Source organism: Chelon labrosus, assembly GCF_963514085.1.
Source record: "Chelon labrosus genome assembly, chromosome: 3".
NCBI classification, from domain to species: domain Eukaryota; kingdom Metazoa; phylum Chordata; class Actinopteri; order Mugiliformes; family Mugilidae; genus Chelon; species Chelon labrosus.
This window is the reverse complement of record NC_140339.1, coordinates 28573825-28630011: the sequence shown is the minus strand read 5'-3', so window position 1 is coordinate 28630011 and position 56187 is coordinate 28573825. Positions and strand designations below refer to the sequence as shown.

The following is a 56187-nucleotide window of genomic DNA, read 5'->3' as shown; positions in this document are numbered from 1 at the left end:
TTGTGGGTACCGCGTTACAAAGTAACGCATTAGAGTACTCTAATTACTTTTTTTCGTGTAACGTAACGGGTTAGTTTTGTGAGTTAAGCAATCAGTAACTTCGTTATTTTTTTAAAAAAGTAATCCGTTGCTTTAAGAATTTCTCCGGATAAGGAAAGAAAAATTCCGACTGCAGTCTGCTTTTTGTCAGACAGTACTGTGCACCTGTGGATGTGTCAGCGGAGGCGCAGCGCTGTGATGATGCGTCTGTGCCCTGCTGACCTATGTTACCTGCGTGTGTGTGTGTGTGTGTGTGTGTGTGTGTGTGTGTGTGTGTGAGTGTTTTCGAACCGCCGGCAAGATGGCAGAGAGGACAGCTTTTGAATCGTGGAAGTACACACATTATTTTCCAGCGAAAAGGACAAGAACAACATTACGGTAAAATGCACACTGTCTGCTACCTGTTCACCTCAGATTGTGTTTACTTAAGCGCACTTAAATGCACTTTCATAACTGCATTCGGGTTAAAAAAATAAAAAATTCAGGAGTTACCTAATCTTGTTTGGTGCTCATATATAGGCTACCTGGGCTGGGTAGGTATATATGAGTACCAAACAAGATTAGGAAACTCCTGAATTTTGATCATATGTTCTGACTGATCAAAATAATAATAATAATAATAATAATAATAATTAATAAAACGCTATGTGGCATATTGCTGACTGTCTTTCCTGTTATTGTTATCCTGCAGAGTTAATTTGGTTGGATGACTGACATTATTCATTGTCAGGACTTCTCGGTGCATTTAAAGGAGGCTGTGTGTCTGTGTCAGTTAAGTTGCAGCATGTGCGAGGCGATGCAAACGGCTTTTAATTTTTGGTAACGCATGAGCACTCTGACGCGTTAATTTTATTCATAGGTGATGCTGTAACGTAACATATTACTTTTAATTGATGGTAACGTTGTAACCTAATTAACTACTTTCCAAAGTACCTAACACTGATCATCTGTCACATTGATGAGGCGATCTGCCTGGAGGTGTGGCCGCGTGCGTGCTGCTGCGTGCGCGCGTGCTGCTCTGGCGCACCTCAGCAGGTGAGTGAAATTAGACTAATCAGCAGCACGCGTAAAAACCGCAGCGTTTGACTGGGTGCAAGGCCGCGGAGGACAGCAGAAACAAAGCTAAAGAAGCGCTTCACAAATTAATCAAAGCATGGGTTGAGGACTGAAATCAAAAGGATTACCGGTAAGCTCCCGTCTCTTCACTGGACTCTAAAATGTGATCTCTGGCTGTGTTGTGGTCTGTGTATTGGAGTAAATTAACTGTACTGTCTGTTGTTGATGGGAGAGATTAACATTGTTTGTTTATACGGTAAAGTTCAGTTTAAAGGTAGCAGTTGTCGTTGCAGTTGGCTTATTTAGATATTAAACTGTCAAGAGTTTGTGCTTATTTCTTTCTTTGGGTTACCTACCTTATTTACCATAAAATATTTGTTTAAATTGTAAATCAAATTGTGGCCCAATTAGGTTGCTTAAAAAGAAAATAGTAGATGAAGTGTTTGAATGGTGTTAGTTAAAACATAGCAAACTTTTGCTTCATTAAAATGCTTAATTCGTGTATATAAAAAAAAGGGTATTTCTGTTCAAAAACGGCTGTTAAAATCTACAGTAAAATCGGTTTAAAATGCTTGATTTCATTTAAGTTGAATGAGTATTTAGTTAAAATTGTCACGTCTAAAATCTGTATAATTTAGGTTAAAAACAAAAGGGAAAAACAGGTTAATTTAAAAGTAAACGGTTTAGTTTCTGTTTATTCAATTCCTAATTTACACAGTACTTACCTGGGTTGATATTTAGTGAGATAATGGTTGATGTGTGTTTAAAATATACTTGTGTTTAACCTAATTGAATGCACTTACCTGAATATGTGTTTAAATGTACTTACCTTGGTTGATGGAAAATGCAGAATTTTATTTACATTTGTTTTATTCTTGTGTTTAAAGGTTTTTCACCTTCCTTGTTTATTGGTCAAATAAACTGAAGATTGAGTGAAATTCTGAGTCTGGTCAAGTCCTTCCTTTTTCAAGTTTGGGAAGCCATGACGCTGTAAACAAACTTGACAGTGAAAAACCAAGCCTGAGAGCGGTGACCAGAAGACTCCACTCACAGCCACAACTGATAGGGAGGACTCTCCACCTGGGGGCCTGGAGGATAAAGCCTGCTGTCCGTCAACCAAGGAGAACAAAATGGCTGAGTCAAAGTCACTCGATGAACTGAAAGTAGAAAGGACCACAGTTAAGAGACTTTTCTCCCGTCTTGCCAATAGCATTACGAGGACCCACATGGATATGTCTATGGAGGAGTTGAAGGAGATCTTCAAGAAGCTTACACTAGAGGGCTCCAGAGTCATGGAGGCAAAGGAAGAAATGGAGGCCGCTTACATGGCAGAGTGCAACGCAGCTATTACAGAGGAGCTGAGCGACCTACAGAGAACCGACATAGAGAAGACGGGGAAAGAATGTGAGCAAAAGACTAAAGCAGTTAAACTCCTAATCTGAGAGACACTCTGAGCCACATATGAAGAAAAAGAACTGTCCCTGGCTCTACAAGTTACAGAGGCTGAGTGCAGGAACGTCTCCTCCACTCAGCCAGAAACCACTCTGGAGGCATATGAGCTGATCCACCTAGAAAATTTGGTGCACAAGGCAAAAGAGGGGCACCAGAACTGGAAAAAGACTGGTGCAAAAAGACTTTGATTACCGTGTACGAGAGCTCGGGGTGCACTCCACCAGTCAGAAGCGGCCATCCGAGAAGAATCATAGAGCTCATCCCAACTGTGGAAAAGGCCCTCTATGATTAAAATGAACTAGACAATGTAGACGCCATCGAGGGCAAGCTCTCAGAGACTCTGAAGAAAGACTTGAGTGTCGCTGCTGACGAGGGAAACACTGTTAACCACCAGAACCGCTTCGACAAGCTCATCACGTTCCTGAAGTCACAAGAATCCATATATGAACAACTAGATCAACTGAGGGACGTTGTCGAACCCGCCAAGGAGAAAACCAAGTTTCTAAAGTATGACAGAACAAAGACAACCAAGTCCAGCAGTGAAGCAATAGGCTGCATCATTTGCGGTGACCCAGAGCACAGAAAGAAACTGTATTTCTGAAGAAGGTTTAGGACCAACTTGAAGCCATTGGAGAAGAGGGACGCAACACAACAGCTTGGTGCCTGCAAGAGATGCTTCGAAGTCCACAACGGCGACTACTGCAGAAAAACCACCTATCTGTGTGGGAATCCAGAGTGCAAAGACCAACACCACTATTTTCTCTGTCCAGTTGCCAGACCCAAAGAACAGTCCGATCAGGTCCAGTGAGAGCTGAGGGCAAAAGATACACCGAAGCTCAAGAAGAGTTCCTCTCCAAACTTTCACCTGAGCTGGCGCAGCAGTGTCGACACGCCTTCTGCAATGTCACATCCAGGACATACAACTCCACTGCAGAGAGAGGCGTTCTGGAGGAAAACGGCTTAAACGAGTACCCAGTAATCCTGATGCTCCTTGAATCGGGACCCTCATTGACCTGGCATCAGACATAAACTATGTAACACACAGAGCTGCAAGCAAGTTGAACCTTAGAAGTGAAGACGTGACACTGGTGGTTCACAGGGTTGGAGGGATGAAGGTGTCTGTCGCAACTAAGCACTACCTCTTCAAGATACGTATCAACACTCCAAGAGGGACTCTCAAGTCACATCAACTGATCTGCTATGGACTTGATAAAATTGCAGAAGTTCACAGACATGTTCCAGCCGTCATGTTACAGAAGATCTTCCCAGGTGTTCCCCTCAAAGACCTCGCAAGACCCAGAGACATACAAATCCTGATCAGCCACAAAGATGCTCTGGGACGGCACGCACCCAGACCTCTTCGAAGAAGTCACCTTAATGGCCCATACGTCAAAGACACACTTCGCAAGATACATGAGAACTGCAGCAGCCAAGAACAGCGAACTCGCCTGTAAAGATCCAGTCTAATGCCAGTTTCCTGACCATCCCCACGCCCAGTCCAAAACAGCCACTAGCAGCAGAGACTTTCTGAAGTGGTGGAAGTGGGAAAGCATTGAAGCTGCTTGTGAGCTGAGCTGTGGAGGATATCGCTACGGGAATTGCCAACCCAGGGAGAAAGAAATGACACTGGCTGAAGAAAGAGAGATGGAGATGGTGAAAAATGGCTCGATGTATGTGAACGGAGACCACCACAGCCTTGAACCACACTGGCATGCCAAGTATCCATGGACAGAAGATCCAGCATCTATACCCAACAACAAGAGAGTGGTTGAAGCCACATTCCACAGAACAGCTGGTGAAGGAACCAGAGTGGAAGATGGCCTACGCTTCACAAGTCCATGAAATGGTTAATCGCAAAGCTGCAGTGAAGCTGTCAAAAGAAGTTCTGCACAGCTGGACCAGGCCAGTGTGGTACATAAGTCACCCGATCGCACCAAATTCATACTCGGTCTCCACCCCAGTGAGGCTAGCCAGAAGTACAGAGGCCTGAGCTTGAACAACATACTGATCAAAGGTCCTGACGTCCTGAACCCGATCCGAGCTGGTGTCTTTGCTGCCCTTGGTGACATCTGCAAGATGTACAACTCTGTCTGGTTGGAGGACAGAGAGGTCCACCTGCACAGGTTCCTGTGGCGCAACACTGAAAATGCTGAAAAGAAGATTTCGTCATAACGAGAGTCAACATCGGAGACAAACCTGGTGGTTGCATAGCCCCAGTCGCCATGCGAGAGACTTCCAACTTGCCTCTATTCAGCCACTTCAAAGAAATGTGTACTGGAGGAAGACGTATATGTCGATGATATCCTGACCTCTCACAACAACCTCAACCACTTGAAACTCCTCGCGTCCAACATCGAGTAGATCCTCAAAGCTGAAGGATTCTTCATGAAGCCCTGGGTCTACTCCAATCAAAGTGGGAGCAAAGGGCAGAGAGATGAGAAGATGGAGTTAAAGACCATGATCCTGCCTGAGCTCACTGAAGAGGATAACAGCCCTCGGCCTCGGTTACATCACTGAAGATGACAAGCTACATGTTATGGTTGCAGTGAACTTCTCCAAGAAGAAGAGAAAAATGCACCTTGGTCAGGACTTACTTAGAGAAGAAGTAAGAGGACAAACCCCAGATCCACTCACCAGAAGAGAACTGTTAAGCCAAGTCTCTGGTCTCTATGATCCACTTGGCCTGATGGCTCCTGCAAAACAGAAGCAGCCATTCTGGTCTGAAGAGCTTTTCAAGAAGCAAAAGTAATGTACTGCATAGAAGACACCTGGGATGCCGCCTTGTCCAAAGAACTCAGAAGCTGCCATAAAGCTCCTCGAAGAGTATGCTGACCTGAGCCAACTCAGGTTCACCAGACCCCTGACACTGCCAGATCCATGTCTAAGACCAAGTGGCATTGCCTTATCTGACGGCAGTGAGCATGCATACAGCGCTGTGCTGTACCTACGCTGGAACTGCAGCCATGGTGTCGTTGTGAGGCTAGTCGAGTCTAAAGCCAAGCTGACCCCTCTCGACCACAAGGATGATCCAGAGCAGCACCAATGTCTGAGATTGGTGGTGGACAGTGAACTTTGCAGATATCAACACCAGAGGGGCCAGTCCCAATGACCTAACTGAGGAATCCGAGTGGCAGTTGGGTCCAAAGTTTCTTCGACTTCCTGAGTGGCCGAAGAAATCAGCCAAAGACGTCGCTGCACAAGCAAGAGACAATATCACAAAATACAGAAGAAAACATTTGTCGCAGCACTCACCCAAAGTCATCAGAAAGATCCAATCAGAGTCCAGAAGACAGAGCCCAAGTTAAGTAGACCACCTGCAGCAGCGGCAGTCCAAAAGCTATTGGATGAAAGACGCTTCAGCAATCTAAGACGGCTGGTTGGGACGATAGCATGGACTTGGAAAGCAGCAAAGAAAAGTGGGAGGCAGTACCTTCATCTGGTGTCATCACGATCAAAGAAAGAGAAGATGTGTTCCGAGACCTATGCCTGGCAGCACAAGAGGGTGTACACTTTCCGAACAGAACAATTGACAGACTGGTTGTCTACAAAGCTTAAACAGGTGGACTCCTGATGGGTGGTGGCAGGATCCAGACCTTCAGAGAGGACCACAAAGCTGTTCCCCTGCTACCTTTCCAGGCCTGGATCTCCACCCTCCTAGCCCGAGAAGCACACAGTGAGGGACATGATGGGGTGGCAGGAAATTTGCTGCGGATCCGAAGGAAAGCATGGGTCATCAAAGGAAGGATTATTACCCAAAAAGTCGTTGACAAGTGTCGTTTGCAAGAAGGCAAAAGCTAAAACCTGTCAGCAAAAAATGGGGAAACTTGCCTGAAGAGAGGTCGAGTCTGGGGCGTGCTCTTCTGCTGTATGTCAAACCGAGCCATCTATGTCGAACTGGCAAAAACTCTAACAACAGAGAGCTTTCTACTTGCTTACCAGTGATTCAGTTCTTTCCAAGGCCATCCCCAGAAGATCTGGTCCGATCTGGGTGCGAACTTTATCGAAGCAAAACCTGTCCTGGATGAGATGTACACTTACCTGAGTCAACAAAGCAAAGAGTCACTTGAAGAATATGTTGCGAAAAATGGGACCTACTGGACATGGAAAATCCTTCCATCTGACTCACCTCCCCGAAATGGTGCCGCCGAAGCTGCTGTCAAGGTCACCAAAAGAGCTCTCCAAAGTCTTGGTAGAGGAGAAGGCCTTACCTTCAGCAAATTCTTGACGGTGCTCAAGCTAGCTGCCAATCTTGCCAACGAAAGACCTATCGACGCTATTCCAGAGCCGTGAAGACCGCATCCAATACATCACTCCAAACACCCTGTTGCTTGGCCAAGCCACACATAACCATTCATCTTCTCCTCTTTCCTCCTCTGTCTACTGCTGATGGCCACATTACTGCTTTATTGTGGAATTTACTGCCCAGTATTTTTTCACTTGTTGGTTACCAAGCATTATTGTCAGGTGTGAATAAAACATGACCTCAAATCCATTCCACTCTCTCCACTGAGTGCTTGAACAGCTCAGCCAAGCTCAGTGGGAGAGGAAAGTGAGCACAGAGGCAAAAATCACCACACAGAACTTTATTTTAAGTAATGTTATCAGACCACAGCATGACCAGGAGTGAAGGGTTCTTCATGGGCTACCAAAGGGTTAGACAGCTGTCACACAGACCTCATTGCCTGCTGCCAGATATTACAATGATATGTCAACACGGCTACCATATTGCTCTCCGTAAGCTGTGCCTTGCAACACACGTCTTTCAGGAAAGGAGGTCTATACACAAAGGCCATTTACAGATTTTCCAACTAGTTTGTAACAAATGCAACCAATGATGCTTTTTTTTTTTTTTAATGCTTTTTTTTTTTTTTTGTTCTCTGAAAGGCGTCGTTTCGGGCTGATGTCAAAATGTCCCACTCATGTCTTTAACTCAGGAGATTAAGTGTTCTACTCTTATCTGTCCAGTCACTAAACACCAGACATTTATTCTGTCGCATTTAGCTAGATTCCATAATACATTCATGGACCTCATGTATTACAACACTCATTATTTTTTGTGTGTTCGTTTTTTGCAAACATGTACTTTGTACATATAAGAGGAAGCAAAGAATGTGTATTTCTGAAAAATTATAAATGGATTGAGCAGTAAAAATAACAGAGAGAGATGAGAAACAGGACAGACTGTCAGCTTGATTAATTTTTTTCTTTTTCTTTGGCCTCTCAGAAACATTCAGATCTTTTCATTAAAAAAGTAAGATAAAACGTGCACTGTGCTTTAAGGCACAGGCACCAGCAGCCGCTTAAACATTAAAATGTTCATTAACATTAATACCAGAGCTGATCTGCTCCATATTAATCCTTAGGATAAAGAAACGGGGAAGAAAAGGAAGAGCAGGTGGTGTATTCATAGCAGAATGTGTGATACACAGTAATTTCACAGTCTTCTCCAGAAGGCTCGAACAAGTTCATTGTCTGTCTGTCTGTCTGTCTTTGAAGTGATCATCTTATGAGACATCCACGCTCTGATCTCATAATAATTATATGGATATCACATATACATAAAGGTAAATATCAAAAGCATAGTATGATGAGAGACCTTAAAGGAATATATATTTGACTGGGCACTTGAAAATACACAGTGCTCTGTAAATTCAAATTCATGAAACTGTGGGTATGCCATGCACAGGCCTGGTTTGCTGGGAGCATTCATCAAGTTTTAATGCATAAAATCTACACATCATGTTGGATGTCGGCGTGTGTGTGTGTGTCTCTGTGTGATAAGGGCTAGAAGATGGATTACACTGGTGTTTGACACTTAGCTAAAGGTGTGACAAGATGGATCTTCACTAAAATATTTATTTTAATTATTAATAGGGTTAAGGCTACTTGGCGACATATATCACATTAAAATATCTGCAGTTATTACACACTAACTATATTTTAATGAGTGTACAGAGTTGTCATTATTGTTTGCATGCCTGTGACTGTTGCATACTAAATGCCAGTTGCCCAGCTTCATTGCAGTTACTATTTCATGACCAGGCCCCATTAAAAATTAATTCGGTCATTTTCTTCCTTCCCTGATGATAATATCTATAGTTCTTCAAAGAATAACCACAGATGACGAATGTTATATCCATTCACTGAAATAAAACATGAACAATTAGGAAATGTATCATGTCTTTCATGTGTTTTGTAATTTTAACTCCTGTTCTCTGTTGACCATTAAATCTGCCTCAGAACTCATTAACACAACCCATCAGTGAACAGAGGAAAGCACACATGCAGGTTTGCAAAATAAATGTGTGTGTATTCTGACTGTCACTAAACATGGAGTTTTAAGATAAGACTGGTTGTACAGCATCACAGCAGCAGGAAGGAAGGACCTGTGGTAACACTCCTTTACACAGCGCTGGTGAAGCAGTCGGCTGATGGAGGCGCTGCCCAGTGCTGTTATAGTGCCATGGAGGGGGTGGGACTGGTTTTCCATCAGGGATGACAGCTTTGTTTATATCCTACGATCATCTACCACCTCCACAGGCTCAAGAGGGCAGCCCAGAACAGATCCGGCCTTCTTCACCAGTCTGTTCAGTTCAGTCTCTTTTTGTCTGCCGCTGTGATGCTGCCACCCCATAGTATATGGCTGATGCCACCAGAGTCGTAAAATGACCTCAGTAGTGCTCCCTGCACTCTGAAGGACCCATGTATCCTTAGCAGGTAGAGTTTGCTCTGACCTTTCTTATAAAGTGCCCTAGTGTGGTCAGTTGAGTCATTGCAAATATGTGATATTAACCATTTTCATTTTATATGTTGATTACACTAATTAAGAATTAAGAAGAATATATTTTTTTATTATTTTTACTGTAAAACAGGTCAATATGACCCACAACAGGAGGGTTAATGGGAAGAAACCTTGAGTAGAACCCAGCTCATACTGAGGGTCCCATCGGCCGTAAGACTCTATCTCTAAGTCCATTCCTTGGATGTTGTGTGTGTGGTGTGCGTTTGTCTCCTCGGAAATCCACCACCAGCTCCTTGGTTTTACTCTCATTCAGCTGGAGGCAGTTTTCCTGGCACCAGAATACAAAGTCTCGGATGGGTCCTATATTCTCTGTTTTCCCCATCATGTATGAGGCCGTCGACTGCAAAGTCATTTGAGTATTTCTGCAGATGACAGCTGGTTGAAAAGTCAGCTGTGTACAGGGAGAAGAGGAGGGGAGCCAAGACTGTCCTCTGATGCTCTGGTCTTCATAAAACAACAAAAACATACGCAAGTTACAGTTACACTTGCACATATATTACATTGGCTACCATGAACTCCTGTGTGAGAGAAATGAAAAAGAAACACACTGAGCCTCATGCATGAACAGTCCGTACACTCTGTGTTTCCAAATTGTTGGTATGCACAATTTAAAAACTTTTGGCATTCATCAATGATTGCATGCTATACATTTATTTGTTAGGTAAGAGCAAAACTGAGGAGTGCCCTTGACCACACACAAAAACCAATCTGCATTTTGTGATGATGAAAAAGCAATCGGTGTTAAAATTAAAATGTAGGAAAAAAAAAAAAAGCTTTCTACAATCATTCATTTAATAATTTTCAGTGACTACACTTATTTAATATGATATTCACACAAAAATTTAGATTCACTGAATAAGTGGTTAATACATGCTGAAAAGTCTCTAATAAATAATTGCTATAGGACTGAGTCCAAGACGGTGGCTCATTTTGATAGCGGACCTCTTTGATTTGTGAGGTCTACTACTCCTGTCTGAGTATAACGTTACCTATCCAATCCAGTCAACCCTCCTGCTCTGTCAGTGCCGTTCTCTAAACTTTCTCTTTAGACTTTCGTTTTTGTTTTTTTTTGATAACCTCTTTTGGAAGCCATAATGGTGCATTCAATTTCAGTCAGATTATCAGACAGACTTTACTCAAATTACAAGAAAATAACAGCTGGCATTGTGCTAAAGGAGACTAGCATCTGAGTCCATTATTCCGAGTTTTGTTGATTTTTGTTGAATTAATGGTTGAAAAGACAAATTTTCATTGGTTTATCTGTATTTTTTGTGTCACAAAGATTTCTTGATCAAATGTAAAAAGGCCATCAGTTTCTACTTTTGTCATGACTATATTTTATACTTCATTTTTCCGGCTTCATCCACCATGTCTCTTGTCACTCTCCCCAAAAGTACAACAATCTACAATATGAGGAAGTAATGTCAAGTGTAAACTGAAACATATAATGACAGAATCACTGGTTTGTTGTTGTTTAAATAGAGCACAATGTGCATCTGGCTCTAATCAGTTCTTCAAAAAGGATGATGTGTATAAAGGGCCAGATGTTTGTATATGTATTAAAGGACATTTACATTTTCTCATATGCTCCAAACACAGTTGGACACCAGAGAATGCAAGAGCACAAGTATAAAGTTATATGCTTGGCTAAAGTTTCTGCAGCACAAACACAAACAAGCAGGTCGGTATAGATTCCATCACAGTGAGTGCTGACACTCAGTGGAAAATTGTACCCAAGCTAAAGGTTTTTGTCAATAGCAATTACCTCTCATCTCTCTTGGGCAAAGAGCATTTTTGTGGCCTACATGAAATGACTGGGTGGCTCCTTCGTGTCAAGTGGTTGGTTTGAGCCACTGTTTTTAAATCTTTAATGAAGTGCTTTAAACTAAATCCCAAAAACCCTGACAACAGACACATAAACTATTTAAATGACATCAGCTTTATTGGGAATTCAGCTGTATTAAAATATAGTATACTGTATCTGAGAACAAGTAGGAGATAAGTAAATAGATGTGAAGGGCTGATAAAAATCCAGTTTAGGATTTTAGGAGTATAGGTTGAACTAAAATAAAGGAGCCTATACCCAATCCATGTTTCCCACTTTTTAAAGTTGGGCTATACAATGATGTATTACTTTCCTGATATTCAGCATTTCCTCAGTATTTTTCAGTTTGTGGCTTATTGGCTCAGCAATGGAATAACAGCCGGGTGGTGATTTCTTAATGGAGTTAAAACAACGAGAAGCTGGCCTGTGGGACTGGGTGGGATGCGATGTATGGATAAAAATGAGTCCCAACATGGTCACAAATGTGTGTTCTATGTATTATTATATTTAGGTATTATATAAGTCTTGAAGTTATTTTTATAACAGGCCTCTCCTCAATGCTGGAAACAACACTGTTTCCAGCATCAGAACCTCATCCTGTCCCTGAAGCATGGGGGTGGTAATGTCCTTGTTTGGGCCTGCTTGGCTTCATCTGTGCCAGGACGACTTGTCATCATTGATGGACCAATCAATTCTGAAACACAATGTCAAGACATCTGTCTGTGAGCTGAATCTTTAGAGAAACCAGGTCATGCAACAAGACAATGACTCCAAGCACACTAGTCGTGATATCCACTTTTAACACAATTAGTGTTTCTTTAAAAAGCTGGCAATCTAAACTGGGCAGCTGTCAAGGGCACAAAAACAAAACTCAGAACAAACAAAGAGGAAGAGAACAACAAACATAAAAATGTCGGCATTGCTTGTATCATGAAGACTCAAAGAATTTTAATTAAACTGCTTATAACTGCGCACTTCAAGCCTAGTGGCACACTGGGGCAGAAACTTGTTCACCCCAGATAAAAGCAGAGCAAGGAATGTAGTTCAATGCACAGACAAATGCACAGATCATGTACTCTGAGAAGACAGAACAACCACCACACAAATGCATGGCTCAGCACAGGAAAACCAGTTCTTCAGGTCAAGACCACTGCAGCCCATCCACACCTGAAGAACCAGGGAAGGTCGTATGAGGACCACAAGTTGCACCTTTTAGCCAGAGAAGACCGTTGGTTTGAAAGAGGAGTAAGAGAAGCCATCTATATAAAACTATAGAACTCCTCTCTGAATGGGAGAGCCATGTACAACACAGTCTTAACATCTCTTCTCTTAACGTTTTCATCCCCCTTCTCATCTTAGGGAGAGTCTCTGGCCCTTAATGGGTCGTTAGAGAAGCACTAATAGTGAAAAAGAGGATACTGTCCAGGTTTATCTGAACAACATCCTCTTAATGGTAGTCATGTGAGGTTTCGGTGAGCACCATCCAAACACATGGTCCTAATAAGTACCTGAACCAGTCATTTAGAACTTAAGCCCTGGTTGGCAGAGAATTGTCACAAACATATTACAAGTACTATAGTGCATGACATCACAAACCTATTCAATTGGCTTTTTATTATAATGCCGTTCAAGTGAGGGTACAGGACCCTGAGGAGTAGAAGGGCTGCCTTTAACCCATTGAAGAAACTTTACATTTTGATTCCATATTGTCCAGTCTGTCACTATTTTGTGCTGCATTATGTATTGTGAAAAAGAATCCTCCCCTTGTTGATATGTAGCAAAGAGTAGAATAGAATAGAATAGAATTTATTGCTGTTTGTACAGATACAAGGCTATACAGGTACATTTTTAACCAGAAATTAATATTCTGAAACAAATTAAATGAGCAAAACTTTACCTGAACAAACTAATAACACTGATAGAGATGCACTAATACATCCCAGTAAATGAAATACACATTAACATCAGCATGAAAATGACTCGTGCATTTTAACAAAATATGTAAATGACATAATATATTTGAAATGACAGGAAAACTCAATAACCTGATTATACATTAAAATATTATACATTTGCTAGAGTATAGTTTGTGTATGCAGTCAATTTCTGCCAGGTCAACTCTCAGTTGATTTCCTCAGTTTGTGTCTGCCATGACCACAGTCTTGTAAATAGCTGTTAGATAGTAAATATGAGTCATTTTAAATCCAGTGGTGACCTTTAGTATCCAATTAGCACCATTTTTCCTGCAGTTATAGAAAGTTATTGTTCTCACTTGTGCCATTTATTTTAATTGCAAACATAGTATTGCCAAAGTGGCATAAAAATTGTGTCTTTTGTTTAACCCTCATTTTGACCCACATTCCCTCACAACAATGTAAGCGTAATGGTGCCTGTCCATCTGTGTATCTCTATTCACTTCACAAAGGTATTCTCAAAGATATTCTTTCCTTGCGTGCTCTCATAAAACCAAATCTCTATTGCAGACTGCGTTTCCTAACTGGTGAGACTTTCAGTATAATTTCCCTGTAAAGGTACATTTATGGCAAGGGAATGCCAAGTTGTGAAGTTGGCATGACAGTTTAGAGAGGCTGTCCTCCAGCGGAGCCTTGTGCTCCTCTTAGTGGTGGGGGCTAGTAGTAGTAGTAATATGTTACGGTATTATAATAGGGACTCAGAGCATTTACAATACGTATAACAATATACTGTATCCAATACAAAATAATATATCTTCAGAAAGATTTTTATTTTTATTTTTTATGTGTTTATTGGCTCAGAACAGGAATGCAAATGAGGTATAGGGCTGGTCAACCTGTGTTCTACCAGTATTCTATCCCATAACGTGGGTTAGTTAGTAGCGTGTTTCATTCCCAGTTAGTTGAGCTGTGGTTTAGCTGTATTGGTGAGCAAACCAGATCTGAACAGTAAAGAATATTTGGCGGAAAATGCTATTGTCCTTTTTACCACACAATCAGTTCATCTCAATTCATACATGGAGCATATGATGCAAACAAGAGCACAAGATACTAGGTAATGCACGTTAGATGATACATTGATAATGGATAAAAACAGAATGTATAAAGCTAACATTCTAAGGATTCACTGCAGAAAAGCTTAGTGGTGATAGAGTGTGCTCATAAAGTTACTGTCATAAGAATAAACAAGAGCACAGAGGGATAAAATTGCCAGTGACAACATGTTACAGGTGAGTTGGACAGCATAATGTACATACATTACTTGCGGTATCATAAGCAGGTCAGGACCACAGATGACAAACATGCAGCTCCAGGCAGGAGACACTCACAGAAAGGCGAGGGGCGTGAAAGATGAAGAGAGATGCACAGAGTGTCGTAAGGTGGTAGCACATGAATGAATAGATAGTTAGAGAAAGGAGAGGAGTAGATAGGTACTCAGTGCATCATGAAAGGCCCCTATCAGCCAAAGCACTTGAAGCGTCACAACTAAGGCATGGTTCAGAGTTTGCCTCACAAACACACACAGGGAGCTGGTTCCATAGGAGGGGAGCCTGATGCTGCTTTGTGCGCTTTCTGGCTTTATTCACATACTGTAGCCTCTGAATCAAGGGGAGCTGTCAGTTCATCAGGTGTTGCAGTAAGTAGAAAGACACATGTAGGAAGCTGGAGGTCAAGCTCCAGCAGAACAACACCTGGGACGTGTGGAGAGGCATGAAGCTGATCACCGGCTTCAAGATCAAAGCCAAGCAGCAGGACGGCGGCCCAGACAGAGCAAACAAGCTGAATGTCATTTTCAGTAGATTCAGCACTGGACGCCCTGCTTTTGCCTTGTTGGTTTAGTTTGGTGGGGGAGCAGCACCAGCAAAAAGGACGTAAGTAGGATCAACAAATTGATCCAAAAGGCTGGACGTGTTATTGGCAGTGAGCTGGAGACGTTTGTCTCAGTGAGGGACAGGAGGACACTGGACAAACTGCTCTCCATCATGGACAATCAGTCACATCCACTACACCAGACTATAGAGGGGCAGCAGAGCTCATTCTCCAACAGACTGATCCAGCTCTGCTCTCACAGTGAACGCTACAGGACTTCATTCATACCATTCTCAATCCAGCTGTACAACAACTCACCTTTCTGTAACAGATAACTCCATGTTATTCATGTTAATGGACACTATTGCACCTTACTGTCATTCATATGTATATAATATATTCTTCTGTCTCTATTTCTTGTACATTTGTTCACATGCTAATATTTTTTTTACTGATACTATTTTATTTTACTAAATTTTAATTTAATTTTATTTTATTTTATCCGTCTTTTTACTTGTGGTTCCCAAGAGTGTGTTTTTTATGTGCAACAGAGCTACTATGATCAAGCAATTTCCCTTGTGGATCAAGGGAAGTCTAAGTATGCATGTATTCTATGGTAACTAGAACATAGTCTCTGCATGTATCAGTGTAGCTGAACTCAGAAGTATACTGGACTAATGATTTGGTTGCAACTGTTTTTTCAGACACATGAAAACCTGTGTTTAATGTAATTCAAAATACTGTTTTTCTATGTCTGCAACTGTGGTTGGATTTATCTAGTCTTATCCTACTGAAACACAAACAAGAGAGCTTCTCTTAATGGTACTGTTTCATCTCTCACAAATTCAGGATTAGAATATGAAACAAAACCTGAGATGATCAAAATCTTCAGATCAATCACTAACCTTCCAGTGAGTATTTTCAACTGCTGTTTCCAAGGTCAGGGTTAGCTCAGGTGCTTAGCATTTGACCTAACCTTGTTTGTCCAGTTTTCTCAGGTCACTTGTGTTCCTGCCAGGCCTATCATCAGCTTGTCAGCTATTCCTTCACCCTCCCTGCCACTCATCTCACTCAAGCCTGCTTAAACAGCTACTCTTCCTGCAACACTCACTCCTCTGCACTCCATTCCTCTCACACCTCTGAGAGTAAACAACTCTTCTCTCAGTCAATGTTTTGCATTTTCACCTGACCCTGTTGGTTTGTACCACCATTTCAAGTCGGATCCTTTGTGTTTCTGTTAGAAGGAATATCAAGAAATATTATTCACAAGCTAAACCCATACAATTCAATTCAATTAAATATTAATTACACAGCATGAATAACAATACCAGTTGTGAAAAGCTTGGCCTGAAACCTCCAGAGAAAGCGTTAAGGTGACGGTGGCTTTCAACAGGAAGAAACCTTGAGCAGAACCCAGCTGATATGGAGGGACCCATCTGCTTGAGGCTGGCCAGGTAGAGACAGAAAAAGAGAGAGAAGAGACCAACTGGCATAGATATATACGTCGACTAAAGCATGCATGTGGAATCTGATACAAATACCAGATATAGTTGATGCATGTTAGTTTGACAATGAAAATACACAGATCAGACATAACATTATGACCACCTTCCAAATATTGTGTAGGTCTCCCTTGTGCCTCCAAAACAGTTGTGGCTCATCAGAGAATGGACATGGGCCTTCTGAGGGTGTCCTGTGGTGTCTGGCAACAGAATGTTGTTAGCGGGGGCTGAATGACTTCTTGCTTTTAAGCTGAGAGAACAACTTGCTGCGGATGTAATGCTGATGCTAAGGAGTACACGGTTCTCCTCAAACAGCACGTTTGGAAATTAAAACATCAACTGGATTCACTGAGGAGAAGAACTGCGGAGCAGACGCTCATGAACGGTCTATGTATGTGGAGTAAACAAGTCAGATGTGTCTTTTCCACAAACCTCCACATCTATATATTCATAACGCATACACTACATAAACCAAAAACTAAAGCCTGACGACAGCTTACATAAAGCACATGATTTCATTGTGAGACTAACATACGTTTTCACTAACATGAGGTGCCTAAATTAACACTGATCAAAAGCTCCAGAACAACTACTAAAAGAACGCTGTGAAGAACAGTTTTCTCAATGATTTTTACACATGTATTAAAAGACCTTTGCTGTCAGCAAAATCTGGAGAAGGAATCCCTCTCACCTCTCCTTTATGGGATGAAATGATTGTCTACCCCAACATACTGTAGAAAGCACAATTATATCTTAAAAGCAATGCAGGATTTACCTGATCTGACACAGAGTCCTCCTGGAGGACTGCAGTGTGCTGACCGGTGAGATGCTGAGCTAGCCAAAGTGGGAGCTGCAGATTCTGGGAGAGAAAAATGAAAATGCTGTAAAAGCATGAACTGCATGTTATGGTCTTTGAGAAGCAGCTGAAAATGAATTAGTTTCACAGAGTCAGTTCATTTCAGGCAGCCTTAACTGTGGTTTTTAAGTTTGACTGAGTAGGCCTACATGTCACGGTTGATCCATTTTTCACATTGTACACTGATCAGCCATAACATTATGACCACCTTCCTAATATTGTGTAGGTCTCCCTTGTGTCTCCAAAACAGTTGTGACTCATCAGAGAATGGACATGGCCCTTCTGAGGGTGTCCTGTGGTGTCTGGCAACAGAATGTTGTTAGTGGGGGGAGGTCTCTGTGGACCATCATCCCACAGATACTTGATCAGTTTGGGATCTAGTGAATTTGGAGGCCAGGTCAACACCTTGTGCTGTTCTTCATGTTTTTTGAGTTGTTCTTAAACCGTTCTTGTGTGTGTGTCTGTGTCAGGCTGCATCCTGCTGGGGTTTGAGGCGATCCAAAAGTTTCCCAGCAGAACATTGTATTGTCAAAAGATGATCAACCTGTCAGTGGTTTTAATGTTGTGGCTGATCAGTGTATATTCATAACGTGATGAGTGATGGGTCATCTGATGATTAAGTAAATTGGGTGATCACAATTTTCTAACCAAGCTCTTTTAGTGGCTTGATAATTTACAGTATGCTCCTTGAAAGAAAGATAAAGAAGGATATTCACATCTGTCACCAATAACCATCTCTAGCAGAGACCAGAAGTTACTGTTGTTCCCCCATGTACAAGCACTTAGAGGCAATAATATTTTCATAATAATGTCAAATGATGATAACTGAACTCATTTTACGACTCATTTGACGACTCTGTGGTGCCATCAGCCATATACTATGGAGTGGTCTGCTGGAGTGGCAGCATCACAGCGGCAGACAAAAAGAGACTGAACAGACTGGTGAAGAAGGCCCGATCTGTTCTGAGCTACCCTCTGGAACCTGTGGAGGTGGTGGGTGATCGGAGGACGGAAGCAAAGCTGTCATCCCTGATGGAAAACCAGTTATTTTGAAAAGCACTGATGCCTCACAGCGAGACTGGGCCTTTCTGTGTGTAGTTTGCATGTTCTCCCTGCGTCTGCGTGGGTTCTCTCCAGGTACTCATGCTTGTAGACATGCTTGTTAGGTTCATTGGTGATTCTAAACTGGCCGTAGGTGTGAGTGTAAGTGTGAATGGTTGTCTGTCTCTCTGTGTTAGCCCTGAGATAGACTGGCGACCTGTCCAGGGTGTACCCCGCCTCTCGCCCGATGACAGCTGGGATAGGCTCCAGCAGACCCCGCGACCCTTAACAGGAACAAGCGGTTACAGAAGATGAATGAATGAATTATTTTGAAAGCTCTGGGGAAATACTGATATTGTGAACCTTGAATTAAGAAAGTTTTACTAAACTGCTGTAATATTTCCACGAGAAAGAATTATTTGTTTTTCAAAAGAACTAACCCTATCGAACAGAAGACAGCTTTATTGTCCATTACACTGGACGATTAGCTCATCAAAGGACATCCGGAAAATAGAATATTTAATATACAGACGCCTAAAGCCTTTATACCAAGTACTGCATATTATTAACATTTTTGCTGGTGACTATGCGATCATCACACAAATGGGACGAGATGAGTATTAAGCCAGCATTTGCTAAGGCTTAAGATGTGTGCGTTTTTGTTTGTTTTTGTTTGTCTGTGTATGAATAATTCTGTGGTTATTGCCAGTGATTGTATTTTAATACTGACCAGATAAGGAAGGCTAGCAGATGATTAGGATGGCTGATTATTATTGTTATAACTTCATAAATGTCCTCTTCCTCTCCTTGAATCAGAATAATTAACATATGATGAATGTTATGAAGAGAAAAAACTATTTCATTTAGAACTACAGGATTTTACCAAGTTGCCATATCTCTAGTTTCTAAATCCTGTGCTCTCAGTATCATTTTCATATCATTCGTGTGGACTAGCAGTCAGACATATGTGTTCAATAACTGGATGGGTGTGGGAGGGCAGAGAGGGTAAGATATTCTACAGTGTCCAGAGACAGGTGTAGTTACGTCATTGGAGGAGGAAACAAAGAACCGCATCGTTCACACAGAATTACCCAGACCATGACCGGAAATGACACGCGTCGCCTTCACAATAAAAGCCAAAAAAAAACTATCTCTACTCATTTATAACATTACATTTAGAAAAATATATTCCTACCACGCAGTTAGCAGTACATCACAATTACACATGAGAACGCCTTGACTTACCTGATGATTTTGAGATGACAGCCTCATTTCTGTACTCTGATAGAGATGATTTTAAAACATAGTGTTAGATTATGATATGCATCATACTGTTAGGTAACAGCAGATATATGGTAGGTGTATTTGCCATTAAAACTGGCCTTCAGGTATAAAACAACTAGACTGTGTGTATACATAATACACAAAGCAAAATGTGTTACAATTAAATAAGATTCTTAAGGTAGATTTACACTGATACATGGATAGAAACGTAGATACACATAGGAGAGTAATTTCTACTTTATTTGAATATTTTTTATACATATTCAAACATAGTTTTACATATTACATTTGACTTCATTTACTAAATGTATTAGGTGCATATTTAAATGGCTATTTTATTTAATTATTTTAAATTAAATATTTATTTATTTTTGCAATTTAAATAAGAAACATTTTTAATTAGCTTCCCCTCAACCAGGTTTTTTACTCTCTTTACAAATAGCCTAAATCACATTTCAGTGCTGTACCTGGTTGTACAGTAGGCTACCATACCTGGTTTATTATGATGAACCACCATATGAAAGCAGCATTTGCTTGTAACTCAGCGAGTTCTCGTCGTGGCATTAATTTAATTACCAGGTAAACCGTCTTTCATGTTAGAAAAAATAATTTATTGACTTCCAGAAAAGTCCCTCCAAGGCTTTTATGTTGAAAGCGGAAACAGATAGAGATAATGATGATTCCTTTTAGTTTGACACTGGTTGGTTTTCAGCACAGCGTGCACTTTCAGTTCCCGGACAGCTCCTTCAAGACAGCATCACAGCTGTCACACTGTAGGTAGGAGTGCAGGAGGGAGAGAGGGAGAGGGAAACCGTAGGGTCAATGGAGACAGTTCAGCCTGCTCTCTTTATTTGGTTGGGTTTATGTTTAACATTAAAACCAATCGGGACCCAAAATGCTGTTTTATCATTTACCTGCGCGCATGCTTGTGAGGTTGCGGTGCGGCTTAGGTCCGCTGTTTGCTTTTTATTCTATTTAGTCTGACGGATAATTGGATGGGTGAAACCTTGCTGCCTGTAAATCCTCTTTGGAGGTTTGTGTCGAGGGGCTGCGCGCTGCGGATTCACATCCAGATGATCCTTGATTACTCTGACTTTATTGTCCCCTTTCTTGGGTCTCTGATGGCAGACATGCTGTGCTGCACCGAGCTCATCAGATGATTCTCCGCTCTGTTGCCATCAACACAGCGTAAGTGATCGAAAATCCTGCTGAAATACAGAGAGACTGAGATGTATAGGCGCCCCGCTCTTAACGAGGCTCTGCAGCTGCTGTTACTGTCGGAATGCAGGTGGTCCGATCAGGATGAATTTGGAAGCTTGTTTGTGTCAATTGTAGTGCTGTTTTTGACTATATGTAGGTTAGTCAAACCAGGAAATTAAATTTGGTTTGGTTTGGTTTTGTCTTTGTTGTGACTGCATCCTCTTGGCTTTATGGAGTCCTTCATTTGATTTTTGACAAGGCAAACACCAGATATCAAGCATTGTGTGAACATTTCAATGTGCTGTTTCCAGGTGCCAGTCTTCGCCTGAGGTAGGATCTTCTCTTTAGGCCTGTTCCTGCCACCCAGCAGCTATGGATCCTCTCCCAGAATATCCTCTGTTCTTGGTCCGGATCCTAGAGGAGCTGGACACCAAGCGTAACACCATGTCTTACCAGGACCTGTGCAAGTCTCTGTGTGCTCGCTTTGACCTGGTGCACCTGGCCAAGCTCCGTAGCCTCCTCTTCTATACGGCCTGCCTGGATCCTGCCTTCCCAGCCACCCTCTTCAAGGATAAGATGCGCTGCTCCATGGAGGACCCGCAGTCCAAGAAGCTCATGGTGGCGGCAGACATTGTCACCATGTTCAACTTGATCCAAATGAATGGAGGAACAGCCAAAGACAAGCTCCCTACAGTGCACAGAGCCAAGTTTCACAAGAACCAGTCAGTGGAGCTCTGCAGGTCTGACAATGATGCCTATAAGTATCAGGAGTGTGACAGGGGGATTGGTTACGAGCACGTGGATCACCCCAGGGACGGACACCATCACCACCATCATCACCACCACCACCCACAGCAGCACTCTGCGGCCCAGAGTAGCCCTCCCTGTCCTAAATCATCTGAGTGCAACAACTGCCAGCATTTTATTCCCACCTCAGACTCTAACTTCCTTCTGGGCGTCAGCAAAGACCTCAAATGTAGAGCAGCCTCACTGGACAAACTGCACCATCTGCCCCAGTACTCAAGCAGCAGTCCACCTTCCCCGCCTTGCGAAATGCAGAGTACCTACTTTCCCATGGATATAGACAGCGAGTCCACGACTGACCAAGAGTCCCTGCAGCACATTGGCCATCCGGAGCCCTTCTCCGTTCACTCATGCATCCAGAAGAGGAACATTTTTAAGGAGGACTTCCACAACTTTGCGGCCTTCTCACCCAAGGTTTGTGTTTTTAAGATGATATAGAAAGCATGCATAAGAACTACTTTGATTTAACGTTAATGTACGCCTGTTGTTGTCAGTACTTGAAACACTCCTGAAGAGATGATTGTGTTGAAAAGTAACACGGATTAGTTGTTCTCTAAGCAGGCGATTTGTAGCTTCTATGGAAAATAAATTCAGACTTATTAAGAGGGCATCTGGCATTCAGGGTAAAACAGCTTCACCGCCATTCAGGTGAAGAAATGGAGCACTTAATGTTTCTTTCTTCCAGCTACATGAAAGGACAGACTAATTACTGACTTTTGAAATGTGTGCGAGAAGAAATACATAATAGATAGATAACCTCTACTTAGATTCCAACCGCAACATAAAAATTCGGCTTTTCACACTATGTGTTTTATATCCATTGGGTTGGTTCATTTGTAAGAATGCATCACACTGTTATAAACTGGTATATTTTTCTAGGTAAAATCTTCATCCTCAAATTAACTACAATCTGCAGATAATAGATAGATGTCACTGAGTATAAAAAGACAGTGTAAAGTAACATGAAATATATATGAATTGTGTTCCCCTCCACCACCTCCACCCCCACCACCAGCACAGCAGAGAAATAGGAAAATGTACAGTTCTACATTGTAAATAGGACTGTATTCATTTACAATGAGAATAATCTCAAGTTATATCTCAAAATAATGTGTTTGTTATCATCACATATACATTATGTATTAACTGTTAACATAACTCCCACAGCGTCTAATTTATCTTTGTAACATTTATATACTGTATAACTATATGTAGAATAGATGTAGAGGTCTTATTTTCATTATATTTTCCTGACACCTATTATTAATCTCTTGATTTAATTTAATGGCTATAAATGTCAGTGTGTGTGTATCTTTCCTCCCCCCTATTATTTTGAAGGTCAGAGGTCCATAATGGAAGTCTTTCTATAATGGAGTTCTCCTTCAGATAATGTTTCCTTTATGCACTGTTACTAACATGCTGTATAATCCCTAGAGGTCCCTACAGTTAAATGGTATTATGTAATTCAGAATGTTTACAATGCCACAGTTACATGATTGTACCATCTCTGCTGTATTTGTTGCCAACTCAGTTCTTGTCTGGGTTACCCTTGTAGGTCGCTACTGGGTGCAAACAGGGCAGTAAAGCTGGAGATCGCTACCACAGGCGGGAGTTGCACAAGCCCGCGACTTTCTTCAACCACAGCTTTGAGCTACCCTACAGTAACCCCTACTTTGAACCAACACTCAACTCCCCACTTCAGGACAGACAAAGGGTGAAGCACGAGAGCCTGGACGACTTGCAGGCATCCACATACTTTGGTCCGACTACAGTCTCCGAGTGTGTCAGCAGCAGGAAGCACAGTAACAAAGCAGGGAAGCCGCCCGCATGGCCAGTGAAGAGTCTCAGCCTCAACACAGAAGAGGGGCCTCCGGACTTTGAAAGGCCTTTTCTGAACAGCAAGCCACTCAATGAAAACCATCACTGCAACATTGGCATCATCAAGAGTGACAATGAGCAGCATTTTCACAGCCCAAAGGAAAAAGTCGGAACTTCACCTGGCTTTGCAAAGAAAGGTAACGGATTAAAGGCCAAGGATGTAGCAATGATGGCAAGTGGACCTGCGGGTTTGGATAGAAGGGAGGCAGCCAAAAGGTTTAGGGAAAAAAACATGAACAGTGCATCCTTTCAGGGAGGAGACAGCTCCTCTAGTGTTGGGACACAAACAGAGAAAGCAGAGCAGAAGAAATTGAAGGAATACCAATCCAAGTACACTGACAGAGAAAGACATGCCTTCAAACACTCTGATGAGGACTCTGAGATCATTAGTGATGACATAAGTGACATTTTTCGTTTTCTGGATGATATGAGTGTCTGTGACTCTCTTGGAATTGTCCAGTCGTCATGTTACAATAGTAATGGGTCTCTCTCTCAGGTAACACTGAAGTCTGAAGGCGACAGCTCCCCTGAACGCAACACGGTCAAACTAGCAAAGTCCAAGCTGGACCGCCTTTTTCATTCTCTGGAAAACACAGATGATGAGCTTAAATCAAGTGTTTGTAAGCTGGTGATGAGAATCGGTGAGATCGAGAAGAAACTGGAGTCTCTGTCCGGGGTTCGCGGTGAAATCTCCCAGGTACTTTCTAAACTTAACAAGCTGGATGAGAAGATCCAGGAGCCTGAGACCAATGGGAGACAAGGGGAGATGACATCAGCATCCGGGTCCGGTGCCGACCCGGACAAGTCCCACTCCCACCTGCATCCACATTCTGACACCGCTATCTCACCTCGTGTTTTTCAGTGCCACACCATTGGTCATAATGTCAAAACGGACAATGGCCACACAGGGGAGTTGTGTTTCTCTGAGGGGAGCAATAGCGATAGCCTGAGAATGAAGGCTATGAAGAAGAGCATGTTCACCAGAAGGTCGTCCCGCTCGCTCAACGAGGACAATGGTGGCATTGAGTCAAAGGTTGCCAGCATCACCAACTCTCCACGGGACTGGAGGACTGTGTCATACTCCTGCCATCCTGAAGACGAGGGAAACGACAAGGACAGGGACAGGGACAGAGACAGAGACAGAGACAGCAAGGACAGACACCGGAAGGCCAAAGAGGTACACACGCTGTTTTTAATGCGCACGGAAACACACAGTAGCTGACATATGTAGAACATAGATGGATTAACACAGAACAGATGCAATACATCACACAATAGAGGCAGCACATGTGCAGTAGATGATTTTTCTTCTAGAAACACAAAGGCAAAGAATGGAAGTGCAAAAAAACAGATAAAACATAGAGGATGCACAAGGAAATCATAAAACAAAGATTTAAAGCATCTGTTATAAGCCCAGGACTGTATTATTGTAATACAGTGTTAGGCACTGCTATTAAAGTCATGTGTTGGAAGGGCATTATCTCCCACACAGTTCTTCCTATTCGGTGTAAACCTTCCCAAATTGAAGCTGAGACTGTAATATTTTATTTCAAACCGAGTGTGCTGAAGCATAGAGCCTGGGAAACAACAACAACACAAAAGGTATCTGTCCAAATACTTGAGGCAATATAGACCAAGCACTTCATTAGAAACGCTATACTAATGCTGGATAGAGTTTCCCTTTTGCTCTCAAAACATCCCAGGTCTTCATGGAATGGATTCCACAACATATTTGAAACATTTCTTTGAAATTGTATTTTATGCTAAGATGGTTGCAAGACATGATGCAGTTTTCTTAGCTGCACATTCTAAATCTCCTAAGACTTAGATTCAGATTTGGTGAGTAGGTCACTCGTTTTATTTCAGAAAACCAGTTTGAAACAACATTTACTTTGTCACATGGTGCGTTATAATACTGGAAGTAGCTGTTTCATTTCTTTTCCCCATTCTTGATGTTTGGGTGCGATCATAAACTGAAGCTCTTGACATGTATCTACAGACATAGCTGTATGCATTGCCCTGCTGCCACATGAAATACTGTATATATTCTTAGTACTTAGTTTTCTATGATGGGGGTATTCCTCAGTTATACAAACCCCTTTGTATCCAATTACTATTATAATAAGTCACATGGTATACAACTACTTGAGGTCTGTGCTAATAAAGCAAAGACCGCTTAATGACTGCTGGAGGTCAGGACCCATTTCAGTTACCATTCGCTCCATTTAGCTTCTGACAAAAAGGTCACATAGAATGATTAGTGTGTTTAACACCTACTGAGACATTCTGACATTTCAACACGAGGGTTTAAAAGCCTGTTCCCAGTCTGCAGGGCTGTGTGTGGAGCACAACAACAACGCTGGAACTGGAGCGGACAAGTCCAGTAAATTGGAAAATATATACTTAGTTATGGTCTATGGGCGAGATGCAATGATCCATATCAATGCCATGTCCATGTGTTAAAGAAGGACCTAGTCAGGACATGCTGGAATAGCAATAAGCCTTAACAAGATCCCTAACCTCTTCACACAAACCTTTTTATTGGCCCCATGCCTCTACCAGGCAATAGGGTCTCCAAGACTGTTTCTCCACCCAAACTTTACCCATGAAGTGCTTTTATTACTGGTATGAATAACAGGATTGCATTTATTGGAATGTTCTGTGCATATTCATTTTTAGTCAGGTTAGTAATTTTTAGTCAGAATAACATCAATTACTACTGTGCTAGACATAAATAGTTTAAAATTCAAGATTCAAAGAGTTTGTCTCGTGCACAGTGTAGAAACATGTTTATCTGTACAATGAAAAAATCTTAGAAATAGAATATAAAAAGATACATATAATACAAAATATAAAATAACTAGTGCAAATATCAATATGCAAATGAGAGTGTAAACAATGAACTAAAATGCAAACAGAAACTGAAAAAGTGACCAGAACATTGTATGACATGAAGTAGTTCATGTTTCTAGACCCTTGTCAGCTGCATAGGAGTCTGATGGCAGTGGGGACAAAGGACTTCTTCAGTCTCGAGGTCCTACATTTCACACTCCTGCCTGAGGGTAGGAACAGTCCGTGTTGGTGGTGGGTGGGGTCCTTGGTGATGGAGGGAGCTCTCCTGCGGAGTCTATGCTTGTAGATGCTCTGCAGAGAGGGGAGTGGTGATCCTCTCAGCAGTCTTCACCACTCTCTGCAGCCGTTTTTGGTCCATAGCTGTAGTGCTGCCGTACCACACGGTGATGCAGCTGGTCAAGATGGTCTGAACGACGCAGCTGTAGAAGCTGATGAGGATCTTAGGCGACATACTGAACTTCCCCAGCCTCCTCAGATTTTTCTCTTGGAAAGATATTTATTTTTTTGTTGTCTGTCCAGAGCACATTATTCCAAAAGGCTTGGTCTTTGCCTGTATGTTAATCAATAAACTACTTAGTTCTAATGTGTCTTTTTCATGACATGTCATGCACATTGTGTAATCTCTAATTGCAGATGCATGCAGGAGATCTTAATAAATTTCTTTCTACAGTCATAGGCATCCAAAAGCAAGACATCAGATCTTGGCATGACGACACCAGACACTTTGATGGCAAAGAAAACATAGGGTTAATGCTTGTCACTTAAATACAGTAGTTAAAATGTAAGCTGCAAGTGTTCACATTTGAAGCTGAGCCAAATATCTTTACATGAAAAATGACAATTAATAGCATATCATGAGGAGCAGTCTTGACTTGACTTGATTTGCAAAACAGTGACTTGGTCTCATCAGCTCTCCACAGCTTTGTGTCAGAGCTTGAGAATGATCTGGCTGCACTCATCATTCTGGAATGACTTGTTTGTATTTCCTTTGGTCAGTCACAAATGTCTTGGGTTGTTCTGAACCCAGGATGCAGTGGTGGTGTAAAGCAGACCTGTATAGTATTGCTGAAGGCAAAATTTACACCAATCAGCCACAACATTAAAACCACTGACAGGAGAAGTGAATAACATTGACCATCTTGTGACAATTCAATGACCTGCTGGGAAACTTTTGGACCTGTCATTCATGTGGATGTTACTTAGACATGTACAACCCACCTAGACCAGACCAGGCACCCCCACCCCATAGCAATGACACTCCTTGATGGCAGCAGCCATCCCCAGCAGGATGCAGCCTGACACAGACACACACACAAAAACGGTTTAGGAACAACTAAAAAAATATGAAGAACAGCACAAGGTGTTGACCTGGCCTCCAAATTCACTAGATCCCAAACTGATCAAGTATCTGTGGGATGATCCACAGAGGCCTCTCCCCTCAACCCACAGAACCCAAAGGCCCCCACTAACAACATTCTGTTGCCAGACACCACAGGACACCCTCAGAAGGCCCATGTCCATTCTCTGATGAGTCACAACTGTTTTGGAGGCACAAGGGAGACCTACACAATGTTAGGGAGGTGGTCATAATGTTATGCCTGATCGGTGTATACATAACGTTTGTTTGGAGGCAAGCAGTCAACAGACTAATTCCCAGGAAATTGAAAACAAGACCCAGTATGTTGACTTGACTGTGTGATATGAAATTGATTTGATATAGACGACAAACATAATATGATAATTGTTGCCATAGAGGGGAACCATTCCTGTGTCTCTGGAGTTACTCACCGGACTCATTAAAACCACAGACTATTTTCTCGCTTTAATAAACCAATATCACAGCTTTTGTGAAGTGTAACGGATCAGTAAATTGCACAAGATAATGTCATTGCTGTACGCTGCTATGGGAGTAAAGGAGTGTGGCGAAAAAAATTCATGGTTGTCACAAAACGGATCATGCAAGAACAGCCTCATTAGATAGGGAATGCTGTAAATATACTTCGTAGAACACGCTAGCTTGGAAGTTGAGGTTATTGTTTTCCATTGTGATGCAATTTTGAAAATGGTGACACACACAAACAGCAGAAGGGGAGGAGAATGCAGTGTGAAATGCGTACCCAGTGGCAGACTCCCATTAGGGGTATTATGATGTGACCGGCAGCATTACTGCCACGTTAGATTCTACATATAGATTTTTCTAAAGCTGTTGCTGTTAATGGACAGGATGTGATCAATTGCTTAACACCCTTTGAAATTCCATTAGCTATTGTGGGCTGTGGGCTAAATTAACACACTTTCCTTGATAAAAATCCAGCCGGTACTTTACACGATGCAAAAAAGATGACGTGTTCTTCACTAAAAAGAAATAAAACAAGGCTGTTTTAAAGATAGGTGTCAGGATGTCATAGGTGCTAGGTGTCAGGAAGTAGCAGGGACAGCAAGGACCCAGTTGCAAAGTGCACTGAAGTGCAAAGCAGGATGGAGAAATGTCAATTTAATGGGTACTTACAACATGGTATGGGGAACAAAAGGCTGCAGAGGCATAGCAGGATATCGACACCAAAAGAAAGAAAGACAGAATTTAAGCGACCAGGGAATACTAGGAGACACACAGGTACATCCAGGAAGACAGACTCAACACAACAGACAAACTGACAAGGGGAAAGACAGCACTATACACACTTGACAGAGCCAGGTTTGCTGTTTCCCTTTACTTTCAGTTGTTCTGTAAAGCTGAGCTAATTGCATCCTTACTCCAGACATGAACATTTCACTGGAAGTCACTGGAAGAATTCAAGATTGAGATCTCACTGAAGTTGTATTTTTTTTTTATCAAAATAAGGTTTCTAATTGGATTTTCTATTTTTGAAACTTCTTGGAAGACAACACCTTCCCAGCTCGTTCGAACAAAACAAACAAACAAAAAAAAACTAAATCACATTCTCTTGAGCTGTGCTTTGATGGAGGATGTTTCAGTCTCTACTTGTTACTTGTTGACAGGTTACAAATTGAGCAGAATCCTCAAATGAGAGTTCTCAAACAGCCAGAGGCATCCTGTCCACATTTTTAGTCTCCCTAATTTGACAGGATTAATTCCTGTTCTCACTTGATGGCTGTGAGTACATCTCTTGGCGGCGTGAGATGCCATGTGGGACAAAGACGCCACATGGCATGACAACAGAGCTCTTCTCAACCTGGATTTAAAGACGGTTATCTGAGATGGTATATCTTGAGGTTTTCTCATGTTATATTTATTCTGAATGCATGGAAGAAAAAAAAAAACAGGTAAAAATAAATTCGAAAAAAAAAATAATTTGAAAATATCGAAACTTTATATGTTAGAGGCTTAAAAATGAGAGTTCCACCTAGCGTGATGTTTTAATCACTGGCACCTCATCTGGGAACCCTGATACAAATTGTATGGATCTGAAGCTGGGATAATTGTAGAGGTGTACTTATTATTCCATGTGACTGGTCTGTTTTTTAATTTAAATTATAAAACAGCCACAAACAACAGCATTATGTAGGGTGACATTTGATTTTGGCAAAAGCACAGGGGATCCGCTGTTTACTTGTTGAAAAAACAATTTCATTGTGGAATTTTTAATTAGCTTCATTCAAAAACCATTATTTCATAGAGCCGTGATGAGATAACCCTCTCAGACGGTGCTTAAACGGTTATCAAACATTTATATTTTCCATCATTGCTGCGAGTGCAGCACTGCATCTACAGTCATGCAACTTTTATCGTACCCTCTGATTTTAGTGCGCGCGCATTAGTCCTTGCATACCTGGAAGTAAATATCCTGAAGCTGAGTGATTTGGATCTCAAGAGACGCTCTCCTAATTTTTGTTTGTTTACCTGTATGAGTTTTTTTTTCTAAATAGTGCCATAATCTTGCTAAAAGCACATCAGCGATTACTCCAATACAGTGTGTTCATTTTTGTAAGTCATTTTAACATGCACTACCTACAAATACAGTCACTACAAAGACAAAGTCATGACACACTCACCACTCTGTACTTCCCCTTCTCTTCTCTAAATGCTGTTTTTGCTCAACTCATATTTTATTTTACTTCAGACATAACCCATTTCATTTCAAATTCCTCCAAGGAACTTGATATGAAGCCATTGTTGTAGGTTGTAATGGCTTTTTCTGAAAACTAGTCAGCTGCAGATTCAGACATAGAAATACGTATTAATTATCAGTTAACATTGGAGCATGTCACTTAATCCAACAACATGACAACTGTCCGTAGCTCATACACAATGTCATGTTATTAAGGCCCTCTACTTGTGTAATAGGTGTACCAATACTGTCACATGAGCTAATGTCACATTAGCATGTTCTCCATGTATTGCCCCCTGCTACTTAAGTACTGCAGGATTCAGTTTTGCATTTCAAATGGCTCGGTTGATTTTTCAAACCTCTCAACTGAGCCTTTTCATGTCATGCAATGCCCACCACCTGCCACAGCCTGAATAGTATCAAACACATATTATGACACAAATGTTTGAAACAATACATTAGTCTTCAATTAAACAAGCACTGAAATGGCTTTTAAGGATTTTCCGTCTTCAACATGTCAGTCGTGTGAAATTGTCCGTCATTATGGTACATCACATGGGAAATAGTCAACATATTACCATTATACTGGCCAAGCAAGTCATTGGTTTATTTTGTGTTACAATATTAGTGATGACTCATGTTGTTGTCCCACACTGTCAATGTACCTGTTATGATTTATCTTTAAAACTTCCACAATTGTGTGCAATTATTACAAGGCTAATTTCCCTCTGGAATTCAAGTTATTCTCATTCGGAATCTGATGATGTGGCTAACCTTTTCAGTCACCTCCCTCAATCACTGTCAGGGTGGTAGAAGAAGAAGAAGAAGAAAAAAAAAACTTGATAATGACGGTCGGGACTCAGCTGCCACAGTCAGCTCCTCTGCCAATGGGCTGTAGCTTCAACAAACCCACCAGCTGTAACTCCAAAAACGAGCTTGCTATTTAGGGCACTTCCAGTACCACAGTCTGGCCTGTTCACTTTGCTCTGAATCAGGATATGAGCTCTGTATCTCCTTGCATGCACACATTAGTTTGGTTCAAATTTAGACTCGGAAGTTTAAATGCGTGGTAAAAAGCAAGTATTCATTCTCCCTGTACGTGGGGACAAATTATTTCACTTTGTGGCAGTTGTTTACTGACGGAGAATGAAGGTCAGTGAGTGAATTCCTCCAGCTACTTTGGACCTGTACCGTAAAATAAGATAATCTTTTATTAATGCCACAGTGGAGAAATTTCCAATGTTACAGCAGCAGAACTGTGACATACAGAATTAATGCAAAAGAAATATGTAGAGCACAAAATAAAAAAAAATACTATAAATACAGGAACAAACAGGATCAAATATTCAGAATATAGTAAGTGAAAAGAACAGCCTAGAAAAAGTCTAGACATTTATAGCACAGGGAAAAAATTGCTCATGGAATATAATAAATTGAGTTCTGGTGTGTCTGTGGTCTCCTGGGAGCAGGCTTGGTTAAAGAGTCTGGAGGAAAACCCTGCGGTAACGCTCCTTCAAACATCGTGAATGAAGTAGCCGATCACTGAAGTAGCTGTCCAGTGCTCTTAGAGTACCATGCATGGTTCTCCCACCACCTCAGCTGGGTCAAGGGGGCGTCCAAGGAAACCCTTCCTGACTAGCTTGTTGAGTTTATTCCTGTCTGCAGTCAGCTGCTCCAGGCGAAAACACCATAGTAGATGGCTGATGACGCTCCCGAGTCATTATATGTCCTCAAGAGTGCACCCTGGACTCCGAAGGACCTGATTAACCTCAGCAGATAGAATCTACTCTGTCCTCTCCAGTAGAGTGCATTTGCATTGTCAATCAGTACGAATTCCCCATCTCAGTGTTCATTCCCGGGATGATCACTGATATCGTTGGAGGGTGTTAGTTCCCTGCAGAAGTCCACCACCAATTCTTATTTTTCCCTGCATTGTGCGCAGTCCACAAAGCCAAATATCAGCTCTGTGTACTCCCTGACATTCTCATTTGTGAAGATGCAGACAACACCAGAGTTGTGTGAGAGCGTTTGTAGGTGGCAGTTGGCTGGGTGGTGTGTGAAGTCTGCAGTGTACAGAGTGAAGAGGATAGGAGCCAGGACGGTTCCCTGTAGGGGGCCCCTGTCCTGTGGACGATGTCAGACACACAGCCTTGTGTCCTCGCAACCTGTGGTTGACTAGTGAGGTAGCACTAGAGAAATCAAAAGAACATGATTCAGTGCTCCCAGCCTTTTCTAGGTGAGAGAAAGAGAAAGAGATCTTTGACACAGTTAAGTAGATAACAGCCTCATCCTCCCCAGTGCCAGGTTCGTGGACAAATTGCAGTGGATCCATTGATGGATTGACCAGGTCACCCAGATGTCTTCGCCAGATGTGATTGGCATTCTACAGCCACAGGCTCAGGTGGAAGATGTGCCCAGTGAGGCCAGCTGGTCAGCACATGACCTTGAGAATGCCTAGAGCTGGTGCCATCTGGACCTGCTGCCTTTTTCTCCTTCATCCAGCCCAGCTCACTCTTTTACCAGCTTTCCTGAGAGTGGCTGCAGCTAGGGGGCTGTGTGCTGGTGGCTGTGGGGATGGGGCGTTGACCAAGAGGTGCAGTAGATGTGCAGCATGGTCGTGTGCAGGCTGCTGCAGGAGGAGGGAAGGGAGTTGGAGTAGGGAAGGAAGACAGCGTTTGTTTCAGCTAAGAGTGAGTGGACTGGTCAGGGGTAGGGGCAAATAAGAGATCAAATCTATTGAAGAAAAGATTCAGGTTGTTTGCCCATTTCAGGTCCCGCTCAGGCTGAGATCAGTTCCCTGTAGTCAGAGATGATTTTCCTCTGCAGCAGATGCTCCTCCATCTTCCTTCCGTAGCTGTTCTCTCCCTCCCTGACTGTCATCCTCAGTCTTCCTTCACTGTTCAGGGATTTGCTATTCGGAAAACTCCGTATGTTGTTTGTTTTCACAAAATGTTCCACTCTGAAGTTGTTCCTGAGAGTGTGAGACTGTATATGTCCTCTGTATGATCCTCACTTCCCACGCAATCATCTCAAAAACTCGTCACACCCTCTTTTGACTGTGACAGTGGCAGTTGGTTGTCTATGTACAAGAGGTTTTTTACACAGACAGGGGATGTACCAGGTTGTGGTCGGATCTTCTGTAAGCAGATGTATGCTTCTCCTGTGTTGGTCCAGTAAAGGTCTCTTGCATTTAACTAGTCAGACAGGCTCATTAAGCAGCTAAGAATGTACAGGATGTTCTTGAGACTTCCTTTTTCTAATTTTTGTAATATTCTGAAACTCATTGCCATTACAGCTAGTTTCAATAGTTATTCTTAGTTGTCTCCAGGCTGCGTGTGTAGGTGGTGTCAGACTACATTTCACAATGCAAAACGTACTATTCTCCATTCTATAAAATGTAATGGGAAACTGCACATGGAGACTAACTAAGAAAGTTGCTTATTTTAATCCTCTCTCCTAGAAGAAATGATCTCTTGAGCTCATTAACTCTTCCACGTTTAATGACTTCCTATCTGAGGGTTTTCTTGCATATACTATCTGTTTCAAAGAGGGGTGGGTGGGGTAAAATGGCATTTAAAATAGGATTTAGGAGTTCAGTGTGTGCTTCGCATCATTATCCTGTTGAAAGATCCACATTCAACTTCTGGACAGCTACAGTAGGCTCACAGTATCTCCGAAGCACCTTTGATATGATGTGAGTTTATAGATGAGAAGCTGAGGATATTTTTTTTTATTTTTTTTTTTGTGGAAGTGCTGAATATTCATGAGTCATGGATGTTCTCCTTAGCTGAGCTACTGTAACACACTGCAGTTCCTCTGCAGACTCCACTGCACCGCCGTCCAATTAACACAGGCTGCTGACTGCAACCTCTGAGTCACCATAACTTTTCTGTTCAATAAAGGCAAAGACACACGGGCATTTATGTGACCTTATTGACCGTGGAGCCAGATGCACGCCTCCAAGTGGATGGTATTGATGACAGCCGCTTGTAAATGCTGTGGGATAAATGCAATCCATGTGGAGTATTTAGGAATGTATTCTTTATTCTTGTTTTTGTGTTTGCTGCTTAAACAAGGGGGTGATAATGATGCTGCTCCCTAGAAATTAATTTAGTTTGTGTTGCATAAGCAGTGTCCCTGATATTGGATAGGGTATATTGGATTACAGCTTTTCTCTGTGGTAGACTTTTCTCTAAACTAGTTTTATTTTATTTTATTTTCCAAGAACAAATTTAGTTTAATTATTGATTACATAAATAAACATCCCCTCCACATCTTATATATTGTAGCCTGTCATGCATATTCGTACTTCATACTTAATTGTGTCTACCAAATCATGATGGGAACTACGAATGACACAGTTACAATACTTTGAGACAAAGAAAAGCAGAAGTCCACTTGCAAGAAACAAATCAACAAATCATATTTTAATGCAAATTATGGACACCTTTGTATTTGCTATCTGGCTCTGAAAATAACAAATGACATGCAAGTTAAGATGTAATAATTTAAAGGACAGGAAGCGCACAGCAATTCATAACTAGATGATAAAAACCCGCTTATCTGTCTTGTTGCCATTTATGCATGTTACTTTAAAATGGTACATATCGTTTCATCATGGCAGGCTGGGTTCAAAATCTGCACTGTAGCAGTTGTCTCCCCACAGGCAGTTACACCAGCGTTTAGATGATATTAATAATTTAAAAATAAACCCTCTGCTCTTTAAAACAGCTTGTCCTCCTTGTCTTACAGATTAAGTTATCATTCTGGCGGAGACTGTAGTTTAAACAAAGGTCCTAGTGCTTTTAGAATGACCAACTTGCTGGCCTAAAACAAAGCAAACTATAGAATTTAGGCTGAGGTTAAAAAAGTGTCTTGATAGAAACTTCCCTTTCTCCTTTTCCAGGCAGAGCGAGAGCGTCAGTATGAGCTTCCCCAGGCACAGCGTCCCCCGAAACCACCAAAGGAGTCTTACCTGGTTGAACAGGTTTTCTCACCACACCCCTTCACTCCCTCCATCAAGGCCCACGTCAAAGGCAGCCCCCTGTACACCGACCTAAGGCTCACCACTCTGTCGGACGGCAAGCGCGGCCAGCCTTCCTGGACCATCGAGGAGTATAAGCGCAATTCAGGAGAGAAGGGAAAGCAGCTTACAGCTCTGGACCTACAGGTACTGGACTCTGCACGCTTCCAACTAAATCAGAGAAGGGGAGCAGAGCTGCCCTTTAAACACCATTGACAACAGACTGTTATAGAGCATTGTTCTGTTAATGGATCTTTGTCTCTGAGCATTCAAAAGAACACATAGTAAAAGTCAAACGCTGATCAGGCCCTTTAAATGCAATACCTAAGCATGTCTGCAGTCAAACTCAGTTAGGTCGTTCCTTATGTTCACAGTGTTCAGTAAAAATCCCAACCTTGCCTGCTACAAGTGAAGAGAGTTCATATCCACAGCCTTTGTTCTGTCGAAAAAGTAATCCAGAGAGCTTTGAAGTGTCTCTGATATGTGATGAAACATCCTTTGAAGTCTGTCTAGGGGTCTATCAAGGAGTACTGTAAGGAAAGCCCTATCTGGGCTTCTAGATATTTTGAGCAACAGTAAAGCGCAGCAGGACTGAAAATGTAAGCACAGGTTTACCAGTTGTTGGATAGAGACGTAAAAAATGTTACAATAGGTAAAGGTGACATGATCATTCAGGGAGACGTTCTGGAGAGGATAAGGTGGATTTTAAAGTTGGTAGTTGCCAACTGAAGGAGATTACATATGGAGTAAGTAACAGGATGTGATAACATTTAAAACGAGAGGCTACTGAGAGGAAGTTGATGTAGTGGGTCCAACTTGGAAAATCTAATGAGCTAAATATTAGGCACAGTGTTGGCTTTGAATTGGTCAGGTCTGCATTAATAATTCACTAGTCAAGATGCGTGCCTTTCATGTATTTAATGCTGACCAATGAGCTGGTAAATCTCTACTGTGTCTTTGGGAATGGAAATCCGTAATGACTTGGACAGTGGACTGATGGTTTGGCTTGTATTTGGCTGAGTAACATTTTCAGTTTGGCTCTGAAAACCTGTGAAGTCCCTATCTCAGTAGGTGTTTGGTTACATCATAAGCCATCTTTTATTTACCAATGTATCACGTAGCAGTGCATACCAATCTAAACTCCACCCCAGTATTGACTGAATGCGTGACCTGCAAAGGGTTCATAAATACTGGGCTTCTCCTCGTACATGTGTCTGTGTGGTTTCTGTGCTCCTGCAGGGATCCCATCAAGCTTTGACACAGGCACAGAGGCACATTATGAGGGTAACTGTATGGCCTTCAGAGTCACAAGATACTCAGAAATCAATTCCTCTCCCTGATAGGTAGATGGATGTGGCTGAGATTCATCTAAGGGCCAAGACTGCAGCTTCTTTCAGATGTCCTTATGGGTTCCCCTAATGGCTTCAAAATAGATTGTGTTTACTATATTGACTCACAAGTTGTAAAAAGGCTTTTACTTTACTTGAGATTTTTCCAGTTACACCTGAAGAGTCTTTTTGTTCTGACTGTCGATATATAGTTTGCAGTGCTAAGCAAAATGTACCCCAATTTTGAAATCAAGTTATAGTCTGATTCTGGTTCTGATTTTGAAGTATCACACACTTAAAAAGTGATTTTATATGTCTATATCTGGTTAGTCTTTTTACTATCAGCTATCTTATCAGCCAGGTATTTGTACAAAAGCATCACACAAGTACAGCTATTGCCCACAACTATGAAACTTTGCAATGACAACAGAATGTTCAGCACCATGGACAGCAGAAATGCAGCAGAAACTGAGCCATGCACTTAAATCAGATCTATTGAGTCACAGCCTGCAACGCCTTTCAGACATAAAGCTTTTTGTTGGCGCGACACATGCCAACATCACTGTAAAATTCCATGGTCAAGCTGTAATAAATAAATTGCCATGAAACTGTTGTGTGTCGCAGCAGCAACTACCACAACAGTAATTGCTCACACACAACATATCCATACCCTACGGGTATGGGTGGTGACAAGCTCAAGCAGCAATTCAACTCTTTGTTATTTTTTTGACCTTGAATTTTTCTTTGCTTTGTCTGTGGGGCATTTTTGTGCCCAGCGCATAAAGCACAGCGCATAGGTAGGAGGAGAGGAGCCACAGAGATTCATTCAAATGAAGCAGAACAACACAGAATACAACTGGGAATGACTTTCTCTGAACCAAAGTGATGCAAAAAAAAAAACCAAAAGGCTTGTGCAAATGCACATCAATAATACTTACATTTAAATGAACTACATTTTCTTTGTTGGTGCCATGTTCCCATTGTGGTCTACCGATAGGGCTGGGGCTTTGCTTTTCTATACTGAAAGAAAGTCTTTGATATTTAAGTGCATAAAATTATCTGTATGATATGGCTAGGTCCATATATTTTGGATATTTTGGATACTCTATGTGGATTCTCTTATTAAATGCAATCATATAAAATGATTGACCAAATGTGATTACTTTGTTTAGCTTTTGTTGTCGTGCTGGCAAAGGCAGTGCCTCAAACCTTTCTTTGTGGATGGTAGGTGTGCACTACAGCCAGAGGGATAATGAAGACTGCAGCCTGGGCAGTAGATGGAATTAAGTCTTGACTGAATGATCACATTTGGATAGAATTTATATGGGCAATAACAGCACAGTCGATATCAAGTTAATTGCTGAGATTTACACAGACACTGACACCATTATCCCACTAGAGCAAAGTCTATAATGTTGAGAAACACAAGACCACCAACACACAAATTACTGACCGCATGAATACTTATTAGTGACCGCCAGATTGATTAGATAACATGGATAAACTGTCTGATTGTATGTCTGCTTGGGTTTCTTGCCCCAGGAGACTTTGTGTTAGCGATGTCACTCTTTACCTAGATCTCTCCGGGGTTCTATAGAGGTACTCCAGGAATGAATGTTCCTTATACAGAATAGCTGCTAAAACGCATTGCACATAACATGACTGGTGCAGAATTTAACATTGTTAGACTGTCTGTGTATTCGGATGAAACACTGCAATATGACGAGTCCACTCAAACTCTCCACCAATGCCAATGCTGATAATCAGAAGTAAAAAAGGGCGAGGGATTGTAGTCTCTACTGTCAGAGGGGAGGAAGAAGGAGAGAAAGCCGGGGTAGCTGGATGATAGTCAAATTGCAGGATACTAAAAATAGCACAAAAACCTGGGGAGCTCTAAAGCCACTATGTATGAGAACTGAGCGGTACTCTTCTCTAATAACACCACGTTCACAGCGAGGCAGTTCACAGCTGGTGGCGTATTGTGTGTTGTTTTAATGTGTTATTACTAAAACTTCACTTTGACCGGCTATAATGTGTTTGTTGACTGCAGGAGATTAACCTCAGACTGATTTATTTAACTACTTTCATTTCTGTTTGTCAATACCATTAACTAATAGTGATATAGACATTTATGACTTCGTGACGCTTAACAGCAGTTCACCTGCTGTTTATTTGTAAGTGCTTTCTATTCATATGTGCTGATAGTAAATGGGATATTAAAAATAGGTAAACGTGGTGGTGTCTGGGACTGAGTCACTAACGCTGCCTGTCTGTCACAACAGAACACTGAAGGTGTGCTAACTATGGGCCTTAATAAAGATGTAATTAGACTGAATCTGTGTCAGTGACTGACAAATTCAGCTCCCCAGGACTCCTCCTGAGCATGATTGTTTTGTTTTCCCATTGATTTCACAAACAAGCTCGGCATCTGTGCATGGCAGTTTACCTGTTCAGAAGTTCAGTCCTCTCTGTCCTGCTTTTTGTGATCTGGTGGTGTCCACTCTACTTGTGTCTTCTATTAGCACGTGTGATGCCCTTTAAACATCAACCTGTTAACATGTATATCAGGAGCATGTTAGCATAGCCACCACTATCACCTGAGCTGCTTTCAAGTTTACATTTGCTTCACCATGACTGCGGTGACGGCCACAAGTGTCCAGCTATGCTGCTAAGGCTTGACACATATATATGTAGGTTGCTGCTATCCAATGATTTTGTGCGCACGATCACTGCTGGTAAAAAATGTATACTATTTACTGCAGTGAAACTGGCGTCTGCTTAGTTTTTCTCTGTTTAGCCTGGTTTCTGACAGCAGAGAGACAGGATGCTGTTACTGTGGAAATAATGATGGCAGCTGAAAGTATCCTTTGTCTTCCTTTCTCCCTGTGCCACTACACTACAGGTCTCTGAACGGAAAGGAGCATAGCACATTATTTCAAACTCTGCTGACTCTTAAAAATGACCTTTTCTCTTAGCCCTTTGAGTGCACCCTGTAATAATCAGAGCCCTTTGTGAAAAACTGCTGATAGATAGTTAAAGATTTTTTTCTTCACGCTATCTTCCCTCTGTTGCTCTGAGCAAACCACTGAACCTAAACCATTTTTTTCCTCCTCTATTAGTAGTTTGATCAATGAATCAACCCTCGTTCATTCATTCAGTAGGCTCTACTCTGTATAGCTCTCAGGGAGACACCGGTACCTAGAGGCAGACTGTATTATACATTGGCAAACTCTCCCCAATGCATTTCTGGGTCTCTGAAGGAAACAAGCCACAAGGACAGGGATAATACTCAGTCTGTTATTGATTGCAGCTCCTGTTGTATCTCTGCATGTATTTTAGGAATAAAAGGAGGCAAAGCCAGGAGGAACCGGGGCATTGTAAGCAAGCAGATATTTTGTTATTATTATTGATGAAGCAACGTTAGTTTCAGAAAATTTGGTTTGGTTTAAAGGTGTTATAGACCCCAAACCCCAGGATACATTTAATATTGATAACGTTCAGTAGTTTAACTTCTCTCTTTCACACTGTTTGCCAAAAGGGTGTGTCAGCACACCATCAGTACTTCACTGCTCTATATACACCGATCAGCCACAACATTAAAACCACTGACAGGAGAAATTAATAACATTGACCATCTTGTGACAATTCAATGTTCTGCTGGGAAACTTTTGGAGCTGGCATTCATGTGGATGTTGCTTAGACATGTAGCACCCACATAGACCAGACCAGACACCCCCACCCCATAGCAATGACACTCCAATGACTGATATGCCTAACTCTTAAAAAGCATATACACATTCACAAATAATCATGCTGGGTTCAGACACTGGGAATCTGTCGTCTGTCTACAAACTTCCCATATGTACAAATTAGTTTTCCCAGGCGCTGGGCACTGACTAAATCCTGATAAATTGTTGCCTGTGCGGACACAGTGGACAACATGACCCTCATTGAGTGTGAATAAAGCTCAGCAACCAAATCCAGTCCACTGGCCTGAGGCAACATGAGACACACAGTGCAGCTGAAACGTTCCACGTCTCCCTCGCCTTGTGTCTACAGGAAACAGGCAATGAATGATAAACAAGAACCTAGCTGACTGGTTTCATTTTGATGGAAAGAAAGCTCATCTTCTCAGTGCCAGTCAGTGTGGGGCAGCATTAGAAAAACATTGGTAGCAAAAAAAGAGACAATTTGAGAGCGATATCTCAGGAACATCTTACTCAAAGGTTCACTGACTATGCATCCACAAAACATATATTTAATTATGACAAAATTTCATGCAAATGTATACAATACAATGATGGGTGATGACACTTTTTATACAAAAGGTCAAAGGGGAACCTCACAGTGACATAATAGCGTACATGTTCTGCAGAAATACTTTAAATTACATGTCTTCAAAGTTAGGAAGTTCCTTCAAAAGCTCTCCCTGCTCTATAATACAAGCCTGGAGGCAGTAGTGTTTGGCCAGGATTGTCTGTATAAAAAATATATTTTCAGGTACATGTATCTGTCAACCAACAGGTCAAGTAAGATAACTGTAGCTATCTCAACTGACTCAACTGAAATTCATTCCCTTACTGTGCTGCATTTAAAGCTCACAATATGCCTCTCTTTCATACGTCATCTTACCCTTGCCCTGAGAGACTTGAACTCCCTTCACTTTGCGATGAATCATCTGTCTAATGTGTTCCTCCGAAATGTTGAAAAAAAAAAAAAAAGATGGGTTCAACTCCACAGAGAGCTTAGTGTGTTAGTGCATGATTAAGAGTAAAACAACACAACCATTGGGACGCGCAGTCATGCATAGCACACATATCTATTTGCTGGTTCAGATTGTTTATTATGGATTTTTTTAATGGAAGATGTGTCTTGTGCCCCGCTGCTTACAGCTCGTTCTTTCATAGTATGTACAAAAATCTGTTAAAATATCAATATGCTGTTAATTGGCAGCCTTACAATGAAGAATGTCTCTCTTGAACTGTATTCAGCAAGGCCATCACAGAGCAGATTGGAAAAACAAAATCAATCTCACTGTTGAAGGGAGAGGTTTTTGTGTGGGGGTGTGTGGGGATGAGCTCACATTTAGGCTCCTTAAAATGCTCTGTGTAAAGAATAAAATGGTCGATGTGCTTCACTGACTTGGAGGTGATATACAGTATAGACTAAAACTGTATACAGTACTCCAGTCAGAACCTGGCCATAGGAGACTTGGCTTTAAGACGCTCAGTGTTCTCAATTCCCTCATCACTCTTACATCATCAGAAAGAAAATGATCTCCCCAGTGGCAGTGTGTGCAGGGAACTAGGTAGACTAGTGCACAGGGAGCTTATGATTGGTGGTGTAGTGAGGTGGAGCGCACACGAATACAGTGTGAGGCTATGAGAGTCGAGTGTCATACGTTATCCTTGACGGTATTAGGGTTCAATCATGGTTGGTCTCATTGATTCTTTGCATCACCTCTATCATTGGCACACAGTCAGGCTATCTGGTCAGTGGCTAGTGCCTGTCCTGACTCCATAAAAAACAGCTGAAAATGAAAGTTACAAAATAAAATAAGCAGAAATCAAATTATCACTGTTGTGTTTTGGATCTACTGGAAGGTTAAGGAAGATAAAGGCTTGTTTCTCTCAATGCTTTCCTGTTGCTCGTTATCGCCAAAGCCTCTTTGCAACACATAAAATGCTCTAATTGAGAGTTTATTTCATGCACTGAGACGAAAGGGCAGTTAATGGATTACTCAAAGGCGATGGCAAGCAAGCTGCACATCCAAGCCAGTGCATGTTTTATTACTGAATATCTCAAAGTGCTTCTAGACTGATGTTAAATTGGCATTTTTACTGTGTTTAAACAAGCTACCATGTAATTCAGAGGCAAGCAATAGAAACATGCTGTAATCATAAAATGTGTTCTTATCTTAAGACACACACACACACACACATCCTGCCAGTTATTTTGAAAAAAAAAAAAAGAAAAAAGTCCTCTTTAGTCATTTGGAGATTTGGAGAAGATTGAAGTCCCACACCGCAATAATAACTGTTTTTATTGTGTGCAATAACAGCTGTGATGGAGCTCAGGAATTGATGGCCACTGTGTAATAAAATATTTAACTGTTAAACCGTGACTATCTGTCTGTGACAGATAGTCACCTGTCTGATGAGAAGAAAAGTACAGATTGCAGTTTAGGTCCCAACCAATCCTGTCCGTGTTTCGGGAATAATAGTTATGAATAATTAATGAACCGCCGTTGTGCCACCTGCTTAAATGTGCACAGTACTCTCACTTTGGAGACGTTCAGGTGAATCCTGCAGCTGTGACAAATCTGCAGGCTTTTCATAAACTCAGTGGATAGACTGATGCACATAACTGTGTGGCTTGCGCTGACTGACATTTGTGGACAGACGCTGTGGTAAAATGTGGGAAAAGCCTGATGTTTACCCTTTGTTCTGTGTGCAGAAAAGCCCGTCGGTTAAACCTAGCTGTATTTAATAAAGCGGGATCCATGCTTCTTCCTCTCATTTTGAGACTTGTTTGGGCTGCGTGAGAGCAGGGAAGCTTGAAAGTGGGTGTCTCGTGACAGCAATTGTGCCAGATACAGCTGGTGGTTTCCAGAACAAGAGCTGTTCAAAATCCAACAAAATATTAGATTGGTATTTAGTGTAGTACTTTAACCACCCAGATTCAGATCCAGAATCATCCAGCAATTAACCACCACAGCTACTCATATCTAGCTAGTAGGAAGACATTTGATAACGTCATGTTTTCCACTGAGAGGGAGCTGGAATACATCTCTACTCTTTGGAAAGCAGTAAATGCTCTTTGGTTTTGTTTCAAATCAGCATTAAAAACTCAAATGCAATCTAAAAAGTAATTAGAAAAAAAATGATCCCAGACCAGCCCACTCATTGTTTAACCACCTAACTATTTTTACCTACAAAGTAAAATTCGAAACCACCCAGTTGGGCAAAACCATCCGATCTGGCAACACTGCTTGCCAGAAGTGAGAGCTGGCAACCCCGCCATGTAGCAAAACAGCAGTTCCCTGTGGCGTTCTTTGTGGTTATAATATAATTTTCATATTATTAGAAGAGTTCTCATATTTGAATTGTAAAGCTTTAATTCCTGAACACTATCAAATCAAGTTAGTGTAATGTCATGGTGTTTCTTCACAGCAAAGCCTAACAGTTTTCCCTGACCTGTGAATCCTCTTAGTCATTGTCTGTGTTTTTTTCCTCAGACCCAGGAGTCCTTAAACCCCAATAACCTGGAGTATTGGATGGAGGACATCTACACACCAGGGTATGACTCACTGCTAAAGAGGAAGGAGGCCGAATTCAGGAGGGCTAAGGCGTGTAAGATCGGAGCACTGATTGCAGCTGCCACGTGCACTGTGATCCTGGTAATTGTTGTTCCAATTTGCACCATGAAATCATGAGAGTGTCCGGACGGTGAGGCCCCCGGACAACGAATGATACACTTTTCGCTGCTGCCCCTTTTTGTTCTGTGAACTGGGTAACGCGTGCAGCACATTCACAGACAGTTGGAGGTTTTTTGTTTTTTTGTTTTAATGCAGTATTTCATTCTGGTGGTCCTTCTTTACAATGTAAACCTGATTAGATTAGCTATTGTATGAATTCAGCAAGTGCATAATATATACTGTATATCTGTATAACAGTCATAGTTAATTGTAGTTTGGGACAGTTGGAAGGTTGTTGATTTAATTGTCTGTCTTGAACACACTGCGGCAGATGATCACAAACTAAATTGGAGTTGTTATTTTAGCCAACATATGATAACGTCTGCTCTCGTATATATATTTTTATTTTTCGTATAATTACTGTACAGTGTATTTTGATCAAAGTTATTTTTGATGAATTATCTGGTTGAATGTGAGAATTTATCTTTATCAATAACAGCAAGCACTTTGAGTAATGAAATTTGTCCTACACATTTTCTAATAGAAATCTATAAATACAGTCTTTTAGTTGAAGTAGAGGTACAGTACACTTGTACATAGAATGTAGACACAGTATGACTGTACAGCCAAACTGAATGTATCGATAATGTTAGCCTACTCTCTTGGAAAGGACTGACTCGAGAATTCACTTGAATGTTGCAGCCCTCTTCTCCTTCTTCTGAAATGTAACCAGCCAACAGCACATTCAGCACCTGCTCCTCTGGATGAAGCAGAGGCTTTGGTCATTTCTTTGCAAGTGTTTGCTTAAAGAATACTTGAAGTGCCGCACTGCTGTTCTAGCCAGCAAGGCCCACCTGGCAGATTTTATGGGTTTCGCACTATTGATTGGACCAGCTTCCCACTCTGCTCAAACTAAACTGAAAAACATCCCGCTCAGAGTTGTTTTTTATTCATCACAGCAGTCTCTGCGGATGCAATAAATTGCAAGTGCTTCAACAGCCAAACTAGCCTACCCATTATATTTCATATCCTGGCAACCCTTTGTTATAGCTTCTTTATAGAATGGGTATTTATTCTCTACAGAGTAGAGGCTGTATGGAGCAATACTTCAGCACCAACACACAGAACATACCGCAAATTGTGATTTGACAGATTTTGATTTCAAGTTATGGTCTCCAGCATTTTACAGTATAATCAGCCATGACTTAAACTTTAGTTTCATGTTCCGTAGAGTTTGTTAATATTTTATGATCTGCTTAACTACACAGATGCATGAATGAATAATGCAGTCAAATGCAAAAACATCTCCACTAACCACAGCCTATGGAAGAATCATCAAGTGACAGGATACAACCAGGCTGCTGATAAAATGTCACTGTGTGGCCATTATGAGGCAGCAAGTAGTTTTTATTTCCCCCAGTTGCTTTTAGTCATATCAGACCTCTGTCGGTCTGTGCACTGTAATTGTGCGGTACGGCGGGCCTGCAGCTGACACAACAGCTGCCATACTTGCATTCATGTAAATGCTGTCCACACTGACAGTGGAAGTAGCTTTTACATAAAGTTATTTAAAATGTTTCACTTATACAGATATCTGCTGAGCAAAAATAATGCACAAATAGAAGAGCACAAGTGTGCTTTTAATTTCTCATAGTGTATAACCTGGGATGAATCAACAAAGGAAGAACTCAGCATTAATAATTCGCATGGCTATCAATACTCATGTTTGCCTGCTTATTGCCTGAGTGTTGCTTTACTTTTGTCATTGATCGAGAGATCGGTTTGCTTTCCACTTCTTAGTCACTCTCCGTACTGTGTTTCTTGTTTAGGTTCCAAAATCAGCTGTAAGCAGAGGCCCAATGTTTTGTGTTTCTCTTTCTCTTACCGTTAACCATCCACTGCATTGGATCTGTCATCAGCACAGGCAGTGTGAGCTGCAGTACACTGTAAGAGTCTGTAAATAGTGTGAGGTTTGAGGCGCATTGTGGGAGCAGGTGTTAACTGGAACATTACTATAATAAAAACTTATTGTTCTGACTGTTAATGGATCTGTGTTTTCATCTCGCCAGCTTGCATTCATCTGATATACCTAAGGATGTGTAAACACTAAGCGGAGCACATTAACTGATGCACATTGTCAGGTTATTCATTTTTTCATTTAGTCAGGGTGTTTTTTATTTTCTCCAGAACACCCACACACTTCAGCAAAGTAAAGCCATTCAGACTTATATAATCTGTATTTATACTCTACTCATTGCACAAGAGTTTAATTCATACCACAGTGGATTGTATTATACATTTGCTATTTATAATAATAACATTTGATTTAGTGACACAGTATAGAATGAAATCAGTGATCAGTCTGATCAGTCTACAGCTGCTTGGAGAAATTTAAGCCCTTTCCTCAGTACAGAACCTTTTTAGTTCTGAGATGTTGGTGAGTTTCCTCACGTCAACTCCTTCCACAACATTGTTATTGGATTAAGTTCAGGACTTTTACTTGGCCCCTCCAAAATGTTTGCCTTTGTTACCTCTGAGACTATTATGCATCTTACTTTTTACTGTGAATGGTACAAGGTCTTGATTTTATATAGCGCCTTTCTACCTATTGGTACTCAAAGCGCGTTACAGTCATAGACACATCTGCCCATTTGCTCACACAAGCACACACCCATTCACACACCAGTACCATGCACTGGGAGTTTAATGCCTTGCTCAAGGACACTCTGGCATATGGCACGTTCCAGGGATTAAACCTCTAAGCCTCTGGTTCATGGCAAACCAGCTCTGCCTTCAGCCACAGCCATCAAAGTGATCTTTGTTGGCCAACCACTCCTGTGGTGAGTAAACGTTGTCTTAAATCTATTCCATGGGGTCTGTGGATCTGTGGATTCCAAATCTTTTAGAGATGCTTGTGTAACCTTTTCCAGCCTGATGAGCAACAACAAATCGTTTTCCGAGGTCCTCGGTCAACTTCTTTGTATGTGCCATCAAACACTTACACAAATACTGTGATAAATCCCTGATTTTTTAAAAACAAAATGGGGCACTGAACAACACCCGAGTCTCATTACATTGATAGGAAACACTTCTGGACAGATGGACTGTAATCTGGCCTTGAAATTAACTGCAGATTCTAGAAGTGTACTTGCTTTTGCACCTCACAGTAATATTGGTCCGTTCTCCTGAATAAACAAATACATAATATTTCAGCTTCAGTTGTTTGGTAGGTTTCTCTTTGCCTACTTTCAGAACTGATGTTTGGAGACATTTTTATGGAGAAATGTAACAAATTCTGAAGGGCGCGAAAACTTTTAAGCAGCCTGTCCTTGGCCTATTTGCAGTGAATGTTTTTATGATAAGAGGATCAAGGGAACTGGCTGTTGAACCAAAACACAGTATCCTCTAGGACTCGCTGTTTGGAGACTGGAGGTCAGTCTAATGACTTATCATTGTAATAAACAGAGGACTTGTCCTGAGTCTGCCAGTTCTTTTTAATAATATCTTCCTATCCACAACTCTGCCTTGACAAAAGCAACTGCCTGTTTCCCTGGGTGCTGGTGCTTGCCACGAGCAATCCCTGTGTAGATGGTGTCTGCTACAGCCTTCAGCACCTCTCTCAGAGCCTCAGAGCACCGGCTCAGTATATGCTACAGGGACCTTCCCCACAGTGGGCATGCTAGGGTTTCTGCCATATCCCAGCAGAGTCTGAATGAGCAACGGAGAAAGTCAAAAAGTGACAGGAACAGGAACTGTTGTACCTTCTCATGGGCACAGCTTTTCCCCCTCCCCCCACAGCTTTGCTATAAGAGTGTCTTGGAATGATATAGTCCTGATACTCAGAAACTCCTAATCTCACCAGCAATGTGCGATGGCCGTGATAGCACACCTCCGATGTGCCCTCCAGTCCATCCAATCTTTTTTTTTTGATGCATGTCAAGGAGACTTTGAGTAAATTGAGTCTCTGTATGCTTTTACGCTTGCTGGAGACTAATACACTTGTCAGCTTCATCTTAGTAAATAGTCCCTCATCATAGATGATCCTCTGCAGCACAGAGATTCCTTCTCTCCTTCCTTTACTAAACACGCCTAAAAGGGCAAAAAGAACTTTTAGCTAAACCATAAAATGATGCTTTCTATACCATCATCCGTGATCATGAAAACTTGTACACCTTTAAATAATCGACACTTTAAATCGGTCACTTTCTGGTCCAACAGAATGCTCCAGATATCCAAAATACTTATACTTGAAGTGGGACACAGTCAGAAACTGATAGAGATGGTAAGAAGAGCTGTGTGTGAGATCCGTCAACGCAATACTGTCTCTAAAGTATTAAATTTTTCGAAACAGTACGTTGGAAATATGCAGTACAAGCTGTGAACCGTAATATTCAGCAACCCATTGCCTGAAAATATGCTGGGTTCATTACAGAGTAACACCGGTTATTTTCAGTCAAAGATCTCCTGTCAGTTATGCATTTCAGTTTGACTGACAACACTGTTCAGCTGCCAGAAGAAAATGATCAGAAAACCACATACGCCTGAAAGTGTGTTTGCAGCTCCTGGCAGTTTCATTATGTTGCTGTTTCTCTGACAGCACACGCTGCTTGTTTTCCCTCAGTGTCAAACCCGAGGTGCCGTAAACGCAGTGAGTGTACCTTTTTGATGCAGTGGCAACAAAACAGCATTGGAGGCCAGATAGTTCTGCAATCTCCTGCAGACAAGTTTTACACAATAAGAGCAAGTTGGATGGAAACCAGAGGGCAGCGTGTACCTCTGTCACCGGCAGTTAACACATCACAAACTTCTAACAAAGCTGTACAGCAGTGACTGGCTGGAATGTCCGTGCTACAATGAGATCAGCGGTTCATTTTTGAATAGTTCTGTTTTTTAAGGTTGCCAAGAATGGCACATTCACTTTCCTCCAAGTAGCCTACTACTATGAATAATACATGGTGTTTTAAGCATGATGTCGACTAGTCACTGAGAAGACAGGTGAGGAGTCCAGTGGGTCATTGCAGCAAACTAGCAATGGTTCATCAAGTGTGTGGAAATACTTCACTAAAGATGAAGTCCATACTACTGCAATACACACTCATCTGAGAAGGCATCCACTAATGGATGAATGGTCTCGACAGCAGTCAGTTAACAACTTCACCAAATGCCCTGTGGTAACAGAGAGATGGTGGTGGCTAATCAACAATTTGCTGGTGAATTTCATTGTCAAAGTTATTAGACCTTTAGCTACAGTACAGAGAAGGCTTCAGAAAAATACCACTTTTTTTTTTTAAACCCGGCTACATCATACCATCTTACAACATGCTGTGGAGTACTATTAAATGCTATTGATGGTGCTGAGTTGCAGCCTGTTTTTATACAGGCTATACATATCTGCAGCGCACAGTATGTAGAGTTTGTGCTGTCTGTTCTCAGCATATGTATTCCGGTTAAGAATATAGATTTCATTGGTGCAGCATTACTTTCTACTGTGTTTTTATTAGTGACGTCATCAGGTACCAGTCGGTGTCGACTTGACTTTCATCACATAGTTGACTATAAAAGTCGTGCAACCCCTAATTTGAGTTTCAGGAACAACACTGTCTATTGACTCTGACTGAATAATCATGCTGCAGGAAATCTCTTCAGACCTGATTATGATGGATCTGTGCTACGAACAATAACAGGTAACATAGTGGAACTTCATAGACGAGTATGTTAATTTCTACAAATTAATCAACAATACAGTAATAACAACAGTATGAAACATACACACAAGCAATATAGTGGATAAGAGAAAAAAACATTACATTGTAATTATTGCAAACATTAATAAGGACAGACCCTCAAAAGAGCTGGTAGCTTGGGGGGTAATTTGGAAGTGAAGAGAATCCAATTATGGAGTGAGAGAGTTTCAAAAGTTCTACCAAGTCATCAGTGTGTTGAAGTTTATTGTGTCCTGTAGCAATGAGGTGATAAAGCTGGTGATGGATGGTTCTCTTAGAGGCAGATTCCATATACTGGAGAGGATCATAATACGGTGCAGAGTGGAAAGCCTTGTTCAAGTTAACAGGAGGACCCACTAATGCACTTGTTGACTTGAATGCTTTAACAGAAAGTTTGTTACTCAGGAAAGAATCTACTAAGTTTTGTCTCACTTGAGGAGAAGCATGATTTAATTCCACAAGGATTTCAAAGATTTCATCAGATGCCTTCCAGAGCAAAATGATTCACTAATGTCAGGCTTTTTGTTCAACCATGAATCTGGACTCCTGAACGCCAGATGAAAGTTATGAATCATGAACACCAATGGACTAATATGAACCATAAATCAGCTCTCATCAACAGATCCAGAACCAGTCATTGGCTGTCTAAATAGGAATTACGTTGAAGGTGTGAGCCCTGATGCATCATTCTGGGGTCATATATTTCTCACTGTGGCCCTGGGAAGTGCTGCCTTTTAGTTTTGCATTACAAAACAACTTGTCCTTGTCTAGTACTTTGCCTTGAAAACAGACATAGTGATTCAACTGATTAAAAGTGCTCTTTGGGGTTTAGCCCTCTATTGTAGTCTGTTAATTACAGGAGGCACTAGAGTTGTCTCCAGACTTCACCTTGTGGAGGCCAAAAGACTGGGGGATTTTGCATTTTGAATTAGATTTTGCATGTGCGGTGGTCTCCGGCTGGTTGTGACCCTACATGTTCTTTTATTTTTCTATTGATTGTTGACAAGGACTCCTACATCACGGAGGTCATTCTTGACTTGCTTGTGCAGTCACAAAGGGTTCTATGGTCATCATACAAATGATTTCTGGCCTTTCCCAAGACTTGTGCTCCTTGGCATGTCAGTGTATTTATCATTCTTTAGTTTTCCTGCTTCTGTGCTGATTTAGAAAACCATTCCTGAGAGAGCTGAGACTTGACAGTTTAATGCATCACTTGTATACTAAGCCGAAGCACAGTAACTGTGACTGCATTCTACTTAAGCTCTTATATTGTGTATACATTTTCACTGTCAAGGCTTTTGCGTCAGTCAGACTAAAATCCACCTGGTGACATTTACTTGTACTTGAGTGGTGAAAAGAAAGAGGGAACAGGAAATAGTGTGGATAACACAAACAGGTTAACAACAACAGTCAGCAATAAATTACAGTTCACTGTCATTAACCCTCTGCCTTCTGGTCAATTTATCCATGCTGCAGTCAATAGAATTTGAGAGCCCTTCCCAATATGGCAGCTTCCAAAGATTGACTGCCTAATCTTTTGCAGAGAAGTCTTTGCCAGTTTTGAAAAGGTTATGCTAAGAATACAATTTATATTGTTACTGATATTTCAATAGTAATATTTCATTTAAACCCAGAGTTACTTTGCACGTTATACTCATTACTCTAAAGCATTTCATTGTTCAATCTGCATTGCACCACTTGGACAATTTTTGTAATTTAATTAAACTGAAAACATTCAAAAAGATTAGAATATATTTTAAAATAGTCATTATTTATTCAAAATACCAAAACTGCCTTTTTTTCTACCAAAAGGCGAAGAATAAGTCGTAAAAATTATCTTGTTTGGGGAAAATTAGAACCAACCCAAAATAAGTGTCTGACATATTCTAAATAAAATGAACAGTATTTACAAAAGAGGTAAGTTGGCATAAATGCCATCTTATTTTATTTTTTATTTGTTTAAAGGTCATATAAGTGCTTTAGTTAAATGACTGAACTTTCTGACTATTATCTCAAATGTCAGGCTTCATGGGGTTATTCCATGTCACTGTCCTTACCACATGTCTTTAAGTGTTTGGCAGAACAGATAAGCCTCACTATAGTCAAACACCATCCTTCTATGCCTGCTGCTGGTATTATTTTGCCATGTAATGATGAAACAGGAACATAACCAAACTGTATTTTCTCAGTCACTGGTCCATACCCTGGATCGCATACTGGCTGAGGTGATTATCATGTGAGTGAAAATCATAATAAAGGAAAATAATTTAGGTTACCAATCATAGTAATAGTGTGTGGGCTCTTCATCAAATGTGCCACACACTGCAAGCTTTGAGAAAATATATAGCGATAATTATATGGAATAATTTAAAATTACTTTACTAATGGAAGACCTGTCCTATAGGTCTACAGACAAACAATTCTAACAAGACACCCAAAACTAAATGTATTGGAGCCAGTGACCAGAGCAGGTGACTAAAATGCATGTCCCTTTGACTTTCACCAAAATGATATCACTATTAACATGTTGTCGGTGTGGATGTTGTAAGTAAGCAACTTATATTTTGTGTATCACTTGAACAGTCTTTCCTGAATTGAATGTCAGTCCCACCTGGACATTGGTGTTTCCATTTAACATATTTAAGTTCAGTAGGATAACTGTGCAAAGAAAAGTAGGCAGATCAGTTCACAAATGGAATTGCAAACGTGAAAAAATGACTTTGTGAAAAAATGAGTTTTCAGAATTAATACTACTCAGCAGGACAAAGTGTGTTTTTGACCTTTCTTTCCCGGTTCACCTCCCATCATATCTGCAGCAGCAGGTGGGAAAGGCTTAACACATTAGGAGCACATTAGGAGGCGTGCTGTGCACTCACACCACTGTCCACACAATGAAAAATTAAAAGTAGTCTTGCATGGAAGTTTGGCTTCACTGTCTTGTGTAAATCATATTAAAGCTAGACTGGTTTAATTTCCAAATTGTTGTTGTATTAGTCATTACTTAATGCCCTGGCCCTTCTGTCAGAGTCCCAGGATGCTGTACATAAAATTAGATTTAAAAATCCCCACATGTACTGAGCGGAAACAAAACAGAAAATACTGCAGCAAACCGCCTTCGTGATCCCCTACACAGGCGCTGCTAATGATTGTGTGTGTGCTGGAGGGCAGCAGTTTGGTGTCTCACCCACCCACCTCCAAACCTGTGGTGACAGCTCAAATGAACAGAGCCAATTTCCTATTGTTATGCTGGCAACCTTTGGAACGTCGGCTTAATGAGAAATTCAAACCTTGTGTTTATGATTCACTAATCACATAATGGCCTAATGCAGAATAATGTCCAGGGCACCATTTTACAAGTCACACACTCTTAAGTGAACACAGATTTATTAAAGTATGATTAAATAGCACACCTTAACTTGTGTCTAGTAAACAGTGGAAAAACATGTTAATTAAGTTAGCTCAGCATGCTAACATAGAGACTGGGGTTATTATTTATTATTCTTTTTCAGTGTCAGTCTAGTAGAGGAGATAGGCTCTGCTTAGAAAGATGCCCACATAACATGCTGTGGGATTGCATATAAATTATAATGTCAGAATGACACGTAATGAGTTACATAACATGAGGCGATGTTCCTTAGTGGAGTCCTATTTAGGAATCAGGTCAGAGAACAGTCTTCATTACAGTGTGTTAGATGTGTGAAAGACTGTGACGAGTCCATGGTGTATACTGCCTCACCCAATGCAAAATAAGAAGAGCGAACACTGGAGACATTAGCAGAGTTGTATTAGGCTGTACACATCAAAAAAACTGAGCACACTACCTTTCTCTTCTCCACAAAGCTGGGCAATCAGAGTGCTGCGTATGTGTGGGCTGGATGATTTGTTATAGAAAGTTTCTGGCTACAGTTACAATATTTCTTCAACCTGACTGAACTCATTGTGATTTGAGATTTCAACTTAACTGTTAACATGAAAGTTAAATACCAGGATCTGATAAGAAGATACACAGGATCTGTCAACATGCCCCAAAACTAATATGCCAAATCAGCTGGAAGCACACCAGAAGAACAAGAACAAGAAGACATTTTTCTCCAGCACAGGATTCATTCAGGAGAAAAAGACAATAAAGACAGTTTTCTGACCACATGGATTCTGGCTTTGTTCATCTTTTCAGACACAAACTGGGTCCAAACAGAGAAACGATTGGAACTGGTGTTTATGCGGATATTACATATATAATATATATATAACTTTCCTACTGTACTGATTATGAAAGGTCTACACAACCATTCTCTATCCAATCTGAATGTATTCATGTGTGCATGTAAAGATATCCTTTGTCGCATCTTCTGCTTCTGCTTCCTCTCCCTCTTTTTCCTGTTGTGTCGGGTTGCGTGTCTTGTTGATTGCAGGAGGGTAAACAGGTCTGACGGGTCGAAGCAGAGCCTTACCGACTGCACGGCATCACGGTTATCAAGCCTGCAACAAGATCTCTGCTCAGCAATCCCCACCCTGCTGGTCCTTGTGTTTACACTTCTGTCAGTATTATGTTTCTGTTTAACTCCGTTCTCCTCTGCCTCCAGTTTGTTTGGATGTGTCAGCCTTCATGCATGGAGCTCCCGCATTGTATGATCCCCTTATCAGCTCAGCTCAGCTCAGCTCCCTGGAACCTTCTCTGCCTTATACTTGTGTTGAGACAATCTATCTGTTAACATCCCTCTGCAGCCCTGTTCACACTTGATTAATATACATTCTGCACAAATCAGTCACAAATGGGAAGTTGTACACCTGTGATTAAAATGCATCTTTACATGCAGCAGCCATCCCCAGCAGGATGGGATTCAATTTAGTTCAATTTTATTTAGCCACAACATTATGACCACTGACAGGAGAAGTATATAACATTGATAATTTTGTGATAATGTTCTGCTGGGAAACTTTTGGACCTGGCATTCATGTGGATGTTACTTAGACATCTAGAACCCACCTAGACCAGACCAGGCACCCCCACCCCATAGCAATGACACTCCTTGATGGCAGCAGCCATCCCCAGCAGGATGCAGCCTGACACAGACACAAATCAAAATATGAAGAACAGCACAAGGTGTTGACCTGGCCTCCAAATTCACTAGATCCCAAACTGATCAAGTATCTGTGGGATGATCCACAGAGGCCCCTCCCCTCAACCCATAACAACATTCTGTTGCCAGACACCACAGGACACTGTTTTGGAGGCACAAGGTAGACCTACACAATATTAGGTCATAATGTTATGACTGATCTGTGTACATTGACATTCAGCACCAGTACAGTTGTTAATAATGGGGAAATTCCACAAATTGTTCAACCCTGGTGGTTGCCGTAGAAGTGGTTATTGCCAGTGAACATGTCCTGTCTTATTCAGTATTTAACCAAGACTGCCTTTCGCTAATCATCCAGTGTCTGGCACTGGTGTGTGAATGTGTGTCCTTGTGTGAACAGGTGCGTAGATGTATCATTGTGACAGTAAAGTGCTTTGAGTACCAATAGGTAAAGGAATGCTATATAAATGCAAGACCATTTACCATTTACCAGATGTTAATTCATTAATTCATCCATTATCCATAACTGCTTATCCCCGAGAGGGTCATGGGGGGGCTGGAGCCTATCCCAGCTGTCACTGGGCAAGAGGCGGGGTACACCCTGGACAGGCTGCCAGTCTATCACAGGACTTACACGGAGAGATCGGTGTATGTCAACCCTTTGAATTGTATGAAGCCACAAAGTTATTCAGAATTGAGTGACAGGGCGATGCTGGCACAGGGGTCTAGCTGTATGTTGAGGCATCAGCCAGCTCAGCCCCATTTAAGCTGCAGCTCTTTGCAGGTGCAATCCGATTTTGGATTAGTCGGGAGTTAGGTATATCCAGGCACTGCAATGACGTCAGAGGCACAGTCCCTTACACTGAGTAAAGTGTTCATGTTGCCCAAACCCCAATACAAGCTGCTCACTGCTGTACACTCTATGAACTCCTCAACCACCCTGATCTTCTCTAGATGACTTCCACACAGTACAAACCTGCTTCCAGTGAACACAATCGAGGAAGCAACAATGTTTCCCAAAAATACATAGCTGGCAAGATGAACTGGTAATAATATACACATCATTTCTAGCAGACAGGGTTGGTTTAGGACAGGAAAGCCCTGCACACTACCAGCTCAGCCCATTTACTGATTTATGTGATGGGGAAAAGGAAGAAATTGACTTATTTAT

General features: G+C 41.4%; 1 protein-coding gene across 1 annotated transcript; it reads left to right on the top strand.

Annotated features, from left to right (window-relative positions):
• The first annotated feature begins 21162 nt into the window (after positions 1 to 21162).
• minar1 (membrane integral NOTCH2 associated receptor 1) lies at positions 21163 to 44683 on the top strand. Its single transcript, XM_084541169.1, has 4 exons — positions 21163 to 22057; positions 23199 to 24698; positions 35351 to 35614; positions 44033 to 44683. Exons 1-4 carry the CDS (start codon positions 21212 to 21214, stop codon positions 44228 to 44230), a joined length of 2808 nt encoding a protein of 935 aa, XP_084397295.1. The 5' UTR covers positions 21163 to 21211; the 3' UTR covers positions 44231 to 44683.
• The last annotated feature ends 11504 nt before the right edge of the window (positions 44684 to 56187 follow it).

Coding starts and splice junctions, on each gene's coding strand:
- minar1 (XM_084541169.1), top strand. CDS start 21,212: ATGGATCCTCTCCCAGAATATCCTCTGTTCTTGGTCCGGATCCTAGAG. Junction 22,058..23,198: donor TTGCGGCCTTCTCACCCAAG/GTTTGTGTTTTT, acceptor TTACCCTTGTAG/GTCGCTACTGGGTGCAAACA. Junction 24,699..35,350: donor GACACCGGAAGGCCAAAGAG/GTACACACGCTG, acceptor CTCCTTTTCCAG/GCAGAGCGAGAGCGTCAGTA.